This window comes from Eucalyptus grandis, chromosome 3 (genome assembly GCF_016545825.1).
Source record: "Eucalyptus grandis isolate ANBG69807.140 chromosome 3, ASM1654582v1, whole genome shotgun sequence".
NCBI classification, from domain to species: Eukaryota; Viridiplantae; Streptophyta; class Magnoliopsida; order Myrtales; family Myrtaceae; genus Eucalyptus; species Eucalyptus grandis.
Window position 1 is genome coordinate 8011179 of NC_052614.1, and position 69721 is coordinate 8080899.

General features: G+C 39.2%; 6 protein-coding genes and 2 pseudogenes across 9 annotated transcripts; 5 read left to right on the plus strand and 3 right to left on the minus strand.

The window, feature by feature from the left end:
- Positions 1-9334: 9334 nt before the first annotated feature.
- On the plus strand, positions 9335-12447 carry LOC104436340 (mechanosensitive ion channel protein 10). The gene is made up of 5 exons (XM_010049082.3): positions 9335-10846; positions 10919-11039; positions 11217-11510; positions 11585-11787; positions 11916-12447. The coding sequence occupies exons 1-5, from the start codon at positions 9399-9401 to the stop codon at positions 12169-12171; spliced, it is 2322 nt and encodes a 773-aa protein (XP_010047384.2). The 5' UTR covers positions 9335-9398; the 3' UTR covers positions 12172-12447.
- A 610-nt stretch (positions 12448-13057) lies between these two features.
- LOC120292243 (40S ribosomal protein S3-3-like) lies at positions 13058-15113 on the minus strand. Its single transcript, XM_039310479.1, has 4 exons — positions 14871-15113; positions 13845-13899; positions 13582-13713; positions 13058-13446 (listed from the first exon to the last, which is right to left on the minus strand). The coding sequence occupies exons 1-4, from the start codon at positions 15092-15094 to the stop codon at positions 13282-13284; spliced, it is 576 nt and encodes a 191-aa protein (XP_039166413.1). The 5' UTR covers positions 15095-15113; the 3' UTR covers positions 13058-13281.
- Positions 15114-17473: 2360 nt separating this feature from the next.
- On the plus strand, positions 17474-21120 carry LOC104438982 (mechanosensitive ion channel protein 10). Its single transcript, XM_039310478.1, has 6 exons — positions 17474-17658; positions 17982-19405; positions 19478-19598; positions 19777-20070; positions 20149-20351; positions 20489-21120. Exons 2-6 carry the CDS (start codon positions 18090-18092, stop codon positions 20742-20744), a joined length of 2190 nt encoding a protein of 729 aa, XP_039166412.1. The 5' UTR covers positions 17474-17658; positions 17982-18089; the 3' UTR covers positions 20745-21120.
- Positions 21121-23046: 1926 nt separating this feature from the next.
- Positions 23047-26101, plus strand: LOC120291613 (annotated as a pseudogene).
- Positions 26102-26253: 152 nt separating this feature from the next.
- LOC104438984 lies at positions 26254-28151 on the plus strand (annotated as a pseudogene).
- A 1569-nt stretch (positions 28152-29720) lies between these two features.
- Positions 29721-32834, minus strand: LOC104436339 (40S ribosomal protein S3-3). Its single transcript, XM_010049081.3, has 6 exons — positions 32679-32834; positions 31933-32080; positions 31643-31814; positions 30540-30594; positions 30254-30385; positions 29721-30112 (listed from the first exon to the last, which is right to left on the minus strand). Exons 1-6 carry the CDS (start codon positions 32706-32708, stop codon positions 29948-29950), a joined length of 702 nt encoding a protein of 233 aa, XP_010047383.2. The 5' UTR covers positions 32709-32834; the 3' UTR covers positions 29721-29947.
- A 1427-nt stretch (positions 32835-34261) lies between these two features.
- LOC104436341 lies at positions 34262-41088 on the plus strand. 3 transcript variants are annotated; one of them, XM_010049083.3, is made up of 15 exons: positions 34262-34644; positions 35221-35308; positions 35560-35668; positions 36035-36171; positions 36279-36349; positions 36428-36509; positions 36598-36728; positions 37361-37525; positions 37614-37925; positions 38226-38270; positions 38345-38385; positions 38894-38990; positions 39073-39253; positions 39369-39500; positions 40082-41088. In XM_010049083.3, exons 1-15 carry the CDS (start codon positions 34473-34475, stop codon positions 40368-40370), a joined length of 2052 nt encoding a protein of 683 aa, XP_010047385.2. In that variant the 5' UTR covers positions 34262-34472; the 3' UTR covers positions 40371-41088. The 3 variants fall into 3 exon arrangements, with proteins under 3 accessions (XP_010047385.2, XP_039166361.1, XP_010047386.2); XM_039310427.1 differs by having other exon boundaries at positions 40124-41088; XM_010049084.3 differs by having other exon boundaries at positions 38229-38270.
- Positions 41089-54937: 13849 nt separating this feature from the next.
- LOC104436342 (transcription factor MYB123) lies at positions 54938-56595 on the minus strand. Of its 2 annotated transcripts, XR_005549037.1 has the most exons (4): positions 56346-56595; positions 56015-56144; positions 55096-55785; positions 54938-55062 (listed from the first exon to the last, which is right to left on the minus strand). XR_005549037.1 is itself a non-coding variant. In XM_010049087.3 (3 exons), the coding sequence occupies exons 1-3, from the start codon at positions 56476-56478 to the stop codon at positions 55146-55148; spliced, it is 903 nt and encodes a 300-aa protein (XP_010047389.1). In that variant the 5' UTR covers positions 56479-56595; the 3' UTR covers positions 54938-55145. The 2 variants fall into 2 exon arrangements, 1 of the variants encoding a protein (XP_010047389.1); XM_010049087.3 differs by having other exon boundaries at positions 54938-55785.
- Positions 56596-69721: the final 13126 nt, after the last annotated feature.

Consider the following 69721-nt stretch of genomic DNA (forward strand, 5'->3'; position numbering starts at 1 on the left):
TCCATCTAAAAAATGGAAGTCCTTCAATTTAGATTCCTACTCAAGAGGTTTTAGTTGTCCTTAAAGACGACCATCCTTAATTGTGCAATTTTGGTATGTTGATGATTTTGACTTCTATTTAGTTTAGCTAGGATTAACACTTATCTTGTCTTTGATGTTAAATTTTCGCTCTCCCATGTAATTTATTTAAATGCTTTCCTTGGTTGTTGATTGTTATTTTAATAAATTGTGCATCCGTATGATCATCTCACATGTTAGTGGATAAGTGTAAAATCAATTCAATTTACTTGGCAAAAATCTTTTCTCTTAAAAATGAATAAGATTAGGTACCGAAATGATACTAATTGGTCAATTAGTATAATCAAGTTCCCGACCCTAAATTTTCTGGTTGCGTAGGAAGTGAGGTACACTCCCATACCTCACTTGGTTTCTAGCTGACTACAATAGGCTAATGGCGACTCATTTTATGCAAAATTCATAAAAAATATCTCAATGTCACGCGGGGTATGGGCTTAGGAGAGCTCGTACCTAATCAAGGGCCATAAGCCCATCTTTTAGGCAATACCCCTAAACTTACTCCCTCCCCTAAAAGGTAGGTCGCAACATAACATGGTGCATTTTTGAGTTATGTGTAAGAGGGATGAATATTTCGTTGCTTTACACATTTCCTAGCATTGTCAACATTGCAATTGAGACATCTTTAGCATGCTTTTAGCAAAGAAAAGAGGAGGTGATCTTGAGTAGACACAAATTTTTTTAGAAAAGTGCCTAAAATTTTTAAACAAATTACATTGGTGCTAATTTTATTTCTAAACATTTTTAATTATATTAATTTATTCCCAAACCTTTGATTTGGTGTCAATTCAATCCTTTCGGTTAATTATAGCTGGATTTTGCTAATGTAAAACGCCAGTCGGCTTACGTGATACAGTTGGCATGGACACTTGTCAACTTACGTGGTATGACCGATGCTAATGTGGATAACTTTTGATAATATTTTAATATTTTAAAGATTTTTTCCTTCTTTTCCTTCCTATCTTCTTCCTACTGGCAACCAGCAAGGGGCGAAGGTAGGCGAGGTCCCTCATCGGATCTAGTGTTAGTCAAGCCTTGCCTAGCCATTACCGAGGCTCGAGCCCTCACTAGAGGCCGCTAGGTCAAAGGCTACAACCTCGCGGCCTCTAGCGAGGCAAGCCTCGCCATTGGCTAGTGAGGGACCTTGACAACCCTCGCCTCTAGGCGGTCACCGATCTGACGACCGACTAGAGGAGGAAGATAGGGCAAGAAAAAAAAGAAAAAAATTAAAATAATAAATAAGTAAATTCAAAAAAGATTAAAATATTATTAAAATTTATCTATGTTAGCATTAGTCATGCCTCATAAGCCAACTAGCGTTCAAGCTGACCAAAATTAGCCAAGAAGTCTTAATTGGCACCAAATCATAAGTTTGACACTGAATTAGCACAAAATCAAAGTCTAGTATTAAATTGGCACCATGCACCATTGAAAAATTTGACATGAACTTGGCACCAATACAATAGGTTTATGATTTTTATGACACATTTCCCCAAGATTTTGTTAGAGAAATTAATTGATCAATTTTGAGCATTCACGCCCATTGAAAATCATTAATGATTAGGAAAATCTAGGTAAGCCTTATTGAAGGAATTCGATAGATCACAGAGTCTTTTGGTCTTTATAATTAAGACCTCAAAGTCCTTGAAACAAGTGCAATTAAGGTCTTCCTTATGAAAGTTTCCCGATTTTTCCTAGGGGCATCTTATTAGGGTGCCGTTTGGATTATTTCCAACGTAGTGCAGGTATTTGCCACGAGAACTTCATTGACTTCTTTTACAAAAGGCCGATAGAGTAACCATGTCTATTTGAAAGGCTCAAGTCGCACTACGAAAGCAAAAAGTAGCACTACTTTTGCATTTTGATGCGCCTTTCCCGCAATTATCTATCTTTCATTTCCCTTTTTTTCCTTTCGTCTTTTCAATACTTACAAAAGGTCAAAAAAAAAAACTAATTTAAAGGCTTAAATCGCACTAGGAAAGCAACACATTATGCTTTTCCCATCGATTATCCGTCCTCCATTTTCCCTTTTTTCGCCTTTTGAATATTTCAAAGGCATAGACGCAGAGATTTGGCTACACAAAAGTTCATGAAACCCGCTACAAATCATGGACCAGTTACATCCGAATAACTGGGCCGACCACGAAGATTCATACTTTTGCGAAGGAAAAAAAAAACAGATCTTAAAGGCAGATGAACTCTGTTGTTCATTATTTCCCCTCTTAGCAATATTGAAAAATACAAAGTATCAAATACCAAATAGAAGAAGGCATAATAATATCGAGAAGGCTCCACTCAAATAAAGTGAAGTCATCCTCACCATGCAAAACTAAAGAGGCACTGCATCATGGGTGGGTAGGCCGAGGTGACTTTTTTTTTTTTTTTTTTGAAGGGTTGTCCTATTCTAATTCTAACTCACTCTCAGACTTTTACTCTATCTATTTACAAAGCTCAAGAGTTGAAACCCACACTTAAAACTAAAGCCCTATATTATAACCGACCAAACAATAAATAATTCTATTATTTTATTCCATGAAACAAAAAAAGAATAGAAATCCATTTGATAATTTTTTGTTGTCGAGAATAGATTTAGAACAAAATAAAAAAAAAAAAAAAAAAGTTACTTCTTTGTTCTCAGGAACAACTCCAAAATCAAGCACTTTTCTTTTTTCTTTCTTTTCTATTTATTTTCTTTTTCTTCTTCTTCCCCTAACCGATCGTCGGCCTTGACAATGGTTGATGACCATGCCGGAGCCTCATCAGCCCAAGCTTTGACGTGGCTGGGCAAAGCTTGACCTCACCCAAATTTGGCAAGGTCAAGCTTGCATAGCCACCGCGAGGCTCATGCCAACCAAGCTTCCTCAGGGCAGGCGACCAACTAGAGAAAGAAGAATAAGTAAAAGGCGGTAAAAAAAAGGGCGCGAGAAGAAAGAGAGCGAGATTATTTAAAAAATTAAAAGAAATTCTAAGTAACAAAAAAAAAATTAATTTTCATACCAAACACATTTTTATTCTAGAAATTTTATGTAATTATTAAATACCTTCAAATGCTCAGAAACTCGTCTATAAAATAGAATCAAGAATAACTATTTTTGAGCAAAAATTATTTTCAAGAACAAAATAAGAACCATATGCGTTCTAAGAGCCTCTTTAGTAATGTGCCAAATAATACATAATTCTATTATTTTGTTCATTGGGTAACTTTTTTATTCCCGGGAGTAAATTTGTTCCTGAGAATAGATTTGACCATGACTTTAGATTTTCACCGGTCTGGCTCCAGGTTTCAAGGTATGAATAGTAGGTTTTAGGTTCAAAAATTAGAAAACTCGTTTCAACGGCTAGTTTCCATATTCTAGGCAGGTGGAATGTGGAACTTGAAATAAGTTGTTGCATTTTTCTTGGTCTAAGTCTTTGTGATCCTACAATATTCCGTGACGTCCGATGATGAGTATATAATTTGAAATCACTAGCCCAAGTTTCCATTTTATGATTAAGATTTACTTTATTAATGTTTCATTTTCTTTGTATGTCTAAATATAGGTTGTAGTTAGTTGATTGTAATAACAAGTGGTGATCATTAAAAATAATGATTTGTTACAATTATTCAATTAATAATACATGTGTAACTTAGGTAAAGCTTAGAACAAACCTGTTCTAGTTTCTAGGGTATACAAAATAGGTTCCAGTTCTAAATTTCAAAAATAAGAAACATGTTTCAATTAGTAGGTTTCAAGTTCCAAAAGAAACATGTGTGGAACCTGGAAGACTCACCCCAATCACCTTATACAAAGAAAGTAGTTTCTTACATTTTCTCCCCCCTTTTCTTTCATTTTGTATACTGTTCTTTAAATAGACCTTGTTAACAAAAGTCCCATGAATATTTGATGAATTAATTTTATATATATAAGGTGATATATAAACACACATTTTAATACATTGATTGACATCACACTACACGGAATCAATATTGTGGAAATTCAATTATTCACACATAGCGTGCTGACTGAAACTCTTTCGACATTTTTATACTTTGATGGAAACACCTGTGTCTGAAAATCTCGAGAAGAATGACAAGGAAGGGAAGAATTAGCAGTTCCGACAAGACATGGCTTTATTGGGCCTTTGTGCTTGCGTTTTGTTTCTAATTGCAATTATTGGAATTATTAAAATTTTATACACAAAAAAATGATAAATGTGCTTCTGTGTCGAAACTGCTAAGCAAGTCGTGGATACCTCTTAATCAGTTAAAATTAGAACAAAATCTCAATCAACAACGCAGTTACATAGAGAAGGAAGAGCGTGAGAATCGGCATGCGTGGATTTTCTTTGTTTTTCTTATAACTGTCAACGCTGTTCTTAGAAAGCCGTGCATGGATTATCATTTTAAATACGCTCCACGAGTTCCAGCACCGCCTAAACAAAATCTTGATTAACAAAGTACGAGGATTTTGTGTCCCTTGGATTGGATGGGCTTCTCGGCAACCATAAATGCTCCTAAAAGTCTTTTTGGGTCTTGGCTTTCTTGCTTTGTTCTTGGGGAAGCGAGCTTAACGGCACACTGACAGGCCCACGCTACTCTTGGTTAAGGTACACGGTTTTCTCGATTTCCTTTTCGCTTTTCAGTTTCAACTTTACCCCATTTTGAGCATCCCACCAGATCACCTGACCGTTTAGTTTCTTGATCCAGAGTCGTCGTCTGCTGCATAATCTGCCCCACTTACTTTATGTGTCCTGAGTTGGTTTTGAGTGACTAGGGATGAAATTTGTTGGAAAGGGCAAAACTTTTTGTCTAGCTCGAGTACTAGAGTCAGTCCACGGGCTGTCTTATCATGCATGTTGTGTTGGCCTGTTGCTGTCTGTGTGTACGCATTTCAGTATAAGTAGATCTGCACTCCAATTCTATCTTTTGGTTTACTCTCGTGCTGTCCAGAGTTTCGACCTGAAAAGAAGCCTTGTAAGCGGTAGAGTTTTGAACTCTAGGAACTGTGTCTTGAATCGTGAATGGATTATAAAGGAGAAGGTCTAACAGGCGGCGAAATCACCATGTCGGAGAAAAGGGATTTCAATGGAAATGAAGACCAAGATCTTTCATATGGAATTGAACACGAGTGAATGAATAAGAGTCTCGTAGCAATGATTCTGAGCTACCAAAGTGAGGATTATATCGTCTACATATAGAAGTAGCAATATTGTCTCTTTGTTCTTGATGAAGTATGAACAGAGATGGGTCGCTTGAACCGCAGAAAAATCCAATCTCAAGTAGGAAATTGCTGAATTTATCATACCCGTGCACGTGGTACTTGGCGCAGTCCATAGAGTGACTTTTGAAGCGCATAAACATATTGAGAATACCTCAGGATGAACAAAACCAAGAGGTTGTTCCATGTACACGGTTTCATTCAAGATGCCATGTAAGAAGGCATTCTTGACATCAAGTTGGTGTATAGACCAGTGTTGTACCATTGCTACAGAGAGAACAAGTCTAACAGTTGCATGTTTTATCACAGGACTAGAGGTTTCTGTGAAGTCGATTCCTTCTTCCTGATGAAGTTTAGTCTTGAACACCCATTTGTAACCAATAACATTCATGTTATTAGTACGAGGAACCAATAACCAACTTTGATTTTGGTGTAAGGCATTCATTTCTTCTTGCATTGCCTTATACCATCCTGGATCTGCTAGAGCAGATTTTAATAATTTTGGTTCTGAAGGAACTTGGTATTGAGCAAGACATGCATATCGAGGGTTGGCTTTAATTATACCAGATTTAGCTTTGGTTTGCATGTGATGAGTAGGTTGTGTACCTTGCACAGGATGGATAGACTGTGTTTGTTCGATAGCTGTTACTATCATCGTGGTGGTTCCGATATGTTCTCTTGTGGAGAAATACTTTGAATAGGAGATGGAGCTTGATCATCGATGATACGCTTGTAGAGATAGGATCTCCATGTTCCGCAAAAAACTTGCTCGGCGGAACATACTTTGTTTGATGAGATGATGAAGTATTGATAGGCTCTATACTTGGAGCTTGTAAGAATTTCTCTTCTTCTGTCCATAGTTTATACAGTTGTGTATATGTTGAGGACTGTGTTGCCAGCTTTTTAGAGAAAGGGAAGAACTTCTCATCAAAAATTACATGTCGACTGATGTACACATGACCAGTAGTAGGTACCAAACATCGGTATCCTTTATGATGAGTACTGTATCCGAGAAACACACAGGTAAGTGATCGTTGATCCAGCTTGTGTTGTGCATAGGGTCGAAGGCAGGGATAGCAGGCACACCCGAATACTCTGAGATGATCATATCTTGGCTTATACTTATATAGCTTGAGAAAGGGAGATTGCATCCTTAACTGTGGAGTAGGAAGTATATTGACAGTATAGTTTGCTGTCATAAATGCATCAACCCAAAATTTTAATGGGATTTTTGCATGATATAGCGTAGCCGAGACCAAGCTCAACTATATGTCGATGTTTTCTCTCAGGTATTCCATTCTGTTCGGGTGTATATGGACAGAAGATAAGCTGTTGGATGCCACAACTCTGTAGGTGAGTTTTAAACTTGTGACTGACAAACTCTCCCCCACCATCGCATTGAAACCTCTTGATTTTACAATTGTGCTGGTTTTCTACTAACTTCAGAAACATAAGAAAGATATCATAGAAGTCGATTTTAGTTTCAATGGATATATCCAAATGAACCGAGAAAAGTTATCAACAAAGATCACATAATACTTGAAATTCGATAAGAGTTGGGGAGAAGGTCCCCGCATGTCACAATGGACTTGTTCTAGAGGTTTATTCGCTACAGATCTTGACATAGGAAAGGGTAGAGCTGTGTTCTTAGCGAGCTGACAACTTCTACATATAGATTGTGATTCTGTATGACACTGGATTAACTTTTGATTCTTCAGATGCTTCAGAACATTCTGATTTGTATGAGCTAGCCTTTGATGCCATATGTTTTCTCCTGTGATCTTTTGTCTTTGAGTAAAGAACACCTCTGCAGCACAAGGATCAATTCTGTATAGTCCTTTCTCCTTCTTCCCTAGCATTTTGGTTATGTTGGTGGTGCTGTCCTTTATGTACACCCCAATTTTATCAAAGACAAAGGAACGGGGATAATCATTGGTTAGTCTAGAGATTGAAAGAAGATTTTTCTTAATTGCTGGAACAATTAACACATCCTTTAGAGGCAAGGTAGAAGTAGCAGTAGTTAACGTTGTATTCCCAATATATTTCACAGGTAAACATGAACCGTTGCCAATCATTACTGTATCAGTACCAGCATTCTTAAAGAAGTTTTGGAGAATACCAGCATTTGCCGAAATGTGAACAATTGCTCCAAAGATCGGGATACCATTCATTTCCATTAGCTTCCTCAATGTGGAGTCCGATAGAGCTGTTGGTATTTCTTCAGCTTGGTAAGAATTATCAAATCTATACCAACAAAGCAATGCATCGTGACCTGGTTTTCTGCAGATCCGGCATTCCCGGTCGAGTGTTTGTTGTTGCTTTTTCCATCTCGCACATCTTTATGAAAAGTTAAATTTGATGGTGGATAAATCTTGGCTTCGTATACCTCGAGCCGAACCATTATATGGTCCGAACCCCGACCGAACTCAAGGTAGAGGGAATATTAGCTTTGGTTAAGATGTTGACTTCCTGTTCATAGCTCGAATTATTAGTTCGTAATTCATATTTCTTCCAAGACTTCCAAAATTTCTGTATCTCTTGAATGGTCTTCCTCTTCCAATACTTATTCCTCCACGACTATAACCCCTTGAATTTCCAAGATTGTTATTTTGCTGTAAAAAGTTTCTATTAAACTCTCTTTGTGTATAGCTTCAGTCTTCCTTTGACCAAAATAGGCTAGATTTGGACTGAACTGACTTGAGGAATAGTTTTGCAGCCTTGATTCAAACCTCTCTAGATGAGAGATGACTTCATCATATTCCGGTTGAGGCTTTAAATAATAAATTGTTGTTTTAAAGCTCTCATACTCGGACCCCAAGCCTTCCAAAATGCCAAACAGTTTTGTTATGTCATCTACCGGTTTACCTATGGCATTTAATTGATCGTAATTGTGACCATCTCGACTGAAGGGGATGCGGAAGCGATGACTGAGGGCCATAGCCTAAAAGGTTCGTCTTCCAAGGAAGTGGGAACTGCCACCCCGAAACAAAACAGGGTGGATTCCCCCCCGCCAGGCATCAACTGAATCGAGCACCATAGTCGCAAAAGCAGTGCCGGCGAGCTCGCCGGAGGCCAGCCTGGCCCAGGCGAGGCCCGGCCTCGTGTTGGCTAGGGAGGCCGAGCCTTGCCGTGGCCGCGCGAGGCTTGGCCTTGCCTAGGCCGACCTCGCCTAGATTTGACGAGGCTGAGCTTGCCCAGCTACCAGGGAGGCTCGGCCTCGCTGGGCCACCGCTAGGCAACGCCGTCTGGGAGGTGGCTTGGCGAGGCCGAGTCTCGCTGTGGCTCAGCCTCTCTGAGGGCTGGCGATGCTTCGGCGAGGTTGCCAGCCCTCATCTGGCCAGTTGCCAGTGCCAGCCATGGCCAAGGTCGGTGACTAGCAAAAGGAAGAAGAGGAAGAAAAGAGAGAAAAAAGAATAAGAAAAATGAAGAGAAAAAAAATGTTTTTCAGAAGTGTTCCGAAAATAAGGAACAAGTTTATTTTTTTTTACTTCTTGTTTTTATTTCAAATCTATTTTCAGGAAAAAAAAATAGATTTTTGGTTCCTAGAAACAAAAGTATAAATAAATGCATTTCTGTTCTTTTTCTATTCCCCAAAAAAAGAACAAAAATTTGTGTTCCGGGAATTAGAAACAGAAATAAACAAACACACCCTTAGCTTCCTTGTTTTGTTCTAGTGGAAGTGAGCTCAACGGAACACTGACAAGCCCGCGCTAATCCTTGTTAAAGGTACCCGGTTTTCTTGATCTCGGTTTTAACTTTACCCATAATGAGCATCCCACCAAATCACTTGACCATTTCATTTCATTTCTTGATCCAGAATTATCTGCTGCATAATCTGTACCTCTTCCTTTATGTCCTGAGTTGGTGATTTATGATTAGAAGTTGAATTTGTTTGAAAGGACTAAACTTTTTGTCTGACTCGAGTGCTAGAGTCAGTCCACGACCTCAGTCTATCATGCATATTGTGTTGGCCTATTGCTGTCTGTGTGTACGTAATTCAGTATGGTAGATCTACGCTTGAATTCTCTCTTTTGGTTTTCTCTTGTGCTGTCCAGAGTTTGATGTTGAGCTGAAGCCTTATGAGCGGTATAGTTTTAAACCTTTAGAACTTGTCCCGGATCATGAATGGATTCTAAAGGAGAACGTCAAAAAGGCGGCGAAATCACCATGTTGGAGAAAAGGAAAGTCGATGGAAATGAAGTAATTGTGAACGTCTCGACTGAAGGGGATGCAAAAGCTGTTACTGAGGACAGGGGTTCTGAGGAGTTGGAAACTGCTGCTCCGAAGCAAACCCGGCTGGATTCTCCCTGCAAGGCATTCACTGAATCATGCCCGTCTCCCGAAATAGCGAGTCTCAGCCCTAAAGCTCCCAATGCTAATGAATCTCTCGTTAGGAAAAGGAGTCTCAACAGGTTGGTGTTCTCAAAACCGAAGTCGAGGTTTGGGGAGCAACTGTATCTTTTTGATACCACTATGTTTGAAGAAGAGCCCAATGCACTGTTGCAAGAACAAGTTGGTGGGCACTCTCCTTTCAGAGGCTCATTTAATTGGGCATCACCCAATAACAGATCAACAAGTTCGACCAGGAATGTTCCAGTCTTTCAGAAGACACCACTCATGGCATCTCCGGGATCAACAGTAGGAGGAGGTGGAGGGGAGGATGATAAAGAGTTCTACAAACAAGTTACTCTTGAATTGAGCCAAGCAAAGCATAAGAGGATAAAGACCAAGACTTTGGTGGAATGGACCGTGTTTTTTCTCATTCTCGGGTGCTTGGTGGCTAGTTTAACGGTCGATCAATTGGAAGCATGTAAGCTATGGGGTTTAGAGATGTGGAAGTGGTGTGTACTTGCGGTGGTGCTATTCTCTGGCATGTTGGTTACCAATTGGGTGATGCATTTCATAGTTTTCTTGATTGAGAGGAAATTTTTACTTTGGAAAAAGGTACTCTACTTCGTTCATGGTTTGAAGAAGAGCGTTCAAGTTTTCACTTGGTTGGCCTTTGTTCTTCTCACGTGGGTACTGTTATTCAATCGAGGCGTCAAGAGGTCGAAGATTGCCGATGAGGTTATGGATTACATAACCTGGACTCTAGCCTCAATTCTTATCGGTTCATTCCTATGGTTCTTCAAGACTTTACTGCTGAAGATATTAGCATTGCGTTTCCACCTCTCTGTATTTCTGGATCGAACTCAAGAATCGATCTTCCATCACTACATTTTGCAAACCTTATCCGGGCCGCCTCTTATTGAGGAGGCTGAGAGGATAGTGAAAGATCCTAGTGCCCACGAGTTTAGTTTCAGATTTCTGGTGAAAGGTAAAATGAGAAAGGAAAAGAAGGTGATTGATATGGGGAAGATATATAGGATAAAGAAAGAAAAGATTTCGGCTTGGACAATGAAGATGTTGATTGATGCGGTGAAATTTTCGGGGCTATCGACCTTATCAAATACGTTGGATGAAAGCATAGATTATGGAGGAGTTGAGCAAGCGCATAAGGAGATAACAAATGAGAGGGAAGCGATGGCCGCTGCGTATCACATTTTCAATAATGTCGCTCAGCCGAATTGCAAGTGAGAAACGAAAGAATTCAGCAGATTAATGGATTGTTTGGACTTTCGGTAACCTTATTGTATTTTTTGCAGGTACTTCGATGAAGACGATCTTAGGAGGTTCATGATAAAGGAAGAGGTGGATCTTATCTTCCCATTGCTTGAAGGAGCAGAAGACGGAAAAATTGACAGAAAATCTTTGACAAACTGGGTGGTCAGTGCATTAATGTTTAATTCATTATAATTTTTTTCTATTGCCCATTTTCATGTCGAGCAATTAACATGCATCGTCGCTCCGCACTCTTCGTCTTCATTCCAGTGATCTGTATTTTAATGTGAATTTGCCCAGAAGTGAAAGGAGATTTCACCGTCAGATATAATCCTTTTGCAGGTGAAGGTTTATCACAGCCATAAAGCGCTGGTGTATGCTTTAGCCGACACGAAAACAGCAGTAAGGCAATTGAACAATCTTGTAATGGGAATATTGATCATTATTACCATCATCATATGGCTTCTTTTGATGGAAATTGCTACGACCAAAGTCCTACTCCTGCTTTCGTCCCAGCTTGTCATGGCAGCTTTCATTTTCGGCAACACATGCAAGGCAATGTTTGAGGGAATCATCTTCGTATTTGTTAGGCATCCATTTGATGTTGGCGATTGTTGTCTTATTGATGGTGTTCAGGTAACTCCCACAAAACCCATTCCACTTTTATGCCGAGATGAGTCCAACTTACAGCAATTCATCTCTCATGACAGTTGATGGTGGAGAAGATAAACATCTTGAGCACTGTCTTCTTGACGCTCGATAATGAGCTAATCAACTATCCGAATTCGGTTTTGGCTACGAAACCTATAATCAATTACCGCAGAAGTCTAGACGGGCGTGACAAAGTGGAGTTCTCGATTGAATTTATGACCCCATTGGAAAAAATCGGAGCAATGAAAGAGAGAATAAAAAAGTAAGTGGATGGAGTCGCTACAATTTCCTTCTTTTCTTGTTGCAAATGGAATGGCGATTTGACTCTTTTTTGCTGCAAGACCGTATAAAAGATTTCCTAAAGCCATTTCTTCTAATTATTCTTGTCAGGTACTTGGAGAAAAATCCGCTACACTGGCACCTGAACCACGACGTGTTTGTGAGTGAAATCGAGAATCTGAACAAGATTAAGATGGGGCTCTACGTCAATCACACGTTGAACTTCCAACACTATGTAGAGAAGAACAGGCGGAGGACTGAACTACTCCTCGAGTTAAAAAGAATATTTGACGACTTGAATATTAGATATGATCTCCTTCCTCGAGAGGTCCATCCGTTGCAGAGTGAGGATAAGAAAGAGGCATGAAGGGCAGGCGATGATTGCATTTGGCCGTTGAAATCTCCGACAGTCTGGCAAAATCTTCAGTCCGCTTTCTGGTAAATGAGATGACTAGGTCTTTGATAGACTGGACTTATGTAATTGTTCCTTTCATGTAATAACGGAGCGAGGTCAATAGAAGACAGTCGCATTGCCTTGGGCATGTGAGATATTTTGGCTTGGTGACTCAGTCGCCGTTAGCCTTTGAAACATTGAGGCTGGCAGCTAAGAACGATGTCAGCGAATGTAATGTACCTTTTATCTATCACGTGCTGCGATGGAATGAATGCATATCATGTGTTTGCCCAAGAATGCACGCTCAGATGTGCCCTTGCGTATGCATGTGTTCGGAAAAGTTTAGCTTCCAGCTAAAGACCCTGTTTGTCCGTGCACGTGCATTGCAGCAAGTGCTTGTGATAGAAATTGGAGGTTATGATGTTAGGCTGCATTATCCAATGATATAGGCATCATGCCGATTTAGTAGTTCGACTGAAGCAGGCGCATGGCATGAGTACCATCTATGTACATCTGTGAAGTTCCAAGCTCTCTTCTATGAGATATGCAATCAAATTCCGATCAACTCGTTTCAAATATGTGAAGTACCCCATCCAAGCTCTGAATAAGGGGAAATAAAAACATTGAATATGCCAAGAGAGGTGTTTAACATTCAGAAAGGTACAAACCTCAACATTAATGACAACATGGTTGCGTATAACAGAGGCATGTACACAACAGAATCATGTTTCTTTCTTCTCGGTGTCATTTTGCAAGTTCCAAGGTTTTGAAAAATCTTCTTCTCTTTTAGGAATCCAAGATTTGCTACTGCAAGCCTCCCCAGTGAATTATAAGCTAACGATGGTTTGGAATTCTGTCATCAACAAGGGCCAGTACTACTTACTAGTTTACTCTGCATTATTTTGGACGATACTGAAAACATCTTCTAGCCAAATTATGTAAAGCAGAAATCTCCACCAAAATTTGTAGCATAATCTAGGAGAAGTAAGCAGTAGCGCAAGCTATAAGAAAGTTACAATGAGGCATACAGTACTGTAAGGACAAAACATCATGCTGAGGTAATAACACGATCAGGACTGTTGATTAAGCAACTGGAATCTCGATGTTGGCGGTCAGCACCGGTGGAATATATTCCTCTTCTTCCTTCGGGGGATGAATAGTCACCAGATCAGGCAATGGAGTCATTGGTCCTTGTTTGCCCTTGGGATCCCAGTCAAGCATGATCTTGACTTTGATGCCAAGCCCGCCCTAATTGATTCATGAGAAAAAGGAAAAAGATTTCACCAGGTGTTAGCCTTGACCAGATGGAGCAATTACCAACTTGCACATGATTCTTAAGAAAAAGGTGGGGAAGGGTGTGGTGTGTTTTGAAGGACATCTCACCTGTCTTAGAAGAACATGCCTCACGGCAGAGTCGATATACTCGTTGACAGGTTGTCCAGAGGATATCATGTACCCATCCTTAAACTTCATCGATTTAGCTCGCTGAGCACGTAGCTTCCCACTCACAACGACCTGCACAAGCGCCCAAATCTCAGAACTACCTGAAGCTTTATTACCAAGAAAATGGTGGTTTTTTTTTTGTTGGGGGTTGGGGGGGTTGCAAAACCATTAGATAACATGACCATTTTCATCATTTAACATACCTCACATCCCTTGGCACCACTCTCCATCACAAATCGCAGAACACCATAGCAAGCCCTGCACAAACCAGCAAATTTAATTCTCAATAATTAGTCAAGCATCAAGGAATCTTCTCAAATGATTCTCAGAGGGAGACAAAGTAAAACAATGGATAAGCATCATGGGTGTTGCCAACAATGTCCGAGTAAGATTGGCCCATCGCAACAATGTGAAGAAAATCTGAAGATGGTTTCCAAGCATTAAAACCTTTAAATGTATGAGACTCCCACTACAGGCACTCAATAAGAAAATAACAACGTCATATTGAGAGAGAAGCCAGTCCACGTCATTCAAAAGCAGGGAGAATCGGCCCCTGACAACTGGACAACAAACAATCCATGCATAGAATAACACCTGTGGGGAGACTAACAGATGCGGAAGTATATGCAGCAGAGAATTTTTCACAGCTACAAAATAAGTTGCACCTCGATCCGAGCATCTTTCTCCAATCAAGTGAAAAAATAAATTCAGGCAATGGTAAAACTAAATGATTCCACGAGATGGCTAAAGAAAAGAACCCTCTACTTTCAGCCATTCAGATTCGTCCCCTTCAGCCCCAGAGGAGCTAACTTAATGGAGAAAATGATCATATGAAAGACTAAAGTTCTGGAAAAGACAAGAAGATTAAAGCAGGAGCGACTAGGCTCACATATCATTACTGCAGGTACATACCCTAAATCACAACAGTAGTTTCATGCTGACAATTTTGTATTGTCGATGCTCAAATAAGCAGCGAGACCAGCATCCACATGCTTTTCTCATAATTAACTTTTGCAAGTGACAAAACCAAAATTCCCACAAAATAAAAGGGAAAAAGGAAAATGGGAAGTTCCCAGGATAGTTCTCTCAAACTGACTAAAATTAAGCAGAATATCTACTTCAAAAAACTAAGGGCAAATGTAAGTGTAGTCAGCACAAAGAAAAAGAAGGTGATGATTAATTTTTAGCAATCATATATGCTGTGTGCCATTTAGAGCTGCGTCATGTACCTCCGAACAGCCAGGCCTCCCAGGAGCTTGTACCGCAGAGACTCCGCCTGAGCAATGGCACAGAGGCCCCTGTTGTTAACTTTCTCGGCATATAACTCCGCACCATTTTCGGGGAACTTGAAGCGTTTCTGGACAACAGAAGTCAGTTCCCGAATCCTTCTCCCCTTCTCTCCTGTTAGAACAAGAATTACGCAACTATTAGATAACATGATCGTTTTTTTCATAAAACAAACCTCACATCCCTTGGCACCTCTCCATCACAAATCGCAGAACACCATAGCAAGCCCTACGCAAAAACCGGCAAATCTACTTCTATTAGTCAAGCATCAAGGAATCTTCCCAAATGATTCTCAGAGGGAGACAAAGTAAAACAATTGATAAGTATGATGCGTGTTGCCAACAATGATCCGAGTAAGATTGGCCCATTGCAACAACGTGAAGAAAATCCGAAGATGGTTTCCAAGCTTGCAACCTTTAAACGTGCAGGACTCCCACTACAAGCACTCAATGAGAAAATAACATCATCACATTGAGAGAGAGGCCAGCCCATGTCGTTCAAAAGCAGGGAGAATAAGCCCCGACAACAGGACAACGAACGATCCATGCATAGAATAACACCTGTTGGGAGACTAACAGGTGCAAAAGTATATTCAGCAGAGAATTTTTCACGGCTACAAAATAAGTTGCACACCGATCTATGCATCTTTCTCCAATCAAGTGAAAATAAATTCAGGCAATGGTAAAACTAAATGATTCCACGAGATGGCTAAAGAATAGAACCCTCTACTTTCAGCCATTCAGATTCGTCCCCTTCAGCCCTAGAGGAGCTAACTTAATGAAGAAAATGATCATATGAAAGACTAAAGTTCTGGAAAAGACAAGAAGATTAAAGCAGGAGCGACTCGGCTCACATATCATTACTGCAAGTACATACCCTAAATCACACAACAGTAGTTTCATGCTGACAATTTTGTATTGTCGATGCTCAAATAAGCAGCGAGACCAGCATCCACATGCTTTTCTCATAATTAACTTTTGCAAGTGACAAAACCAAAATTCCCACAATATAAAAGGGAAGCAGGGAAGCATAAAGAGACTTTTTTGCTGCAGTACTGTTTGAAAGATTTCCTGAGGCCATTTCCTCTGATTTTTCTCGTCAGGTACTTGGAATTGATTGTTATTAAAAAGTTCTTAATCATACTTGGTTCTACAATAACAAATTCAAAATCGATCGATGACTTGCAAGAAAAATATGTATGTGATTACTCACATTTTGTATATTGCTTATATTTAGCATTGTGAATAACTATTTGATTAATCGGAACAAATGGTTATTCAATCTCGATTTGAAATTCGAACAAATTATATCGTCTACTATTGTTGTTCAATCCAATACCAATGCAATTTGTTCCACGTAGGTGTTTAGCTGAATGCCTTGCTTCACAGCAAATTGTGCTGGGTCACAATAAGATGGACTTCTTTCAACTACTCCCATCCTTATCTCATAAAGGAACACTAGATTATTGGAGAGTCCAATAAGGAAAAAGAAAAAAGAAAAATCTTTTGTAAACTTGTCTTTTTGCGATACATTTGATCGTCTTTAACGAGGCATGGTATCACACAAGGGAATACTAAGCAAGAGAATTGCAGGTCATAGCATCCTATTTAATAGGCACATGTGGCCGGACCCATTAGAACACGAAATCAATGAAATGATCAAACGGTTACATCACGAACAACTGGACTATGTAACATTTTCAAAGAATTTTTTTAGAAAGATATTGTGGAATAAACTTGCAATGAGAGATGCATAAAGCATGACCGAGATGAGGACCCTTTGGATTAATATTGAATATACTCTAGCGAGCGAGATTGGCACAAAAGTAATGTGATTGGCTATAGAAAAGTCATCCAATAAATTCAAACCTCTCATTTGGTGATTAGTTTTAATACAAATTTTATTTGAACTAAATTTTTTTTAATAAAAACTAATTTTTTTATAAAAAATGATAGGATTTTTAATCAACTCTTATCCCCGCAGCCCCACTATCTCCGAGAAGGGGATGGCCGGCGGGGCTCATCGGGAAATGCGTAAATCAACAGTAGCTGGTTCGACCAGCAATAACGGTCCGCTTTGACGCAGCGCCGACAACGTTGCTGGTGAATAAATGAAGGCGATGGCAGTAGACGGAGGACGAAGACTGGAGAAAAGACAGAAACCAGTTTTTATTTTTATTTTTATTTACTTGCCGCGTCGCGATACATAATTTTTATTGGCTTTCAGAGCACGTCAGCCCCATGACGTGGTGATACATAGTCACTGGATATTTTCTCGGTCGTAGACATAAACACTCTTGTACGGACACATACTGCGGTCAGACTTCCAAAGATGTTCTCGGTCAAAGACGGATGGAAAGGAATGATGAGAAAGAGCTCTCTCTCTCGCTGCGTGCATCACATTCCTGGGCACCTTACAACCTCTTTTCCACAAAAAATAATATATAAGAATGACTGAATAGAAGGTCAAGCTTTGTCACCTTGCCGCCTGTCCCATCACAGGAGAAAATCAGACCATTTCGGTAGTCCTTTGTCTTTCTTTTTATGATCAACGCTGTTCTTAGAAACCCGGGCATGTACTATCATTTTAAATACGCTCCCCGAGTTGGATCAGCTCTCAGCAGCGATTCATGCTTCTCAGCAGTCTCTTTTGGATTTAGCTTCCTTGTTTTGTTCTTGGGGAAGTGAGCTCAACGGAACACTGACAAGCCCGCGCTAATCCTTGTTGAAGGTAGGCGGTTTTCTTGATCTGAGCTTTAACTTTACCCATAATGAGCATCCCACCAGATCACTTGACCATTTCATTTCTTGATCGAGAATCATCTGCTGCATAATCTGTACCTCTTCCTTTATGTCCTGAGTTGGTGATTATTGATTAGAAGTTGAATTTGTTGGAAAGGACTAAATTTTTTGTCTGACTCGAGTGCTAGAGTCAGTCCACGAGCTCAGTCTATCATGCATATTGTGTTGGCCCGTTGCTGTCTGTGTACGCATTTCAGTATTAGTAGATCTGCACTTGAATTCTCTCTTTTGGTTTACTCTTGTGCTGTCCAGAGTTTGATGTTGAACTGAAGCCATATGAGCGGTATAGTTTTGGACTTTTAGAACGTGTCCCGAATCATGAATGGATTCTAAAGGCGTCGAAAAGGCAGTGAAATCACCATGTCGGAGAAAAGGTATGTCGATGGAAATGAAGTAATTGTGAACATCTCGACTGAAGGGGGTGCAAAAGCTGTGACTGAGGGCAGGGGTTCCAAGGAGTTGGAAACTGCCGCTCCAAAACAAACCCGGGTGGATTCTCCCTGCCAGGCATTCAGTGAGTTGAGCACTGGTGTCGCAAAATCAGCGGGAATGAGCTGCCCATCTCCCGAAGTAGCCAGTCTCAGCCCTAAAGCTCCCTCTGCTAACGAATCTTTCGTTAGGAAAAGGAGTCTCAACAGGTCGGTGTTCTCAAAACCGAAGTCGAGGTTTGGGGAGCAACTGTATCCTTTTGATGCCACTCCGAAGACACCGCTCATGGCATCTTGGGGACCAGCTGGAGAAGGAGGTGGAGAGGAGGATGATGAAGAGATCTACAAACAAGTCACTCTTGAATTGAGCAAAGCAAAGCATAAGAGGATAAAGACCAAGGCTTTGGTTGAATGGACCGTGTTGTTTTTCATTCTCGGGTGCCTGGTGGCTAGTTTAACAGTCGATCAATTGGAAGCATCTAGGTTATGGGGTTTACAGATGTGGAAGTGGTGTGTACTTGTGATGGTGCTATTCTCTGGCATGTTGGTTACCAAATGGGTGATGCGTTTCATAGTTTTCTTGATTGAGAGGAAATTCTTACTTCGGAAAAAGGTACTCTACTTTGTTCATGGTTTGAAGAAGAGCGCTCAAGTTTTCACTTGGTTGGCCTTTGTTCTTCTCACGTGGGTACTATTATTCAATCGAGGCATCAGGAGGTCGAAGATTGCCAATAAGGTTTTGGATTGCATAACCTGGACTCTAGTCTCCATTCTCATCGGTTCATTCCTATGGTTCTTAAAGACTTTACTGCTGAAGATATTAGCATCGAGTTTCCACGTCACTACATTCTTTGATCGAATTCAAGAATCGATCTTCCATCACTACATTTTGCAAACCTTATCCGGGCGGCCTCTTATCGAGGAGGCTGAGAGGATGGGGAAAGATCCTAGTGCCCACGAGTTTAGTTTCAGAACTATGAAGGAAGGTAAAATGGGAAAGGAGAAGAAGGTGATTGATATGGGGAAGATATATAGGATGAAGCAAGAAAAGGTTTCGGCTTGGACAATGAAGATGTTGATTGACACAGTGACAAATTCAGGGCTATCGACCTTATCAAATACGTTGGATGAAGATGAAAGCATCCATGATGGAGGAGCTGAGCAAGCGGATAAGGAGATAACGAGCGAGATGGAAGCGATGGTGGCTGCATATCACATTTTCAATAACGTCGCTCAGGCTGGTTGCAAGTGAGAAACTAAAGAATTCAGTAGATTAACGGATTGTTTTGTCTTTTGGTAACCATATTGTATTTTTTGCAGGTACTTCGATGAAGACGATCTTAGGAGGTTCATGATCAAAGAAGAGGTGGATCTTATCTTCCCGTTGCTTGAAGGAGCAGAAACTCGAAAAATTGACATAAAATCTTTGACAAACTGGGTGGTCAGTGCATTAATGTTTAATTCGTTGTAATTTTTCACTATTGCGCTTTTTCATGTAAAGAGCAGATAACGTACATTGTCGTTCCACACTCTCTGTCTTCGTTCCATTGATCTGTATTTTAATGTGTATGTGCCGAGAAGTGAAAGGAGATTTCAACTTGAAATACAATTTTTTTCAGGTGAAGGTTTACCAAGGCCGCAAAGTGCTGGTACATGCTTTGACCGACACAAAAACAGCAGTAAAGCAATTGAACAAGCTCGCGACAGGAATATTGATCGTTATTACCTTCATCATATGGCTTCTTTTGATGGAAATTGCGACGACCAAAGTACTAGTCCTGCTTTCGTCACAGCTTGTTCTGGCAGCTTTCATTTTCGGCAACACATGCAAGACAATATTCGAGGCTATCATCTTTGTGTTCATTATGCATCCGTTTGATGTCGGCGATCGTTGTGTTATCGACGGAGTTCAGGTAACTCTAAAGAGAAACACTTCCACTTTTCTGTTGAGATAGAGTCTGACTTATAGCAATTCATATTTCTCATGGCAGTTGATGGTGGAGGAGATGAATATCTTAAACACTGTCTTCTTGAAGCTCAATAATGAAAAAATCTTCTATCCAAATTCAGTTTTGGCTTCAAAACCTATAAGCAATTACAACAGAAGCTCAGACATGGGTGATAAAGTGGAGTTCTCAATTGATTTTATGACTCCGTTGGAGAGAATTGGAGCAATGAAAGAGAAGATAGAAAAGTATGTCGATGGAATTGCTTCAGTTTTCCTTCATTTCTTATTGCAAATGTCATGGCCTATATAGAGACTTGTTTGTACAGGACCATATGAAAGATTTCTTATAGCTATTTTCTCTAATGACTAGCCTTCTTGGTCAGGTACTTGGAGGAAAATCCGCAACACTGGCACCCGAACCACAACTTGATTGTGAGTGAGATCGAGAACGTGAACAAGATTAAGATGGGGCTCTATGTCAATCACACGATGAACTTCCAAGATTATGCAGAGAAGGGCAGGCGGAGGACTGAACTAGTCATGGAATTAAAAAGAATTTTCGATGACTTGAATATTAGATATAATCTCCTTCCTCAACAGGTCCATCTTTGCCAGATTGAGGATAAGAAAAAGGCGTGAAGGGCAGGTGATGACGGCATTTGGCTGTTGAATGAATGCTCTGAAAATCTGCCACAGCCAGTGGTTTCGTCTGCCTGTTAAATAAAGGAGATGACTAGATCTTTTGATAAATTGGGCTACCTCATTTTTCTTTTCACATGGCGATGGAGCGAGGCCTGCAGAAGACGGTTGCATCGCCTCAGGGATGTCAAGACGATCAAAAGACCCACTACTGATGCACGATAATTGTGTTTTGCAAAGCATACCTAGATGATGTTCTGTCTTCTGGACGTTTTGCGACGCGTTTTTCATATTTTGGCTTGGTGATAATTGTTATTTGAAACATGAGGCCGTCGGGTTTGAATGATGTCAGTGAATGTAATCTACCTTTTACTTACCTCAAATGTGCCTTTTTCTGTGCATGTGTTGGTGACGTTCCGGCGAAGGACCAGAGGTTTGTCGGCGCAGGTGCATTAGTGCAGGTGCATGAGTATGATAGAAATTGGTGGCTACGATGTCAGGCTGCATAAAAAATGATCATAGGCATTGTGCCGATTCAGTAGTTCGACTGCAATGTGTATGGGGTGTCATGACTCCCTCTAAATCTGCGAAGTTCCAATCTCTCATCTACGCAATAAACAATCGATCGGGATAAGCTCGTTTCGAGTACGTGAAGTCTCCCGCCCGAGCTCGATTAGGAAAGAAAAACATTGAATACGCCAAGGGAGCTCCCTAAAATTCAGAACGGTACTAACCTCAGCGTTAATGACAACGAGGCTACAAATGACAGAGGTACGTACAGAACAGAATCGCGTTTTTTTTTTCTCGGTGTAATTTAAAAGTTCCAAGGTTTTGAACAATCTTCTTCTCCTTTTGAAATCCAAGTTTGCAAGCCAAGCGTCGACAGTGGAATTTGCATAATCCTTTCTCAAAATGTCAGCTAACGATCATTTTGAAATTGTGATACCGACAAGTACAAATACTACTTACTAGGGGACTCTTTTAGATAATTGAAAACATCTAAAGCAATTTTCACCAAAATTCATAGCATAATCTCTGGTGCAATTGGTTTGGTTTTGGAAAATGTTTTTAGGAAAATACAAAGGCCTTTGAGTTAAATGGGTTTTTAAAAATGCAAGTAGTGTTGAGTAAAATGTATTTTAAAAACACATCAAGAAGCAACTTCGATTTAAATTTCATTCAGTAAAAACTCTGCTTTATAAAGGATTTTTTCCATTTAAAAAAAAAAAAAACACTCTCAAATTATTTGCCAACAAAGCTCAGTAAACAATGGGTGAAATATAGTTGCTAGCCAATTGATAGTGGCTAGATCTAGTTGTTGGCCAACCTTGCTTGAAGACACATGACCTCAAGCGTCACCTTGGATCGGCCGAGCAAGGGCCGGTGACACTCACAGGATCTGGGGGAGGGCCGCAACCCTCACTACCGGTCAGCTGGGTCGCAAGCCCCTGGCCAAGTTTCAATGACCTCGGCCGACCCTCCCCCCACCTTCCCAGCAACGGTAGGGCGGCAACAATAGCGAGGACTAAGCCCTCACCAATTGTTGTTCATTTTTTGCTTTAAAAAAAATAATTTTAAATTTAATTTAAATAATTCTTATATTAAAATTCGTTAAGTGCCAAAATGACGTCGTTTTAATGTTTCTTGTTTGAGTCAACCTTCTAGCGAGCCAGTTTTTTTAATATAAAAATTAATTTAATTAATTTTTATATGGTCTTGGATATGAAAATGTTTATGATCAATGTTTTTTTAAAAATCGATAAAGAAAATTTGAGCGAGTTCAAACGTGAACACTTTTATAGTCTCAATAATGAAAACTTTTATGGTTCAAGTAAATTAACCCACCTACTTTCTTTTTCTTTTTCCTTTTCCAAACAAGAAATGTTTTAATGATATTTTTAGTGAAATGACTTGCTCAGTTTGATTTTTGAATCAAAGGTGAAGGGATTAGCGAAGGAAGTCCAAAAGGGGAAGGAGCTTCGGACAATGTACAGAAGGAGATAGGAGAGAACCTAGGATTACCTCCGATGCTGCTTTCAGATTGCCGAAAACAACAGCTTGCTTTAGCTAATCGTCCGCCACAAGCACGATGACGACGAACACAGCAACAACAGCCACATGAGGTGACTTCTCTCTTTGAACTATGGCCAATCATATGTTTAGTGGACATGGTTTTGGTTACTAGCAATAGGGGCAGACGAGGTAGTGAATTTGCTAATCGATTCGAATGACTCGATTAGGATGTATTTGTGGTGAAAGAGATCCCTAGTCATAGACTCATTTAGCCGAATTCAGATGTTATATGAACCCGTCGAGCTGCCAGAGAAGACAGCCTGGGAGGACCACTGCGGAAATATATGGGGCCACATGGCGGGGCCTTGACGTGGTGGTCAAGTGCATCTTCCTGGACTTCTTCCGCACGAACCTGAGCGGCGCCTCGTTCTCCGCGCAGGAGCTCGAGACCCTGTCACTGCAGCAGCACCGGTTCATGCTGCAGCTGATGGGCGTGCGCATCGACCCGCCCGAGCACGCGTGTACAGTGACCGAGTTCCTGCGCTGGACCCTCAAGGAGTGGCTCCACGGGCCCGGGAACAGGAGGAAGAGTGAGAGGGCGAAGCCGTTGTGTCCGCTCGGGGAGCCGCTGAGCCTGGCCTTGGAGATAGCCCGAGCGATGCAGTATTTGCTCGGGCAGAAGCCCAGGATGATCCATAGAGACATGAAGCCCAGCAACATCTTCTTGGACGATGCGATGCATGTGATTTTGGGCATGCCCGGTTCATGGGAGATGAAGAGCTGGCATTAACAGGTGAAACAGGTAAATTCAAGAACATTTTTCTTGTCAACAACCTTTTCTTTTCATTTCGATGCCGATGTCAATGCATCAAATTAGCAAACATTATTTGGCAAGTCCAACTTAGTAATACAACATTCGTTGCTTTCTTGCATCTAATGGACTTTTTGTGTACATGGCGCTGGAAGTAATATAGCGCAAGTCTTAAAATGAGAAATGTGACGGTTTCGGAGTCATACTCAACGAGCTTGTCACTAGTAAATTCCCTTACATCGAGACCAATTTAGGCCCGCCGAGGTTCTAAAAACTTCCCCAATTCTAATGTTGCTGTTGTTTATAATTAAAATGCTACTGAACATTCATTGACTTTTTCCATTGTCTTATACAAATAGATTGCAGTGGAAGTAGCAGAAGGCAAGCTCAGGCCTGCGCTTCTGGAGGATGTAAATGACCAACTTTTTTTTTTTTTTTGGTCGAAGAAAATGACTAACTTGAAAAGCTTTTTTGATATTTTCATACCCCGATGGAAAAACTCTATGTTTGAAATCTGGAGGAGACGAACAAAGAAAAGAAGACTTAGCAAGTGTAACTACCCATCTAATCGTCCAAGTTACAGCGAAACGTGGCTTTATATGATCTTCGTGTTTATGTTCTGTTTCTAATTTTAATTAAAATTTGATATATGAAATATATGACTAATGTGCCCACTCAGTCGAAGCCGCTATAGTGGACTAAGCAAGTCGTGGATACGTCTAAATCAGTTAATAATTTAGTGAGATTAATTTATGTTAATTTTATTTGGTGCAGAAATAGGATGACCTCTTTCCACAAAAGAAATATATAAGAATGACTGAATCGAAGGTCAAGCTTTATCTCCTTGCGGCCTTGCCGCCTGTTCCATCACAGGCCATTTTAAAAATGGAGAAAACTCACCACAAATCCTAAACTTTATTTAAAGCGATAAATTTATCTTAATTTTTTTATGACACAAAAATTCTCAAACTTTTCCAATCATAATACATTACCTCACACACTATAATCGGAAGACATTTTCATCTTTTACTTTAAATTTTTTTTTTTTTTTCCTTTTTCTTTTCCTTTTCTTCTCCTTTTTTCCCTCTGTCGGTCATGACTGCTTCCGGCGAAGGGAAGCCAATTTAGGCAAGAGCCACCCTCACCCTTGCCAACATTGGGTAAGGTTGGCCCTTGCCTAGAGCAAGGACAACTCTTGACATCTCTGGTAAGGGCAACCCTTGCTTGACGCTAGGGGAGGGCAGCCGTTGCCTGGGTCGAATCTAGCGAGGAATGCCCTTGCTCAACGCCGACGAGGGTTGTCTTTATCTGCCTCGGGGAGGGTTGCCCTCGCTTGCCCCGTGCAACAGCAGCCCTCGCCTAAGGTTGGCTTCCTTTCACCATGGCTAGTGAAGGGAAAAAAGAAGAAGAAAAAAGAAAAAAAAAGTTAAAGTAAGAAACGAAAATGTCATATAGTTTAAAGTAAATGTGTCATACAAATATAAGTTAGGAGGTTTTTTGTATCATGAAAAAAGTTTAAAATAAATATGTTAAGTTGGTAAAATTTGAGATTTTTTATATCGCAAAAAAAGTTTGAGATAAATTCTTTACCAAAAAAAAAAAGTTTGAGGTAAATTTATCGGTTTGAGTAAAGTTTTAGGTTTTTGGTAGCTTTTTCCCTTTAAAAATTAATGAAAAAAGTTCAAGGGAGTAAAGTAAAAAACTCTTATACTTTTCTTTTTCCCGAAATTTAAGTCTAAATGAATATTTTAATGATATTGTGGTGAAAGGACTAGCTCAGTTTGATTTGGGAATTAAAGGTGGAGGAAATAGAGGAGGAAGTCCAAAAGGAGAAGGAGCGTCGGACAATGTACAGGAAGAGACCGGAGAGAACCCAGGGGTACTGCCTTCGGATAGCCAAAGACAACGGCTTTCTTCAGCTAAACGTCGGCCACAAGCACCACGACGACGAGGACGACAAAGAACACGGCAACAATAACAGCGACAGTTATGCTAATGACAACGATAACATTAACAATAATAATAAAAACCAACGAGAAGAGGTCCTTCTCTCTCCTCAACTCTACAACGGCAATGCCAGTCCTCCGTTTGTTTGTTTTTTCCTCTCTTTTTTGTTCGTAAAATAAGCATTTCATTAAACTAGTTTTCAAGATGGAAGACCTGAGAGATGGGCATCAGTACATAATAAGTTCCAAAGAGCGGGAGGGGAAGAAACCCAATTTTGAGGCGAGGCATTTTCCCGTGGGTTTTAGCCATCCAGTTGGCAGCCGAATTTGCCGCTATAGGGCAGTAATACATTGTCTATGATTAAAACGCAGTCTATTGTCTATGATTAGAAAATGCTACTGAACATTAATCGACTTTTTACATTGTCTTGCGCAGACAGATTGCAGTGGAAGTAGCAGAAGGCAACCTCAGGCCTGCACTTCCGGAGGGCGAAGATGGCCATCTCGAAGAGCTAGTCCAACTCATACGCCTCTCTTGGGACCAAGACCCTTCAACGAGACCGCCTCCACAATCACTCACAATTTGAGAGTAATTAAGCAGATGCTCACTGAAAATGCTTAGATTTTTCAGAGGGAATTAACGCGAATTGCAATTCCCCGAGGGTGTTAGTCATATGAAAAATTACGTCATCTGTCCCTCTTACACGTCTTCTAGCACCTCGCTTGAATAACAGTACCCATGCGAGAAGAACGAAGGCCAATCAAGTGAAAACTTGAATGCTCTTCATCAAACCAAAAACAAAGTAAAGCACCTTTTCCCGAAGTGAAAATTTCCTCTTAATCAAGAAAACTATGAAATGCATCACCCAATTGGTAACCGACATGCCAGAGAATAGCACCATTGCAAGTAGACACCACTTCCACATCTGTAAACCAAAAAAAAAGTAAGGTTTTGGATTACATAACCTGGACTCTCGTCTCGATTCTTATTGGTTCATTCCTATGGCTCTTAAAGACTTAACTGCTGAAATTAGCATTGCGTTTGCACGTCACTACATTCTTTGATCAAATTCAAGAAGTGATCTTCCAACACTATGTTTTGCGGACCTTATCTGGGCCGCCTCTTATGAAGAAAGGCATAATGGGGAAGGAGAAGAAGGTCATTGATATGGGGGATAGGATGAAGCAAGAAAAAGTTTCGGCTTGGAAGATGAAGGTGCTGACTGACGCGGTGAAAAATTCGGGGCTATTGACTTCACCGGCTATATTTTTAAAAAGCATCGATGATAGAGAAGTTGAGCAAGCGAATGAGGAAAAAACGATCAAGATGGAAGCGATGGCTGCTGCATATCACATTTTCAGAAACGTCGCTCAGCCGGGTTGCAAGTGAGAAAATGAAACGGTTTCGGCAGGTACTTCGATCAAGATGATCTTGAAAGATTCATGATCGAGGAAGAGGTGGATCTTTTCCTCCCATTGCTTGAAGGAGCAGAAACTGGACGAATCAACATAGAATCTTTGTCAAACTGGGTGGTCAGTGCATTTATGTTTAATTCATTGTAACTTTGTGTTGCTGCCCGTTGCTGCCCTTTTCCATGTAAAGTGCAGTTAACATGCATTGTGGCTCCGCACTCTTCCCCTTCATTCCAGTCATCTGTATTTTAATGTGAATTTGCTGACAAGTGATAGGAGATATCAGCGTGAGATACGATCCTCTTGCAGGGGAGGGTTTATCACAGCAGTAAAGAGCTGACGTGTGCTTTGGCCGACTCGACAAAAGCAGTAGGGCAATTAGACAATGTTGTGACGGGAATATGCATCGTTATTACCATCATTATATGGCTTTTGATGGAAATTGCTACGACCAAAGTACTAGTTCTGCTTTCGTCACAGTTAGTCATGGCCGCTTTCATTTTCGGCAACGCGTGCTAGACAATGTTTGAGGGTATAATCTTCGTAATTGTTAGGTATCCATTTGATGTTGGCGATCTTTGTCGAACCCATTCCACTTTTATGCCGAGATGAGTCCAATTTACAGCAGTTCATATCTCTCATGACAGTTGATGGTGGAGGAGATAAATATCTCGAGCACTGTCTTCTTGACGCTTGATAATGAACTAATCAACTATCCAAATTCGGTTTTGGCTACGAAACCTATAATCAATTACCGCAGAAGTCCAGACGGGCGTGACAAAGTGGAGTTCTCGATTGAATTTATGACTCCATTGGAAAAAATCGGAGCAACGAAAGAGAATAAAAAAAGTAGGTGGATGGAGTCGCTACAATTTCCTTATTTTCTTGTTGCAAATGGAATGGCGATTTCACTCTTATTTGCTGCAAGACCGTATGAAAGATTTCCTAAAGCCAATTCTTCTAATTATTCTTGTCAGGTACTTGGAGAAAAATCCGCTACACTGGCACCTGAACCACGACGTGTTTGTGAGTGAGATCGAGAATCTGAACAAGATTAAGATGGGGCTCTACGTCAATCACACGTTGAACTTCCAACGCTATGTAGAGAAGGACAGGCGGAGGACTGAACTACTCCTCGAGTTAAAAAGAATATTTGACGACTTGAATATTAGATATGATCTCCTTCCTCGAGAGGTCCATCCGTTGCAGGGTGAGGATAAGTAAGAAAAGAGGCATGAAGGGCAGGCGATGATTGCATTTGGCCGTTGAAATCTCCGACAGTCTAGCAAAATCTTCAGTATGCTTTCTGGTAAATGAGATGACTAGGAGTGCGTTTGGTAACATTTACGTTTAAAAATTGTTTAGGAGCAGAAATAGAAAAAAAGTATTTACGCCGAGGAATTTTTGAACAAAAAAAAACGCGTTTGATAAATTTGTTCCGAAATATAAAAAGAATAGAAACACGTTTGGTAAATTTGTATAATTTTTTTTTAATTTTTTAATATTTTAATTTTAATTTTTCTATTTTCTTTCTTATTTTCTTATTTATTTTTCCTTTTTTTTTTTTTTTTTTTTTTTGGGCCTGGTCGTCGGCCCTTGCCTTGGCTAGGCGAGCTCGCTGGCAATGGCTCGGCGACAGAGCCTTGCGGCCGCTAGGCGAGGTCGGCCTCGCCCGGATCTGGGCGAGCTCGAGCTCGCCTAGCCAAGGAGCCTCGCCGTGGCTGGCCCTCGTCGGTGGTCGCGACCATGGCCAAGGCAATTGACCAAAGAAAAAGAGAAGAAAATGGAAGAGAGAAAAAATGGTCTAAATTTTGTTAGAAACAAAAACAACTTTTTTTTTTCTTGTTTCCGTTCCCGATGTGTTTCTAAAAATAAAAAAATAATTTTAGAACAAAAACGCAAACAAACGCGTTTACATTTCCTTTTTTTCAGGAACAAAAAAAACAAAAATTTGTGTTCCTGGGAACATAAACACTTTTTACCATGCAAGGCCTAGGTCTTTGATAGATTGGACTTATGTAATTGTTCCTTTCATGTAATAACGGAGCGAGGTCAATAGAAGACAGTCGCTTTGCCTTGGGCATGTGAGATATTTTGGCTTGGTGACTCAGTGGCCGTTAGCCTTTGAAACATTGAGGCTGGCAGCTATGAACGATGTCAGCGAATGTAATGTACCTTTTATCTATCACGAGCTGCCATGGAATGAATGCATATCATGTGTTTGCCCAAGAATGCACGCTCAGATGTGCCCTTGCGTATGCATGTGTTCGGAAAAGTTTAGCTTCCAGCTAAAGACCCTGTTTGTCCGTGCACGTGCATTGCAGCAAGTGCTTGTGATAGAAATTGGTGGTTATGATGTTAGGCTGCATTATCCAATGATATAAGCATCATGCCGATTTAGTAGTTCGACTGAAGCAGGCGCATGGCATGAGTACCGTCCATGTACATCTGTGAAGTTCCAAGCTCTCTTCTATGAGATATGCAATCAAATTCCGATCAACTCGTTTCAAATATGTGAAGTACCCCATCCGAGCTCTCAATAAGGGGAAAGAAAAACATTGAATATGCCAAGAGAGGTGTTTAACATTCAGGAAGGTACAAACCTCAACATTAATGACAACATGGTTGCGTATAACAGAGGCATGTACACCACAGAATCATGTTTCTTTCTTCTCGGTGTCATTTTGCAAGTTCCAAGGTTTCGAAAAATCTTCTTCTCTTTTAGGAATCCAAGATTTGCTACTGCAAGCCTCCCCAGTGGAATTATAAGCTAACAATGGTTTTGAAATTCTGTCATCAAAAATGGCCAGTACTACTTACTAGTTTACTCTGCATTATTTTGGACAATACTGAAAACATCTTCTAGCCAAATTATGTAAAGCAGAAATCTCCACCAAAATTCGTAGCATAATCTAGGAGAACTAAGCAGTAGCGCGAGCTATGAGAAAGTTACAATGAGGCATACAGTACTGTAAGGAAAAAACATCATGCTGAGGTAATAACATGATCAGGACTGTTGATTAAGCAACTGGAATCTCGATGTTGGTGGTCAGCACTGGTGGAATATATTCCTCTTCTTCCTTCGGGGGATGAATAGTCACCAGATCAGGCAATGGAGTCATTGGTCCTTGCTTGCCCTTGGGATCCCAGTCAAGCATGATCTTGACTTTGATGCCAAGCACGCCCTGATTGATTCATGAGAAAAAGGAAAAAGATTTCACCAGGTGTTAGCCTTGACCAGATGGAGCAATTACCAACTTGCACAAGATTCTTAAGAAAAAAAGGTGGGGAAGGGTGTGGTGTAGATTTGAAGAAGGACATCTCACCTGTCTTAGAAGAACATGCCTCACGGCAGAGTCGATATACTCGTTGACAGGTTGTCCAGAGGATATCATGTACCCATCCTTAAACTTCATCGATTTAGCACGCTGAGCACGTAGCTTCCCACTCACAATGACCTGCATGAGCGCCCAAATCTCAGAACTTCCTGAAGCTTTATTACCAAGAAAATGGTGGTTTTTGTTTTTTTTTTTTTTTTTTGGTTGTTTTTGGGGGTGGGGAGGGGGTATGCAAAACCATTAGATAACATGACCATTTTCATCATAAACATACCTCACATCCCTTGGCACCACTCTCCATCACAAATCGCAGAACACCATAGCAAGCCCTACACAGTAACCAGCAAATTTAATTCTCAGCAATTAGTCAAGCATCAAGGAATCTTCTCAAATGATTCTCAGAGGGAGACAAAGTAAAACAATGGATAAGCATCATGGGTGTTGCCAACAATGTCCGAGTAAGATTGGCCCATAGCAACAATGTAGAAAATCTGAAAATGGTTTCCAAGCATTAAAACCTTTAATGTATGAGACTCCCACGACAAGCACTCAATAAGAAAATAACATCATCACGTTGAGAGAGAAGCCAGTCCACGTCGTTCAAAAGCAGGGAGAATTGTCCCTGACAACTGGACAATGAACAATCCATGCATAGAATAACACCTGTTGGGAGACTAACAGATGCGAAAGTATATGCAGCAGAGAATTTTTCACAGCTACAAAATAAGTTGCACACCGATCCAAGCATCTTTCTCCAATCAAGTGAAAAAATAAACTATCAGGCAATGGTAAAACTAATTGATTCCACAAGATAGCTGAAGAAAAGAACCCTCTACTTCCAGCCATTCAGGTTTGTTCCCTTCAGCCCTAAAGGGGCTAACTTAATGAAGAAAATGATCCCTATGAAAGACTAAAGGTCTGGAAAAGACAAGAAGATCGAAGCAGGAGCGGCTGGCTCACATATCACTACTGCAGGTACATACCTTAAATCACACAACAGTGGTTTCATGCTGACAATATTTTACTATCAATGCTCAAATAAGCAGTGAGACCAGCATCCGCATGCTTTTCTCATAGTTGACTTTTGCAAGTGACAAAACCCAAATTCCCATAAAATAAAAGGGAACCATAAAACTTGACTGTCCTCAGACATGAGAAAGGTACTTAGAAAGCAACCAACTCACCCTAAGGACGGTCCAGAAAAAGAAAATGGGAAGGTCCCAGGATAGTTCTTTTAAACTGACTAAAATTAAGCAGAATATCTTCTTCAAAAAACTAAGGGCAAATGGAAGTGTAGTCAGCACAAAGAAAAAGAAGGTGATTATTAATTTTTAGCAATCATATACGCAGTGTGCCATTTAGAGCTGCGTCACGTACCTCCGAACAGCCAGGCCTCCCAGGAGCTTGTACCGCAGAGACTCCGCCTGAGCAATGGCACAGAGGCCCCTGTTGTTAACTTTCTCAGCATATAACTCCACACCATTTTCGGGGAACTTGAAGCGTTTCTGGACAACAGAAGTCAGTTCCCGAATCCTTCTCCCCTTCTCTCCTGTTAGAACAAGAATTACGCAACTATTCACTAATGTCAATCCAAACAAAGTGCTTGACCTTGATTTTTTTATTTTTTTTTTGCACTGAGGATACAATCATTCGAGTTGAACTTTTACCGAGCACATTTTGAGTGCGAGTGGCTCTAATGATGATCTCAGTCCGCATGGGGGTGACCCTCACTTCAACCCCAGAGTATCCATCTTCAGCAAGCTCTCTGGTGAGAACCTCATTAAGCTCTGCAAAGAAGACTCCGTCCGCCACAAACTGGTGGAACACAATAGAACGGACAGTTTATCAGAAATAGGATGGAAATGGAGACAGTAGCCTCCTATCAAAAGACACACAGACCCCTGTTCACTTCACCCAAGAACAACAACCATCGCGTCACCGAAAGAAGCGGAAACAGTTTCGCCAATGACTCAACAGTGCGAAATTAACAAAGCACACCGGCGGAAGCACGCACTGCAGAGCAATACTGCAAACTTCCAATCCCATTTCAACCCAACACTACAGATGACATCAACGACCGTTCGCTAACAACCCCATCCGTCAATTTACCGGGAAAACCAAACAAATTGAAACCGAAACTCTCGTTCCCAATTCTGCAATTCTTCAAATCCTAACATCCGATAGCACTACAAACCTCAACCAAATACCTCCCCAACGATCATCAATCAACATCAGCCGAAAAAACAACGCCCGCACCGAATCCCAATCCACGCATTTTCAGATGGACTTCCCCGGAAAATTCACGGCCCGCGACCGTGCGGATAATGAATTGGAATCGGATAACGAATCAAGAAAAGCTCGATACTTTCATTTCCACGACCAAGGAACGAGGGAGCAAGCGGGAAGAAAGGACCTTTCTTTTCTTGCTGATTTGAGTCGCCATGCTTGCTTCTTCTGCAGGGATCGAGCGCGCTCGAGCTCTTCCACGGCGATTAGCAGCTACAGTTTGCTACCACTGGACCTTCTTCCTCCGCCGAAACCCTAATCTTGGTATCTCGATCGATCGATCGATCGGGACTGACACGTCGAGCATTGGGCCGGGCCTTAGCCCATCAAGCCCAGCCCAATGGGAATAACCGTGTGAATTACTATTATACCCTCGAGTCAGGCCTGCCTGCTAATTGGAAAGTATCGATCCTATCCGTGCTTCTGCTAACTTTATTGAGGACGAAATATATTTTGTAAGTTTTGAATAATTATATGTGATATTATTAAGCAAAATTTTCATTAATCAGGCCTTTGGTAAATACCGGCATTTACTTGAGAAAAACGAATGAAAAGGACGATAACTAATATTTATTGAAATGCTTTAATTATCATGCTGATTTTCGTAAATGGAAAATACTTTTTTTTTTTTAGGTTACTGGATAAACCGTTTTGACCGAAAGTTGCCACATAAAACCCTAAGTGTCGCTAGCGGGGAAACCACCACCCCGACGCCATGCTTAACTCACCACATAATGCTTCAGCCTCCTCGGTGGAGGACAAAGGATCTATCATCCACGCCGCAACGGCCGATGGTTGTAAATGAAAAATACTTTATAGTGATAAATTGAATCAATTTTGAGAACTTTGAATGAAATTCCTAACTCAAAAGCTAGGTCCAATATCGTGATGATGTGATAATAAAGCTCTTGGATGTTGTTTTTGGCAACAACAAAAAAATTGCGGATAATAAATACCAACGCAATTACTAAATATTGTTTTCACATATACCTTTTCAAATTTGGAACGCGGAATTGGAATCCCCAATTTTCCTTCCATTTTTAAAAAATTCTAATTTGGACATATGACGTTTATCTGTACTTCCATATCTTTTGTCTATTTATATCTATCTAATATCTATGCCTCCATACTAATAATAAAGCAAATATCCGGATTTAGTATCTATCTTGATCACCATAAAAAAAAAAAAAAATTGTATTTGCATTCCCTTTTTGTCATTCAATTGAAATACATAATTGTAAAGTAAACTCTTTTATCACACTTCAAAAATATTAAATCGTTTATAAGACCATATGACTCCACCCGTCATGATAACTACATAGCTCAAACACCTTCTTGTCAATTTTCTACTGAACAATTAAATTTCTAATTCAATGCACAAAATGTCTTCGTGCTCATGCATGCTCAATTTGACTGTTCACATTCGCACACTCTTTTGGGGCGTTGGCATCTACCAGAATTGATTTTATTTCACAAAAAGAAATTAAAAAAGAAAAAAGAAAAGGAAAAGCAAGGGCAGGCACGCGCGCCGCTCGTGCACCGGGGTTACGTGGGTGGGGCCCGAGTCCGAATCCATCCGGAAAGCGGCCGCACAAAGTCCAAAAAAAAACAAAAAACAAAAAAGCAATTAAAAAAAAGAAAAAAAGAGGACTTAAGCGAAGTATAAATACCCCCGAAACCAATTTTCCATTCGCTTTCCTGCGTCGGCGTCTTCCTGGCACCTGCCTCTGCCCTTCTCTCTCTTCCTCTCTCCCTTTCTCTCTCTTCTCCTGACGTGCTAAAACCTCTCTGAAACCTTCGCATCCCCCTCTCCCTCGATCGCGGCGGAACCAATCTCCCGTGATCGCGAGCGCCTCCTGAGGTGCCCCTCCTCCTCCTCCTCCTCCTCCTCCTCCTCCGGCTGCTGGTTTTTGTGCGGGCGATGTCGATCAGGTTCAAGTTCAGGAGCGCCCCGAACTTCGACTCGGTCGACGTCGGGGACGGCCGGACCTCCGTCTCGGTCGGCGACCTCAAGTCCAGGATCCGGCGCCTCAAGAACCTGAACATCTGCTCCGGCTCCGATCTCCGCGTCTCCGACGCCGTCACCGGCGAAGGTGCGAGCCTCTTTCGCCGGTTTGGTTTTTTTGTTTTTTGTTTTTCCGGTTTTTCGTGGAATCGGCGGAATTCGGCGGAGCGGCGGAGCGCGAGCGCTTTCCGATTGGGACGGCGGCCGGAGGTGAGGCGAGAATTGGCGGCGGGGCCGTTTGGATTTGGTGGAGGAATTGCGTATGAATGGAACGTGAATGAGAAGTAGTCCTGTGTTCGTGAATTAGGTGGGGGCGTGTCATCGGTACGGTGGCGTACGTATTGATTAACTGATATTAGTCTATGATGGAGTAGGATGCGCCTTGTCATCTTGTACGCCGTGCATGGAATTACTATCGGCTATGCGGAGAGAGGCGATCCCTTGATTGCAAGCCGTAATGGCGACCAGTTCTTTTGGCTTTGATTTTTATAAATTATAGATGCCAGAGAGTACCTGGTTACTTCCATAAAAAACTCGCAACATTCTGCATGCTCCACTCGAAATGTTGTGGTTCCCAAGTCCGATGCACTTGAAGTTGTATTTATTTTATGTAAGCGCAGGTTTAGCGAAATTGATTTCATTGTGATCTTTTCTATATATGCAGAGTACAAAGATGACAATGTTGAAATTCCAAGTGGTTCGAGCGTGATTATTAAGAGAGTACCTGCTGGATTTGCGTCGCCTCTTACCATGTAAGATCGGGAGTTGCAAAATAACTCTCTGTAGTTCCCTAATTAGCCAGTCTCTATCAGCTTAGTGATTCACATCTATATTTTTACCGAATTGTCGGCGCTCTTGCTATCACCTCATTATTTTCCGTATCCAAATTTAAATGGTAGGACTGAGGGCAATTAATGATATATTGTATGCGTATCTTTTTTTTGCTTGGTCATTTACTTTTCACACATAATTCTTTCTTATTGTCAAATCTACGTATTTGTAGCCATTGCAATGATGTTATTGAGAATTTTGGGATCAAGGATATTAATCCTGGTGCTATCTCTTCACTGGATGATAAGGACAGGACTTCGAAGAAACCTTCTCTTTCAGTGGTATGTCATAACTAGCAGCTTTGATTACATTTTACTTTATGTTAATTTTGATCAAACGTTGGGAGGGTATTTACTGGGAAATAAGTGAGATTGTTCTCCAACATTTCTATTGACCCATATGCACTCTCTAACCAAATTGCAACTCACATAAATCACCTTCTTAACTATATGCCGGAACCTGTTAATTATGATGCTTATCCTTGGTTTATTATCTCGCATACCAAGTAATCTTTTCTTACTTGCTGGTACAAATTTTTTGCATCTAATTGCCTTTTCATTCTTCGTGTTTTCCTTTTTATAAAATTTTGATAGAAGATCATGGTTTGTTCAATTCCAATTAAATTCAATTGCTGTTTTCTTGCATAGAAAGAGGACATCATTGATTTTGATGACTTCGGGGATGACGTGTGTCCTGTTCTCGAGAGAATGGTTGATGATTCCAGCTTCAATGTCGAGAAAAAGTGCAGTATTAGCAGTGAAAGCCCCAAAATTGGTGCTGTCAGGTGGTTTTGATCTGAACCTGATTAATCAGATTCACTATTGTCCACTTACTGGGCTTTAGTACTAATTGTGTTTACTTTTCTTTGTCGCACTTTTGTTGTGTTCTCAGATGTACTAAGCTAACAAGAGAAGTAGGTCGGAGATTGGATGATAGTGATTGCAGTGAGTCTGTTTCAAAAGGTAACTCGCATTCTATGTATTGTGTGCTTCTCTCAACTCTCCTGCCATGTATTCCACCTTATGTGAACTTTCTTCCAGGTCCCTTGGCAATGGGGATCGGAAGGGACAAGTTGCTGGTTGAGGGAAAAATTAAAACTGAAGAACCTTCAAAATTGCAAAAGTAAAGTGTTCTCATGTGTTCCTTTGTTTTAGTGTGTGTTGTCATTTGTCCCAACAGTCTGACTCTTATGCTTTCTCGGAAATTACAGGGCCATGAATGCCTCTTTTATAGCTACTCAAAATGCTGACCTGCCCTCAGAGCTCAAATGCTCTCTCTGCAAGGCACCTTTTGATGAAGCAGTGATGATACGTTGTTGCCAGAATAGTTATTGTGAGCGATGTAAGTTTTTTATTCATGTTTTTTCTGTGAAGTTTATTTAGTAGTAACCCATTATTTAAAATTCTCCGAAGATCGGCAAACATCTACTCAGATGAGCTATTGGGATAGGGGAGTCTTTCTAATCACCAGAAGGGATCTTATTATGTTGGGTTGAAGCATTTGTCGTATGGTCTTCACTACTGAGGAGTTGGGATTTGGTATAAGAAGATTAAGTTCTCCAGCAAGCCAAATTATGTAAAATGTATTGATCTCCTAGCTGTCCTAAGGAATTGAGTTTGAACTTCCCATACTTTTGCACATGCCTAAATGTCCATGGTATTCATACTCAGCGGCCATCACATGGAATTTCTCATCAAACTGCACACCACTACAAAGATGTGAAGTGCATCCTTATGAACCTGAAGTGAAGCTAGCATGTTCTGTTCTTTGATTTTCATTTGTGTATCAAGTACATCTCAGTTCTTCTCCTTGAATGTTTATATCACTGGCTTTCTGTGGGGTCAAATGAACAAAATTAAAAAAAGGCACATATGTGTTTTTGTCTTGCTTTTCACGACCAATGATTTGGCAGGACCTTTTAATTTTTTTGTACTGTTACTCTGACAACATCGGTTTGTTTATTTGGTGCATAGGTATTTGTCCAGTGCTAAATGAGAAGTCACGCTGTCCAAATTGTTCTGCGAAATGCAGAGCTGAAGATTTGCTACCTAATGTATCTCTCAGGCATGCTGTTGAGGTCTTTCTTAGATCCCAGGTTTTTGCTGATGGTGTGGAGGATATCCATCATCATGCATCCGGTAAGGATACTTTCTGGTTGTTATCAAGATGGGATTTTGTTGTTTTCTTTATTCATGCTTCATGCTTTGTGCTTTTGGTGAACATCAGATGGGGAATCTGGCATTCAAGGAAAAGAAGCGTCTGGTGATTTGACCATTGTTAAGAGGGGCTCCAAGTGTTGTCAACCTTCCCAAGTAATTGGGAAAGGACCTGGCCACGTCATATCAGAACCTGCCCTAGATTGGAAGTCCAGGAACAGAGCAGTGACAGCTGGTTCCTGTTCTAATGTAGATGCAATAGAGAGGGTAAGGCAGATGTATGAAGAAGAAGTGGATTCTAGTTGTCCTGTAGATCTCAGATGTGGAAATTTGGTGGTGTTTCCTGATTCTGAAGTGAAAAGCCAGTCCATGCCAGAGCAAGGTACATCTATATGACTAACCTTAATGATGTTGCTTGCTGTTGCTCACACTCAGCCAAGAGGCTTTACTGGTTTGCCATCTTGGGACAAATTTCTCTTGCTGAGAAGCAATTTTTCAAGTGGAGTAGATTTTTTTTTTTTTTGGTCGAGATATGTTTTCTAGACGAACTAACAAAATAGAAGACTCCTTATTTTCCTTAAGCTCAGTATTTTTGTTAGCAAACTACTATCTTGTACTGTTCGCATCTTTTACCTTTTGACTTCATTGTTTTTCCTTGTCTGTCTTCTTTCTGTCATTCCAGCAGATTCTTTCGTAAAGAGAAGGAATGGGTTGATCAACTCCACAGGTTCAAGACATATTGTATATTCGAAATATAGTGACATTGGTCTGTTCTTCAATCTAACGGTTGTGAAATTTCAGGTGGGGATCTAAATTTATTGGAGACTGGAAGAGATGGGAAGGTAATGCATCTTGGTAGTGCTCATCATGGGTCTATTCATAGAGTTGATGATAATTTTCACAAAATCTGGTCGAATGATCTTGTGGTGTCTGGCTTGTTGGTGCTCATTGACATGAATCTGCAATTTGAGTTCATGTGATAGGTTTGAGTTACTAAAGTTTCTTTACCCATAGACGCTCTCTTTTAAGAGCGTACAGGTGGTTTTCTTGGTTTTCTGCCTTTTTACCAGGATTAAGCTGGTTGAATCCATTTCATTTTTTTTCCATTATTTTTAGAAGACTGGAACCGGACTTGATAGAACTGCTTTTCTTTGTACCATTTGATGCTAAAATTTTAATGATGTTTTTGTGATTTGAGAAGTCATATGTTGTCACTCGAAATTGTTGGCTTATCTTGTTCCCCCCACCTGTACTTTATTACTGCCTTCAAACTTGATTCAGACATTTTTTTCCTGTTGCTCTTTTTGCATCAATTACTTTCCCAATCTGATCCTACGCCACCTTTTGCAGATGCAGGGGTGCCGAGCCTGTTACATGTGCGGCTCTTTGCATCATTTGATAAGAAATTGTCCCCATGCTTCCACACCACATCCTATGCCTCAGAGAGGTAATATCTTGTATCCTATCTATAACCACGTGTGCAGCCATATCCAGGAGGGTTGTGTCTGATGATTTTCTTTGGATTCCAGGAAATGCTTTCTTCCCAGATAATGTCTCTCCATTTGGAAATTCTACTCCCCATGTTAGGCCTTTTGTGGATCAATATGTTAATTTTGGGATGATGCCCCTCAATTCTGCTGTTGTTCCCGCTGCACCTTTGTCTGTTCCAATGTATATGTCTACGATTTATGGTGGATTGCCCACCTATGGGTAAGTCTGTTTCAGTTTCTGCTTCTCTAGTGTTAAAAGTTCCCAAAGGCACTATCTTTTAGATTTAAATTTAGCTGAGCATGGTCTTGTCATATTTTGATGCACCATGTTGCAGTGGCTTTATGAGGTTGGGAAGCATGGAACCTGTGGGTGGAGTTGGTACAGGCCCTGACCATAGCTTTCAAAAGCTAAATGATCTTCACAGTCGTGAAAAGCAACGGGAACTGGCCAAGAAGCATATGATGAGGTAATTTTTGTTCCCCATTAGCAGTCTGTGATTCATTGCTGTGCCACTAGCTAGATAATTGAGTATTTCATAAGTCGTATAGCTGAATACTCACATTAAGAGGAAGCATTGGACATTCCACTAGGAAAATTGGAAAATGTAGGCAATTTGCTTGAACAAGCAAGACAGCTGCATATCATGTTCTATGCTTTTGGACATCTTGTTCCATCTGCACTGTAGTCATTACAGGGAGCAAGTCATTTATTTAGCTAATTCTGCCTTATGATTTAATTGAAAATATGCTCATCTGTAATTTTTTTTTAAGGAGTCGTATGGTTTGTTAACGTATCTCAAAATGTTGGTTTTAGGATTACTAAAATCATCAAGAAGCACCTTAAGTATTGGTCAGATGAATTTCAGTGCTTTTAATCCTTTACCTTTGAAGTGGAACATTAGTGTTTTGGAAATTCTTCTTCCAACTTTAATGTACCTCACGTAAAAGTTGTATTAATATAATTTCTCTACTTCTGCAAGATCTCTTTCTAAATTGCAATAATCCTTTCTTTGTCTGACTGCTGACAAGTAATTTGTCGGTTCTTCAGGGATACATCTACTGATTTTGGAGTTGATGATGGTTTTATTAGGAGATGTCATCTTGTTGATGTGGAAAGATATCAGAAGGATAGTTTCAGCTATTCTGATGACAGCTTTTCCCAAAAGCCTCAAAGAGAGCATTGGCACGGACATAATCTAGATTCAGACATCCGCTGGACTGATGAAAGGCATCAGAAGACTTCTCACTCATTGACTTCAGCTAGAGATGGAAGATTGTGTCGTCATGATGGAATATCTTCTCCAGGAAGCAAAGGATATTCCAAATTGCTTCACTAGGCGAGCCAAAGAGAGGCACTATTATCAAAATAAAGGCTCGAAAATGCATAAAGAGAACATGGCATGGTTTTCGAGTGATTCAAGTTGGAGTCCCTGTCAGGCTGAAAAAAGAATAGATACCAAGAGAAAAAGAGATGAATCTAATGTCAAGAGGCATAACAGAAAACCTCGTTCTCCAGAACTTGACTGTTTACATAAGTCTCCCAGTGACAAAGAAAATAGGATGAGAGAAAAGAAGTTCAGTCATAGGCCAAGAGAGTCCAGACATTTACAGTGCTGCAGGAATGATGGGAGGTCTGTGAATGATGAACGCATTCAGGACAGATGGAAGATGGTGAGTGGGTCTGATGAGGATGGTGGAGGTAGACCGCAACAATACAAGCGCAAAAAAGTCCGGTAGAAGAACTAATATACCCAGTTGGTGAGGTAAACTGTAGATGTGTACATACTCATGCTAGGTGATCTATCTGGATTCCTTTTCTTGTGTTAAGACTTTGGAATAGCTGTAGTTATGCTTTACAATCGTTTTAACAGCAATAGAAACTAGGATTACTGGATTTAATGGACAGCTCCCTTGGATACACATAGGTTTTGTCTATATTGTTAGAATTTTCTGTTTGTTGACACCTGTCTAATTGATGAGTCAACTTATGGATAATTTCCAATTGGTTGTAGTTTGTGTTATTTGCTTACTAATGATTTGACTTTTTTAGCTTGAGTTCGGCAGCCAGCAAAGAACAATTAAACGAGGGGAGATGATTTATTTACTTAGACTTGTCATGGCCTTAAGCCGTGTGCGACGTGTGCAACTTTGTTTTGCTTGTCGTACTGAAGCCAGTCGAGGTATGTTCTTCTTTACGAGAGAGAGAGAAAAGGAAAACAAGCAATGCCAACAAAATGCGATCAGTGTTATTCTTTCCCCTCCCGTCCCTGGCCTTCAGAATGCCAAATGACTTTCTTTGGTAAGTGCAAGTCTTTGTGCTCGAGAAAGTTTCGATGGTGATGGGCTGTGTTTATAACTGCTTTCCTGTTTTTGTTCAAAAAGGAGGGGGTGAGAGACGGGGAATTTTTTTTCTCAAGGACAAATTCAACCAAACTTTCCTTAGCCATTGAGATTAGGGCTTGGAGTCTAGATTCCTTTTATTTTCGCCTTGTAGTGAAACCAAAACGTATCTTGGTGTTAACAGTTTCCGAAATTCCCCTTTTGCCCTGTGGCTTTCTCCCTCAAAACCTCACATTCAGTGATCATTCGCACCAAAATATGCAAGCATACAAGCGTACTACATCCATAGAAATACATGTACATATGTTTACACTAGATGTATTTTTACGTACATGTGCACATACATACGTACATACATACATGCATGCAGATCCCTTGATTTTCCAGAAAACTGTCTTTGAGTCCGTATTACTCGATGTGTTTACAGAAAAAAACAAAAGCATACAAGCGTATAGAATTATATGTACATATGTTTACACGCATGTATTTCTATGCACATGTACATGCATACGTACATACCTACATACATGCAGATCCCTTGATGTTCCGGAAAACTGTGGAGTCCATATTACTCGACATGTTTACCGGGGGAAAAATAAAAAAACGTCTATTTTCCAGATGGTGGCAACGCGGGGTGCTCATCATTTTCTTCCTGAGGCATTTGATGCTGTGACCTTTTCATTTTTCTTGACGCAATAACTTTGCATCGGCTTATTCTATGTGATGTTTTTGTATATAATGGAATATTCCCGACATATGTTTGTCGTTGTGATCTATGTTCATTGCTGGTAATACGTCAGGCATATCATCCTTTTCTGGCTCTCAAAACTTTTTTCATCAAACTAAGTTTTCTCTTTTGGAAGTGCTTTTTGTCGCGTCCTTTCCAACGAGAAAGATTTACATCCTCATGTTTCATGTTCTAGCAATATGGTTTCAGCATATGGAAAAATAGTGACGAATTTCAGTTTCTTCTTATTACAGGTTGAAGATATTGAGAGGATATAGTAATTATTTGCTGAGTGTCCATAACTTTTTCAATTTTCAGCAAATATTTTGGTCAATGCATTTTTAACGGTTCTTTTGTTTCCTTCTTATAGAAAATGAAAACGGGATTCGTGAAGAATTTCCCCTTGACCGAAGGCATCTTGAGATTCTTTCAGGGAATTTCCCCTTGACCGAAGGCATCTTGAGACTCTTTCAGGGACATGATAATGTGAGTAGGCTGGGGCTGCTGGCCCCCCGGTCACCACGATGGACAAGAGCAGGTATAAAAAGTGATGGTAACGGCATCTTCTTTCGGTGAGAGATTCGAAGATTCTGAAGACGTAACCATCCAGAGAGAAAAAATCAAAGGAAAATAAATATAAAAAATCGTCTTCGGCTTACTTCCCATAGTTAAAATATAATTCATCAAATTAACATCATATTTCGTAGGCTAACTCTAAACTAAAAAAATCCAACACCCATCAACACCCTCGCCCCCGCTCCCGTGAGCCTTGCTCAGTCCAATATGCCTACTATGACGTCTCCTTTCGCCACCGTTGCTTCATCGGGAGCCATTGCGGACCCCAAATATGAAGAGGACAATGGTTGCTGCACCAGAGTAAGGCCAGATCAAGGTTGATCCAGTGGCCATGGCTGAGCTCGGGTGTAAAGCTTGCGTGTTTGACGGACCTGCTTGTTGGTGTTCTCGTGTCCCCAGGCTGACCTCGCACAACCTTGGTAACTAAAAGCCGCGGGCTCAAATGGAGCTTGCTTTGCCTTGCCATTGTGAGTCTCGGACAAACTCGCCACAGATAAAGACAAATGTGGGGAAGGGCTGTGAGCAGCAGGCGAGGAAAACATTATAATGGTTGGGTTGTGGCATTGAGCGGCAGCTCAACGCTACGAGGGTTGCTCTCGGTTGTTACAGTACCGTGCTGCTGTGTGGGGAGAGCGAGGATAGGGAAAGAGCGTGAGGGTACGAGTTGGCATGGGCAAATGGGGTCTTCTCAAGTTGGGGAGATGGGAAGATGCAAAATGTAGGTTCTGAAACCTAAGGTATTGGATACGAAGAGCGAAAATAAAATGGGCTTCTGTAACTATTCCAAAAAGAAAGAAATTATATAAAATGACGATACCCAATTTAATACGTTAAGGCTTTGGGTTGTCGGCCTGGTAGTCACGGAAAGGCATGGGGTTTGGGACATTCTCAGGGTTTATGAGCTTGGATTTTCGTTTTGAGCAGGTAGACCAAAAAAACGAAGAGGATTCATGCAAATACCTTGAAACATTGTCAGGGTTTCAGGGAACAAGCTCCGCCAAGTTGGTTATTAAGTTGGCTTCCGATGGGTGCATTTGAATATATCAACTAAGGAAATAGTTCTTGACACTTTTCGAAAGCTTTAGTGTCATGTCCAACACTTCAACACGTGCCCGACACGCTCCGACACATTCGACACACAGTCAACGAGTGTTGGAGAAATTCAACACGTGGTCAACTCTTCCTCGACACGTGAGTCCGAATTTTGATACACACGGAATCAATTTTAATAATTTTTAATACTTTAAGGATCAAAATATAAATATATAAAAAAAATAATGAAAATAATAGAATAAAGGGAAAGAAGAAAATTCTCATTCTCAAGTTTCTCATTTATAAGTTTTGACATTCTCTTAAGTGATGATGGAAAGCCCCTCTTCTTGCCGACATCGCTCCGACTTGAAGTTGTGATTTTTTTTTTCTTGGCTTCTTTCTACCTCTCGCAGACATCGCCTACAAGTTATCTCTTTTGGTCTATGTCATTGGCTTGTGAGTTATCTCTCACATTTTCATGGCGAATTTAGTTATTTCCTTTTCTTTTGGTTGTACTTCGAGACTTCTTATCGTGGATTTTCATTTTTCTTGAACCTTGTTTTGTAGAGGAGCTCCAAGCTAGTCTATATTATGAACTCTAAACTCTGTCTGGGATTATAAAAAATCTCACTAATCTCCAATAAGTGTAAAAAAAAAAAAAAAAAACAAGACTTGTTCCTTCAAATTTTGCAATTTTTGAATTTTTCAAATTAAAACAATGAATGATATTAACAAATGTTGAATTAATATTTTTAGTATAAATTAATTCTATGCTCTTTTTATTATAATTTATTTTTGTATTAATATATAAAAATATATATTTAATATATAATATGTTGAAACGTGTGGAATTTCCTATTTTTTTAGAAATGATGTGTCGGCGTATCATGTTGTGTTGTGTTAAGTGTTGCGTGTTTGTGTCGGTGCTACATAATTCTTGACACATGATTAGGAGCTCCTTGTATTTTCGAGCATTTCGAGATACAATTTAGGGAAGACACATGGGGAATAGATCATTTATTTCACTACTTACATAACAAGAGCTCAACATCGTCTGGAAGGCTTTTCGTGTTTTATTTGATCTTTTAAATCGATGATTAAATTCAACACGGAACTACAAAATATCGATTGAGCTCATATAGGCTGAAGTGTAAACACGGTGGGAGATTGGTTGAATCGAAGGCAGATTTGTGTACTTGGTTGTGAAAAACACGTGGTTAACTTTTATCAAGTTCATGAACGTTGGACAAAAGCCGTCGAAGGCATTATGACTTTAATAAAATGTCGTTCACGGAGGTGTTTTGAGAGACGACTCTCCCTCCAAAATCAAGAAGTGAGAAGGTCTTTTTTTTCTTTCTTTTTTTGGTAAAGAAGGTCTTTTTTTTTTTTTTTTTTGGTAAAGGTAAAGAAGGTCTTAGACTTCAGAAAATCATAAATAAATAAAAAAATCATATTTGATTTTGCAGTTCGATGTATGAATATTTTGGGTGTCTTCACACTAAAGTCGAAGTATGTACGCTGCACAATTTGTAATAAGCAAAAGGTGGATCAGTCACCTGTGTTAGAAAGGGTAAAGGTCCAACCCAAAGCTTCAACACTTTCTTCTAAGTGTATGCTGAATGAGGAGAGGCGCATGAAATTTGATTGATGGGGGTGGACACATATACATGAAAGCGATAATGCTGACTTCAATACCATATTTGAAAATCCAACCGAAATTTAAATTAATACGCGGAGAGAGACCACATGAATATAAAAAGTATATATAGGATCGGATGTCAAGCGATGTGAGATAATATTTTGAACGACCTGCATTCATATGTTGTAAAGTAGATAAAGGTCACGAAACAAGAAGAATAAACTAATATTGCTTCAAAAATGTGAGGTGATTTAATTATAGCATCTTTGAATTATGACGATGATGACATCAATGTTTTAGACATCAACAAAGGGGGCCAAATCATCTCTTGATTGTTTCACGCACATGTTCTTGATTGCTTTATGAATCTATCAATGTCTGAAAATGTGATTTTTCGCGTGATATTAGACTTTGATTTGTTCATGCGTGATAGTCCAATCAATGCCCCTAAAGGTAAAATGGCTGTCAAAGCAGCTCTATGGCAACTGCGCAGAGGTGACAAAGGGAGTCCGCCGACAAAGGTATGGACATCAAGGAATAGGCGAATGACATGACGATGTCGAATGGTTTGCATTTTTATGGGCGATGTGAAGTGTATGATGATACTCATGAAATGAGGAATGAGGTCTATCGCCATGAACACAAGCATATCTTTCTAGAAACTCTCGTTGCCATCTGACGGTGTCACTATCTGGGGCCGTTCGTATTTTCTCCTTTTAGCACGCGATAATCTTATAGTGAGTTGTCAAATGACGAGTTTCAGTCCTAATAAAGCGCCTGCAACTTGGAAAATTTCTAGTTTTGCTTTCCCTCCGATCAATCATCGTCAAGCAGCCGGGGAGTGTTATGAACGGTGCCTTGGCCATTTGCCAGTTCCTTTCATGACGAGATCATTGAAGAATATCCTCTTATTGTCAAACATGTCATCATGCGGTGAGATGTTTTCTTTTGAGTTTTCTTCTAAAGGGGGAGGGAACTTCTGCTTTCTCGAGACAGTAACAGGTGATGTCCTCATCGTATCTGTCCTTCCTTCGCCACGGAACAAACCAAATGTGCCTCGATTGAAAGTTAGTTGGCTTCTGTAAATATCTATCGGATGGCGAATTACTCTGGAGAAAAGTCGCTTGCGCTAGCAGAAGTCGTCCGCTGCGATTGAATTCTCTAGCCCCAAGGGGATTTAATCGAGCGGTCAGTGGTGTCGCGTGGTGTCAGTAGAGCCACAATTTCCTCTACTCAATTCGGACTAGGCGCAAGCTCCCGAAGCTAGGTTGTGAGAAAATAATTGTACTTGTAAAACACCAGGTTCCCACGTCGGTAGGCATCCTGTCCCTCAATTCTTGCGACGGGGTTCAATCTGGTCTGTGAAAACTGACTCAGGATATTGTTTAACGCTGCATCTTTAGAAAGTCGAAACCAATCAACTTGCATTAACATGCGGTGATCCCTACAGGATCTTAAGCAGAAAAATCATAGCGGACGGCTGATAGTCACTACTCAATGTCCCCTCTTGGAATATACCTTGGCCTCCAAATATCTTTTCTTTCAAACAATGACTGTTTCAACCACTAGGCTCACCCCATATTCTCATCACATGCGATGGTCTCATTCTATATTTCTTCTCCCAACTAGTTCTTGAACCTCTCTTTTTCGCTACGGTCAATTCTTGCTAACAAGCAGTGTTAAGCTATCGGAGCGTTTAAAAAACCTTATCGTTTGGCAGAACCATCATTCTCTTTCCCAATTATTATTCGGCACTTGCATAGTGGGGGCAGGCAAGGGCGAACCTCATTGAAATGACCTAGAAGCAGCCGATTCGTATTATATTCACCACCAGCTCATGCGAACCATGGAGACCTAGGCTACATTCATAGTCATTTTTATATGTGACATCCTTCTTTGTCTCGTTGTCAAGTTCGCTTTGCGTGTGATTTTATAATCTTTGCTATTGATGTCGATGTGTAGACTTGATGAAGGACCTCGGCTTCATTGGTTGGGAATTGGAAGACCAGAATATGAGAATAATTGTGACGCACATGATGTTATTAATTAATGGTTTGATAACTATTTAAGTGCTAAAACATATTAGCTATGAAAACGATGAAAATGTGCAATTATATGGAGAAGTTACCATTCTTTCAAAGAGGTATGACTCTTATGAAATAAAAATGTGCTTTGATGGAAGGCACTTATTGATAGCTTATATAAATAGAGTCTAACACTCTCTCCACCCAAGACAAAAAAGAAGAAGAAAGAACAAACTTTGTATTCTATCCTCCATCAAATAAAAATATGTTAAGGAAAAATATGGGTTAAAGGAAAGAAATCATTTTTTTTTTCTTTCAGCAATATTTAATTTTTCAAAGATATTATTATGAATAAAGGTACATCTTCGTCTTTTTTATTATGAAAAATCATGAAAATCAAAGATTCCTTACTTTTGAATTTCCACATTAAAGACTCACATTATTGCTAACACGGGACCCCACTTTACTGTCCTTCTAGCTTGTTTATAGGGCTCCATGCCCTTAACTTGTAAAAGTATCTAATCTGATTCCTCGCGATCCTTCTTTTTTCTTCTCCATTTCAGACTACGAATTCACACAGAAAGGGTAACCAACCAGCCGGTCTTGAGCATCTTTTCTTAGTTGTCAGCTTACCCCACTATCAAAAATAAATAAATTTAAGATGTTTTCTGCTCTTTTTAGGACATCTGGCTCGCTAGTACAAGACGCGGGGAGAAGTGATGGGAATCTTCGTGGCTTCGCAGGTAAGAACAGTGACATGATCTGTGGGGAATTTGGCAATGAGTTAGATGGGATCCTTTGTTCTCCAAGAATGCCCTCCATGATTGCAAAGTACAATCATTCTATTTTGAAGGAAAGGGAGCGTAACAGCACCAGAGACAGTAGAAGTCCTCCATGACTGGTTGGATCTAAGTTGTCGGTCGCGTCTACAGTTCATTTTGCTACAATTCATTAACAGTTGAGTATTCCACAGGAGAAGTAACTTGGGGTTGTAATTCAAAGCTGACCAAGAGTCGGCATGCTTTTATTATTCATCTGTTATAAACGAATATTTTTATAATCGCGTTAGAAAATATGATATGGATATGATGCGCCAATGGATCTTTCAGTTGCTCTGCAACGTTAGACCCATCAACAGCAGCAAGCAAATGAATCACGGGAGAGGAAAAAAAAGAATCCAAATTCGATCTCACTTACTCGAAACTGATAAAAATTTAATTGTTTCCATGCATGAAGATCATCTCCAAATCATGCTAAAACATATTGGTAATGATGCGCATCCACCCCAAATCGCAAAAATCGTAAGGGCGATCATGACCGAATTCTCGAATCTTTTGTGAGTGACGGTGAATTGCAAGGACAAAAGTCTAAGATTTCCATCGAGTTCTCTTCTGCAATGGTCATTGACCTTAACCTAAATTGGCCACACCTCCCGGGTCATTTCTTGAAAAGAATGCTAAAGTTCCCCATTTGACAAGCCTTATCGGTTGTTAGGTTTGTCGAGATGTTGACGTTACTTATGGCCTTTTTTTTTTTTTTTTTTGGTATATTTATCGCAGGATTTAATCAACGAAGATCCGCTTGACTATTCGCATTTCGCAACGAAATTGGCAAGAGTAAAATGCTTAGTGACCTTTCCTTCTCTCCCTTTTAACGGGCAGGCAATACAAAAGGAAGGTGGAAACTTGCCCACGATATCATCATTTTTCTTAATTTTTTTTATCGAGCTATTATTATATATTATAAATGGTGGGACAATCATGTGTGTCCTCTCTTGAGGCAAAAAAAAAAAAAAAAAAAAAAAAAACGTGTATGTTCTCTCATAGTGGTCTTATTTTTTATGGTGAACCAAACTTTATTCTGAAATTTCAACTTTGTCTATTGCAAAATACATCATTTAATTATTCAAGACATTTGTTAATAGCAGTAAATACTTATTTTCATATTGCATAAGGAAATAACAAAGTAAAGCGATTTACGAATGCAATGATTTAATAAAATTAAATTTACAATGAAAGATGGATATTATGATTAAATTCAATTCAAAAATATACATATTCACATAACAAGAATTCCTTATGAATCAATTAAAAACTATACTGATTCGCGTAAAGGAAATCAACAGTTTTTCTGGTTAATAAGAATACTAATAAGGTATCAACAATTCGATCAAGAAAAGTCATGTTTTTATCGGATTAATTCCTCTTTTCCCTTGGTATGATAAAGTGAACAAATTTGATAAGAAAAAGTCAATTCAATAAAGAAGAAGTTATTTATGCAGAAGTAAGAGCCTTGGCACTGTATCTAGGCGACGTAATAAATATATACGCACGGAACATCATTATTAGCAGGGCTATGACAAATCAAAAATATGAACATGACCTCTTCTAAACATAACGCCATGATTAAAGGTTCATTATTATTATTTGGATTCCAATCTCCAAAATAAAATCAAAGAACAATAAAAGATGATTTTTGCGATTAGGTGTTGAAAAAGCAAGTATATTTCTCGCCCTAATATCTGATGAAAACATCATAGGTACTCCCAAAGTTTCACATGTCCATACTCTTGAAGCAATTATTACCACTCAATTATTGACTGTTCCTATCTCATTTTTAGATACTTTTGAACTATTTAACAACTTTGATGGAATTAGTCAAGTAGGAAATTTTGTTCCAAAAAAAAAAAAATGATGTGACATACATTTGTGAGGATAATAAATTCCAAGTAAATTATCATATTGACTAGGAACTTGTGGAGTCATTATATTAGCAATGAGGTCATATATCGATTAAGTTCTTACTGAAGAAGGATTTGTTTATCATCCTTATTGATTTCGAGCATGAAATCAATCGCCGCAAAAATGTAGATGATCCATTATATATATGTTTTGAAAATGTGGGACAAAACTAGTACTTCAAAAGTTGGATGCATTGCGCACCAGCAAAAGGCGATGAGAATCCGTGCCACAGCTTTTGTAAGGCCATGCATTATTTTCTTCTTTTCCCAGTGCAATGGCATGTGAGGAAAGAGAGAACCCTGACTTCTGTTGCATGAAATTTGACCTAATTGTTTTCTTGCAGCACGTAGTCGCTCTGTCACCTTCCTAGCTTCATTTTGTCATTTACGCCCTTTTGCACACGGGTCCCTCTGCGTGTCCGTACGTGGATTCAAGAAAGCGATTCTAAAATAATTTAGTATATTATGCGGTAGATTAGTTCAAATATATATATATTATGCGGTAGATCAAATCACCTTTGCATTCATGACTAAGATATTTATAGCCACGTATGACTAATCCAGTAATGAAAGTTGCATTAGTGGACTGCATCTAAACCGGTTTCGCATTTGATGGAATTAATCTCTCTGGCCTCATCATCCAACTTAAGGAATATCCTCATTAGCTAGACTAATTACTCGAGTTGATATTATTATTTTTTATGACTTAAGGGTACAATTATAGTTAGTTGATGCAGGTCTCAATGCCATGGCGATCCACTTATATGTGAGTTTCTCGACCATGGAGTTGCGAGTTGAAAGTCCAAGAATGTTCTTGCCATTGAGTCAATCTCAAAATATGCTAGTTTATACACTTTTTTTTCCGTATAGGATTGAAATGGGTTTTTGTTTGAAAAATGGAACTTCTAAGATCAGTTTCGTACAAGGTGGCTGTAACTTCCAAATCCGTCTCTTTGTATTTAAGATTTCTGGAGTGTTGGTGAGAGTTTATTGAGAATAATTTAAGAGATTGTGGACCATACTTGACAGAGTTTTAGTTTGATTTAAATCAATATTTGGGTAGGCTAAATGCCCATCTAATAGTCCATTTACATGGGAAGATTTCTTTGGCCACCTACTACCACATCAAAGCTCGGAACGCAAGTCTGCTCATCCTCACCCACGATTCAAAGTTGAAAACGTCAAAGGTACTAATTGACTCGATCATTGATAGAGGTCCCAATGCCATGGCACCCCACTTAAATAGGCATAATACCCTTGAAAAAAACCCCTAACTTTAATTGCCGTCTCAATTTTATCATAAACTTTTTTTTTGTCTCATAAAAAATCCCCAATTTTAGTCCAATCTCATTTCTATTCTAATTTTTCTTTTCCAATCCCAATTCTTGCCTAAACTTTTTTAATATAAAAAACCACCAACTTTAACCTACGTCCTATATCTACCCTTTTTAACCCTCCATTTAAAATCTCTCTTAGTGATGTGACATTTTTACGTCATTGCTCTTGTTTTTCTCCAAATTTCATATCTAAAAAGACATCTTTTGGAGATAATTTCCACATTAACCCAAACAAAGTCTTCTTCAATCTGAAATTTGGGAAAAAAACTAGTGCAATTAGGATTGGTTTTCTTCAATTGCTCACACTCTTAAGAGAGTCTCACTTCCATCTTGCTCTGGTATCTTCGATTTTGATCTTAGTCTTCAATCTCTCGTGCTTGAGAGTCTTTCATCTCTCTCGATCGTAGAGCTCGCACTCGAGACACTTGGCTTAGGATGCTCGAATAGCTCATGCTTGGGAGTTTTACATCTCTCGATCTTCAATAGAAATTTTAAACGTAAGGTTAACAGGGGTAGATTTGGACTTAAAGTAAAAGTTGGTGGTTTCTGATGAGACCAAAAAAAAAAGTTTATGGTAGATTAGAACTAAACCTAAAGTTGAAGGTGTTTTATGAAACAAAAAAAAAAAAAAATAGGGTCAGTTTGGGACTAGGTCTAAAGTTGCATTTATTTTATGGGACAAAAAAAATTGAGGGTAAAATTGGGATTGAAATTAAATTTGGGATTTTTTAGGGTATGAGGCTCATTTAAATGAGTTTCTTGGGGCAGGAATCAACCCACGATTATGGAGTCATGAGTCGAAAGTACAAAAATGCTCTTATCACTGAGTCAATCTCAAAGTATAAGAATTTATATTATTTTTTCCTTCATGGGTTTGAAACCGGTTTTTGTTTCAAAAATGGAACTTTTAAAATCAGTTTCTTACGAGGTGGCTAATACTTCCAAATCCGTCTATTTGCTGGCACCTAATACCACATCAAAAGCTAAGAATGCAAATCTGCTCATCCTCGCCCACGAATCAAAATTCTGGAACGTAAAAGATACTAATTGACTGGATCAAGGCCAAAAATAGAAGAAGAAAAAGAAGTAGAAGAAGAAAGAAGGAAGGAAGGAAGAAGCTACCAAAAATTACGTCACTTTGAAAATTGATATACTGTGGATCATCCTTAATATCTTGATGGGACACCCTCCTTTTTAATCAGCAATAAGATAATAATAAACAAGCGTGGCTTAGATCATTCTTATATACATTTTTTTATGACCTTACCGTTGAAAATTCGGGGAAATGTATTCTAAGATTCGCATCTTAATTTTGGTCAAGATTGCAAAGGTCTGGCTGGTTCACCTCTGACTAATCTGATTCTCAATGGAAGAATTTAAATTCATTGCTAGGAGTCCATTCTAGATTATTGCCCTTATACGACTTGTCTACGCACCGCACAGTTGGCAAGCAATAAGGCCTCCTGGTCCCACTGGGCATCATCAATCAACATTTCTTTGAGCCCTGACAAGAGTTCATCGATGAGCCAATAACGTTTGTCCCACCACGTGAAGGTTTTGAAACTCCTAAGTTTTTGTTTTGGTTTTGGTCTCCGAATGCGATGTGCTCCGTATACAGACATGATGGCATGAAACAAGGGTAACGGTACATTCCACGGACGAGATGACATCGCATGCTGTCCCAATTTCACATATTTCATCCAATCAACCGTTCTGTCCAAAGAGTTTCCGAGACTCCTTTCCCTTCTCTTTTCGTCCTCGTGCCGAAACCAGTGGACCGTACGTGAATACACCCCCCCCCTGGTATAGATTGTTTACATGCTTCCATCGCGTAGGTTAATTGTGAAAGTTACATGCATTTAGCTCCTTGGGAATTTTCTCTCTTTGTTCATGTTTGTGTTGAATAGTCTAAGAGCGGCATGAATACTCTCCATGACAACGACTAATGAATCTGATCGGGTCACTAGCTAACTCGATTTTTTGAGATTGTTACTATCTAGGTATCACCGACACATGACACAGATACGACACAATATGCTAACAAGTCATTTTTAAAAAATAGAGAATTATGATATGTTGGGGATACGTTGTATATTAAATGAATATTTTTATTTTTAATTAATTTGATTTAAATTCATAATTAAATAAATAATGACAAATAATTCATTAATAAATCTATTCATAGGAAATTCGAAAGATATATTCACAATTAATGCATATCTATATCTGGGGACATGTTTCTAATTCTAACAAAAGTTATTGATCAAACTAATGATTAACAAGAAATTAGAATTAACTTATTTAAATAAATTTATGATCTTTCATGATAATCAAAATTTATCATTATTCAATATTTAGTATTTTTATTTTTCAAAATCACTTTTTAATCTCCTTTATTTTATTTTATTTTTTGATAAAAAAAAAAATGCAACACCAAAATCCCCCTGGAGGTCCACCCTGGCCCTCGCGCCCCCAAGTTTATGTCACTCCCTCATTTATTTCCCTCGTATCTTCCTTCCCTCGCCCCCTCCCTCCCCAACAACCACTCGTCAGGCTGCACTTCATTTGTTAGAGATTCAAGTCACCCCCTCGTCCACCTACCCGCAGAAAGAAAAAATCACGCAAAGTCCCATCAAAACCCCATTTTTATTTTTATTTTTTTGAGTTCCCTCCCTAAAAAATCCTAGATGCTGCCAAAAATCCTCCCACCTCCTCCTCCTCCTCCTCCTCCTCCTCACACGAGCCTCTTCCTCTCCATCTCCTCTCTCTCAATCGCCTCATCAGCCATCACAATCGCTCGCCCTTTGCGTCCGACGCTTCCTCTTTCGCAGCCGTAACCTCACTGGCAGCCCTCCATCGCGTCATCGCAGTTACGACCCGGTCATCTCGGTCTTTGCTTTACTTGTGGCCCTCTCTTACCGTCGCTCGCAGCCTTGTATCCACTTCCTCGCTCTCGCCTCCACCCTCCATTATCTTTTTCAACGATTCTCTCTCCCGGACATGCGTGTCGGAATAATTCGACACGTGTTGACCACGTGTCCGAGTGCATCAGAGCATGTTGGACACAACATGGAAGTTCCAGCATGACATGAAAGCTCCGGCAACATGTCCAAGCTTCATAGATTACTGTCCAACTTGAAACCCGAAAGCTAGATGTGACTAGACTTAACTAACATGCAGACCGGAATCAACTACACCATAAGCACGTTCTCAGAAAATGAAAAAGAGCTCATCATCTACCATTTGGATTCGTAGGTAGATATAATTAATTCTCAAGTATGTGAGGTTGCTTTCGTCTAGCCAAGGGAAAAAATATGAAAATGAAGGGAAAGGACGCTTTCGAAATCTTTAATTTCAAAGGCACATACGACAACATTGCGTGTGATTGGTGAACTCTAGAGCGTGAAAGCAAACAAGGGCGTCGGTGGCTAGTGACCAGTGAGCTTCTTGTGGTGACATACGATGCCCAAAGAGCATAGGACAATAAGATTTTGCAAGTGGCAAACAAGCTCGCTATATACTATTACTTTTATACAAACTTCGATACAAAATTCTCCAAGTCTCATGGTGCTCAAGTGACATTATTCGAGTGATCTCTTACAATATGCCATGATTTTTTTTTTTTTTTTGTCAGAATATGCCATGATTAGGTACCATCTTCATTGGTTTCTTTTCTTCTTTTTTTCAATGCTCCTCTTCACGGCCATTCCTCGGAATTCAGCAGATATGCCAAGGAATCAAGATCCAAGGTGTCTTTTTCTTCTACACAAAAACTTGCTGTCCAGTTCTCCAACATTTCTTGTTCCACGGTCAAGGGCTGGTCAGCGCACATAACATTGGCCGCGTTAAACTCATCACCATAGCCAAAGTTGATAAGCCCAAAGTCTCCAACAAAGTTCTTCTGAAGGTGGTCATCATGAGCGCCACAGTGAACACGATGAGATCTCGGACTTTCTGAGTCTAGCCCCTGTTGACATGTGCTCCCACTTGGGCGGTAATTGGCTTGAAGATACGGTGGATATTCTTGGGTTATTGAGTAGAGGGATTGGTTTTTGCTTGGAAGTGAGGAGCCTGGTGAGGCGTGGACCTTGGTGCCCTCCAGGGGCTTGTATCTGGTGACTCGGGGCCGAGTCGCTTTCGTGGGGAACAAGCAGCTCGACTTGGAGACTGGTCTCTTGGATCTGGATTTGGACGAGGGATGATTGATGTCTTTTAATGATGGTGGAGAGGAAGATGAGCGATCAGTTTTGGCGAGTTTCTTGCCGAGGGTTGTGTTCCAGTAGTTCTTGATTTCATTGTCTGTTCGCCCCGGGAGCCTTCCGGCTATTAAAGACCACCTGAGTTTGATCGAGAAGCAATATTTACGAAAATTAAACTCCAGAACTGCTATAACAAAATAACTCTTTGTGTGTAAAGGTTGGTCGATTTAACGTTGCAGACAGTAGGTGGGTAGTTAACTAAATAGGTCATATTTAAGACCCAAAAAGAGACTGCCACGACTTTGTTGGTAATTCTTAGGTTACTCAGCATTGAGAGAGAGAGAGAGAGAGAGAGAGAGAGAGAGACCTGTTACCAAGAAGCTTATGGAGCCTGATGATGAGTTCTTCTTCATCAAGAGAGATGTTACCTCTCTTGATGTCTGGTCTGAGATAATTGAGCCATCTCAGTCTACAACTCTTGCCACACCTCTTCAAACCTGCAACATGTTTATTTATTTATTTACTTATTGGGGGAGTTTAATATCTACGAAGAGTTCATTTCACTTTAAAAACCGAATTGATGAACAAGGAAATAGAGAAGTACACAAGACTACTGTTCTGAAAAGGTTTATAGAAACTAGTTCAAGAAAACTCATATCACAGAGCACAAACGAAAATAGTGATGGAAGGAGTAGTACCAGCTCGTTTGGGGAGGTTCCTCCATTTGCCTTCGCCATGGGCTTTGATGTAGGAAGTAAGGATCTTGTCTTCCATGACAGTCCACGCTCCTCTGTTCATCCCTTCCTTGGAGCAACATGGACTCCTGCCCATCCTTCCTCTCCCTCTCCCCCGTCTCTCTCTCTCTCTCTCTCTCTCTCTCTCTCTCTCTCTCTCTGTGTTTCTCTCTGTTTCTCCCTCTCTGATGTGCGTGTTTGTGCCGTAGTTAAAAGGCGAAGGACGACTCGTATCCGACGACCTATTTATAGATCAAACAGGCCGAAGATTAGGCCAGCTCAAATGGAAAAAGAAAAGAGTCACTTTCTGGGCCTCTTGTATGGCATAGCCTTTCTATCGGCCTTTGTATCCTCATTATGACATCCATTGTGTTACTGCGTATGGCTTTTCATTCATATCAGTCAATCCTAAAATTTGATCTTCCCTATTGGGCGTCGAACATTAGTTGGGAAAAAGTATATTAGAAGTTCTAAATGCTTCGTGCAGCGCTCAATTTAGTGTTATTAATTTTCAATCTCTCATTTAAACTCCTTAACTTTAAATTTCATTCGTTTGAGTTACATCGACTACTTGATTGGTCAAAAATGATAACGTGACACAATAAACTCACTCATATGTGACTCTTTTAAATAATGCCATGTCAACTATTCACACGAGCAAGTGGTTGATGTGACTTTAATGGAAGATAATTGAAAGTTAGGGAATTTACATGAGCAATCGAAAAGGTGTGGCACTAAACCGAGTGCCCTATGAAATTTTTTGAATTTCTAGTGTCCTTTTGATTTAAAGGTTATCAACGGTGGTCGCATTTCCTTCCCTTTATATATGAACGAACAAGGTGATTAAATTGAATTCTATGTGCCTCCCCCACGTAAATCTTTCCCACGTATATACTGCAGTTCCTAGCATCATATCATTAAATTGCTTGCTACTAATTGATTCGCTGCCTTTGACTTAATAATAGGCATATTCTGCGACGACTTGACATACATATATAGACTGTGTTCTCTTCTGTAGTTAAGGTAATTCTGGAAATTGAGAATGATTTGCATCTCTCTCCCGCCACTCAATTTCTACCTTAAATGCAGATGGGCTTTAATTTTTGTGTGTCCAAAGGAGAATAAGTACCTCTGCTTTTCGTAGAGTGTATAGAGCCAAATTGGTCATCATCACCGACTAAAAGCTCGTCAGTATTTGGACTGTGCATGACATGATCCTTGCCCAGCAAAAACTTCATGCAGTCGGCAAGGAACCTATCAGAACTTCAATTGTATCCTCAATAATGTGAAATAATAAAATTAGCTTGCAAAATCGCTATAAAAGGTTACGTGACAAACTCTAAAACGAGCATTGACTATGACCTACCTATTTAGACATCCACTTTGATGCTATGATAGGTCACCAAATGACACTATGCTTTTATATATTTTTTGTCTTGTAATTAACGAGCTCAAGTTTATTGCTCCGCACCGTGTGGGAATGCTTTGACTGTGCGAAGTTGGATCCTGTGCAGATGAAGATTCTAGCGTTGACATCGACCCAAATATGATGCTCCTCTAATTATACATCGACTTCGCACACGCAAGGGACGGCAGCTTCCAACGCTACTCTCGCCTTCAGCCACTCCACTTTCTACTCCCACTTTCAAGCCTTTTGGCATTCTGGTCCCTTCGAATCTCCGCTAATTGCGCGTGCTGCTGAAATAGTTTGTTATGTGCAAATAATTAAGAGAAGAAATTGAATTGGACATCAACAAAAGTGACAGTTGAATATGAAAAAAAAACAAGTGATGATCGACAAGAAAAAGAACAATGGTTAATCATGAAAAGTGGTGATGGTCTCATACCAAATTTCTCTTCTTCACATCGCCATCCAATTCACTTTTATTCTACATTCTCACGCAAGTTTGACAACACATTCAAGTGAAATTTCAAGAAGGAAATTAAGTGATCACTCAACTTATTTCTCTATGGCTCTAGTGTATATTTTGAAAGTGTATTCTCTTTTAACTCGACAACAATAATAGTAGGAGACAAATGATATCTTAAGGACAATGATCATCATCATGTATCCAAACATTAAAATAAATAATATATATAAACTATTGCTTGTTTGTTTCTTCATCAGCAACCAAATTTTCTCAACATGTACAGGAACCAAATGGCATCGAAACCCTTTCCTCGAGGACAAATATGAAATTGTGGAAGTACCGAATGATTAATGCTCCAACAACCGGGATTAAAAGTGTTTTAAGTTTCCTCCCAAAAGAGTTTGATTTGCAATTAAAAGATATTTACTAATGGGGCCACAAATGAAACACTTGGTTGAACTGCCCCTTTTAACCCGACTTGTTTCCGCTTTTGCGCCACGATCCAATCGGCTTAGCGCCGTTCAACCCTTCTTTTGAGGGGTTTATGGGGACATACTTTCAATAACAGTTGAAGTACACTGGGAAGCAACCGCGCCGACCGAACATTAGTGAATTGGAGAGATTAATGCTGTTGTATTAGCGATTGAACATGGATATAATTAATATATAGTTTTCGAATCGAAAAAGAAAAAGGAATTCTGCACCAGGAAGAGCAAATGAAGCACGTTCCCATTTGCAGGGAATCTTTAAGCCTGTGAATTTAAATTGAGTGCCGTCTAACCATAGAATATTAGTTTTAAAAAAATAGAATAAAAAGAGCGGAAATAATCTAAGTTGAACCAATAAGGAAAAATAGACCTATTGAAAGCTTTACTAAATAAAAAGAATTCCATATTCGTAGCTATGTTCCAATCACACAATATATTATCTTAGAGAAGCAACTGTGGAACACAGTCCGAGTAATTGAATATTGCCAAGTTGCTTAGTGATGTGATTAATTAAGTGGTCTTTATGAGCATATCACTGTCCCCATGTCATTGTGGTTGAAATGCCGCTCCAAAAGTACTTTCAGAGAAAGTTACATGCATATAATGCTCTAACGGACCCGGTAAACAAGTGAAGGTGGCACAATAAAAGAACAAAAGATTGAAATAAGATGGAATTGCAACATACTCTTATCTATATGATAATTCTTCAAAGCTTTCTAATTAATGTAGGTTTTCGGGCCAAATGTCAAAAAAGAGCATGAACTTATACATGACGCACAAACTAACAATCAATTAAGAAAGCATGCATGTTTTGCTCCTTTTGCAAATTCCAACCCATGTTTTTAAGTCGGAAAGAAAAGGCCATAATTATTTTCAAACTGACTCCAAGAAAACCGAGTTGGACGCTGCCCATGTCATCCCCGAGATTCCTAGTTATGAGGAACAAGGCAAGCCAGAAACCCTAGAAAGGATAAGAGCACATGAAGTCCAATAATTGATCATATATATAATGTCCAAGGTATAATAGTGAAAGATATTTTTGATTTAATTTTCTACCTCATCTATGATTCCAAATCTGTTCAATGAATCCTCCGAAGTGAAACTCAATACCGGGGTAATAGATCTTTGACTTTTATTATTCTCCACTATCACCCGTAGGATAGAAATATTTCCTCAAGATTCCTTAGCCGCGAATCCCAATACACTATAAAAGGATTACTTAGATCAGACAAAAGATACCGCCCCTTTAGAATCTTACCCTGATTTGTCAACTCCTCGATTTTGAGACGGGCAGGTAAAAAAAAAAAAAAAGCAGGCAATTATTTTTGCAAATTTTGGCTTGTCCATCTCCTAAATCACACCAAACCCATAAAGCTGCGCACTAGCTAAACTCGCTATCATTATGGCAAGTCCACTAAGGTCCAGTGACTACCGGGCATTTTACCGTGCTAAAATAGTTTTATTCACCTAAGTTGTGAGTATCTTACTTTCTGTTAGCAACTGTAAGTCATGGCAATACCTACTGCTGGAGATCAATCGAGGAAGACAAATTGTTTGGTACGTGCACGATTGGGTGGCTTGTGTTGCTCAGCTCGTGGTGGGGGAGGGGGAAGCAAATGTCAAAGAAATAGCCAGTGGAAAAAATGGAGGAATTAGAAGTAATTGAAGAGAGGGAAAATTGATTGATTTGGTCTCTGGGGTCTAGCTTACCTTCAAGGGAAAGCTCAAATCACTCAATCAAAATCAAATGTCACTGAAAAACGAAGGGAGAAAAATTATAAATAAAGGGCAACTTGAAACTTTAGCCATAGCCGACGACACAAATAAAATATTTCACCCTTAATAATTGGGAGAAGGAAAACATTAAGGACAATTTTTTCTCTGTCTCCTATTTGAGTATATTTTTTCCAAAGATGCCTTATATATATATATTAATATTATATCAAATCAAAAGGATGGACAATCAAACCCTTTTCTCGATTCAATATAAGCTAAAAGAGTTGAATAGGATCCCAAATAAGGAGAGATATTTAAAAAGCAGATCCAATTACGCCTATTGCTAAAAAAAATTTCTGATCACTGGGTTACACACATTAACATCACTTCTTGAAAATTTAACTAATAATTAACACAAATAATATCCATGATTAGAACCCGTCAATTAAAATGTTGTAGATCCTCCAACAAATAATGGAGGAAAGCATGATTCTTATGGAAACTTCAGTCGGGCCAAATAATGGAGCTTCAATTAGCCCAAATTTTAGAGTGGGATAATTAAACTCGTGGATTCGAATTACAAGACATCTTTTTAAATCAATGTTTAGAGAACTCCATAAACTTTGGGGCGGATTTGAGATTTATTAGTTGGTAGATATCCAAACCCAAATATTATGTACTCACATTACTAAGATATATAATTCTTCGAGAGTACTCTAAGTGAATAATGTAATTAAACTTCATTCCTTCCTTCCTTCCTTTCTTTTTAGCGTCCATAAACAGTCAAAGATAATAAAATAAAATAAAAATCTGCTTTTATTTTTAATGTGTGAGGGCTAGAGATGATTAATGAGTGGGTGACCGACTCAGCCCACCAGGCTCAAGAACTAAATGGAGATACCTTTGACAAAGCTCATACATGAGAAATTCGATCCCCATCTTTTGCATTAGCATGGCTTAGACTGACTTGACCTGTATGTTTCGATATAATTTTATGCAATAGATAAGTTTAGACAATATGTTAACTTTCGAACCCCCTAATGATCACCGCTAGTGAGGACAAGTTTGAGGTTTCATTTAATAATCCATCTCTGAGTTTAAAATTGATTGGACTTGTTCTCAAGACTTCCGATTGCCATTTGTACAACGTGATTCCTCTGTCGCTTTGTTATCAAGGTTTTATAGGAGCTCGTTTGTCAAATTCTATGGGCAATACCCTCTAACCAACCTAAATCGCAATCAACACTATTTTTTGGTTAAGTGCATCCCACCGAAATTTGAATTTGCTACAAAACATCACAATTTCAAGTTCCAACATTGACAACTTTTCTTGTTCTCGTCCTTGAATGGGAAGAGTAGTGCGATCCCAAAATTCTTTGGCTGCTTTTACTCCAGATAAAGGAGGACAGAAAAAGGACATTATGACGGGACATGTTATTAAAGCAACTCGAAAGACAGAAATATATAGACAAAAGGCGAAAATTAGACCCTTAGAGATGTTATACTTCCATCATGAATATCCCTCTAGAAGTAATAATAGAAAAAGCTGACCAATTTTTAAAAGTAATCATCTATTGACAACGTTAAAATATCTCACCTTACTTAACTATAAGGCACACAATATTGACAATGTTAAAATATCATTCATGTATATATATATATATGTACACACCATCTTTTTTCATTTATTAACTTACTATTTTAAATTGGACTTTTTAATGAGTAAAACTCAGATAAATAAATCTTTATAGCCTAACTTTATTAGGCAAAAAGGTAGAAGGAATTTTAGGGTGCGCATGGATTTGTTTATGTTCTTTTTTTGTTCCCGGGAACAAACAAAAAAAAAGTGTTTACGTTCCGGGGAACAGTTTTTGAACAAAAGAACACGTTTGGTAACGTTTGGTCCGGAATAAAAAATTAACGAAACACGTTTGGTAAATTTTATTATTTTTTTGTTTCTTTTAATTTTTTAAACATTTTTTTTATTTTTTATTTTTCCTTTCTTTTTATTTTTTTCTTAGGCCGGTCCCGGCCTCCGGCGACTCGGCCCACGGCGAGGCCAAGCCCGGCCATGGTTGGGCGAGGCTCGGCCTCGCCTTGGCTGGGCGAGCTCGGGCTCGCCCGGATCCATGGCGAGCCCGGCCTCGCCGACCCAGCCGAGCCGAGCTCGCCCAACCATGGCGAGGCTCGGCCTCGCCGGATCGGGGTGAGGCCGAGCCTCGCCTTGGCCAAGGCGAGCTCGGGCTCGCCCGGATCCGGGCGAGGCCGAGCCTCGACGGCCGACGGGCCGGTCGCCGGCCATGGCCGAGGCCGGCGACCGGCCAAAATGAAAAAGAAGAAAAAAAGAAGAAAAGAAGAAGAGAAGAAGAAGAAAGAGAATAGTGATTTTTGTTCTTTTGTTCCTTCCGAGAAGTATTTCTTTCGGGAGAAACAACTTTTTTGTTTCTTTTTTCTGTTTCTATTTCGCTCCGAAACAAAAAAACAAAAAAACAAAAAAGAACAAAACGCAACCAAACGCGTTTGTTCCTTTTTGTTCCCTAACACTTTCCGTACGAAGTGTGCCGGAAACACTTTTTGGAGTGTTTCCATGCACGCCCTTATAAACCCTAAAAACTCTCCAATTTCTATACTTTTACTAACTAACTTTCTGTACAAACCTAAGTAAGTTTTTAAAAGGTTTCATTAGAATCATTGACCGGACCTCAGGATAATCTAGATGAGGGTATTGTTGGGTACAGAGTAAGAAAAACATACTGTACCAATTGAAGACACAAGCTTCCACAGCTTGTCTATTTGTTTTATAGGGACGGTGGACTCCTATACTAAGCAATAAGTGGATCTTTATTACCCAACATTATTGCGCGAAAAGGCAAAAGGAATTTATAAACCCTAAAAACTCTCCAATTTATGTGCTTTCACCAACTACTTTTCTGTGATTTCAACTCTATTTCTAAGCTGTGGGTTCGTTAGGTGACCATACGATCACGCTTCGATGAGTCTTCTCCTCCGCCAATTGCCCATTCCACAAAAGTAATACATTGATTAGTGATTAGCACATACCATGCTGCTGCAATTGATTAGCTTTTGACCCGATCATCTCTCTTCCGAGATGCTCTAATGTCATTTTTACATAGCGCTTGGTATAATCATTTTGCACTGCGTTGACTATTAAAATCTTGTTTGATTTTCAGCATCATGAGCCTCTCGAGTAGGTTGGGCGACTCATCATCTACCATGATGGAGCTGAAACTATTTAAATAATGCCGCGATGTCCTCTATGCCAAAAAAACAAAAAACTACTACAAAGAAAAGGAAAATGTCACACTAAAGTTGCATCACGACATGACCCTCGATATGAAACCCCGGACGATCGAGACTGGAATAATGTTGAGCCCGTGTTTGGCCAGATGGTACGTTCTTGACCTACTTTGGCCAGATCGTACGTTCTTGACCTACCCCAGTTTTGTCCCCAAACTCCTCCTGCTTCAAGAAACGGATATGATATGGGAGGAGCAGATGTCTTGTCGCTCTTATAAAATCAGGTCTTGTATCAGTTGGGACATCGAGGTCACAGCCGGCCGACTAGAGAAATAAGATTTTATTTTGCAAACCTGAATCGAGATTCTACCAACCTCTTTTGTGCGGTAAAAGTTTCTCAGCCATCAGAAGACAAATGAGCTCACGGTTTTCATCTCATTTACAGTTCGGAACAATTCCGTTCAGCATGTGATCGCGTGTAAATCTGAACCGCCCCTTAATCAAGACTACAATATGATGTGAAGCCACGGCTTCATATCGAGGATCTAACCTTTCAAGAATTCATTTTGCATTATGTGTTCTTTAAAGTAGAGATTGTTTGAGTCATCTATATAATCAATGACAAGAAAAGTGGGACATTGTCAATTGTTGTTGCATCCCAACATAAGACTATCATTAGAAAAGGATGAAGCTTATGGACTCAAGCTAGCTGTTGCAAATAAAAGGTTTCATCAATCACGTCACATGCTCTGAAATTTGACGCGAGGTTACTATAGGCATGACCTTTCATTTCAGAAGAATAATATCAATATGATAACAATTCAATTAAAAATCTTTAATTAAATTAATTTAGTCATAAACTTTTTGATTTGTGCCAATTAAGTCAATCTAGTCAATTTTGACTAGAAACCACTAACGTGGATGATAGCTACCATGTCGTGGCATAACCAACATTGGTATAGACTTTTTAAATAATATTTTGATTTTTTTAATTATTCTTATGCTTCTTTCAGTTTCTTCTCTTTATTTATTATTATTTTTTTTTTTTTGGTGGTTGAAGGGGTTGGCAAGAGTTGCCTAGCCCAATGAGGGCCTGTGAGCCCCTCGCCCACATCAGGCGAGGGCATTGCGGCCCTTGGTTACCCTTGCCTAAAGCTAGCGAGGGCCATAATGCACTCACCCAGTGCTCGCCAACCCTCGCCTATGGCCGACAATCCTTACTAGCCCTCAATCCCACCAAAAAAAAAGAAGGAAAAACCATAAAAATTGCATAAATTCAAAATATTATTAAAATATTATTTAAAATCATCAATATCAACGCTCAGTCATGCCACATAGAATGGTCCATGTTCATATAAGCGATTTTCGGTCAAAAATACTAGATAGACTTAATTAACATTAGTGTAAAAGGCCTATAACTTTGTTGGTCCAATTAAAAAGTTTAAAACTGAATTGATACTAATATAATAGATTCAATGCTTTTTTGGCACTTTCCTCATGATGTTAGAAAGAATAGGACTTTTTAAAATTGGTGACATTAATATTCTTATGAAAGTATCTCTTTGTAAATACCATGATTAATACATTCAACAATCCCTCTTCTCCTTGATCCTCTCGTAACATTGTAAACATTATATATATATATTTAAGGGAAAAGCCATTAGAAACCTCAAACTATGACAATTGTGACAATTGTGACGTATTTATCCTAAACTTTTTTCTGTGACACTAAAAATTCCAAACTTGTACCCATGTAACATATTTACTGTCCATCAAGGTTTCATCAATGAGCATTGTTAAAAATCTACCTAGATAAACTAAGAAAGGTAAACTGTATTGACATGGCACCCACGTGGTTTAAGTGAAATAAAAACAATGTTGTTTTGACTGGAAAAATCACCTTCTATTAAAATCTTAATATAAGATAAATGTATTATATAGGTATAAGTTTGGGGAGTTTTTTATGTCACAAGAAAATGTATAGGGTAGACATGTCACAGTGAGCAAAGTTTGGGGTTTTTGATTTAATAGAAAAAAATCAAGATAAATGTGTCATAATTTGGGATTTTAAGATAGCTGTTTTTCCTAAAAATTTTACCATTCATTAATTTTCCTTATTTTGATGAAGCTACCAAAAGTGGTTACTAATTCAACCAGCATGTGTAATTACAAGTTTGAACCTAATTAGTAAAACTTGTGATTAGGTTGGGCTTTCATTTTCATATTGTGTAACTCATGTCAACTCCTATCGGTCTAAAATATGTCAATTTTAATTATAAATCTCAAATGATTGAATCGTGATTGAAACACATTAGTTTGTATCAATTCGTGTCAATACATAAAATTAGATATGTCGTGTCATGTTATATTGGGATTCTTCCTCTATAATTCGTATTTTACTTCAGTGTCATGTTGTGGCTTGCAAACCGGCATTGTCGGCCTGACTTATAAATGACAGTCATCAACAGCATATTATCTTAACAGGGCTTTCTGTTCTTCTCCCTCATCAACGGTCGCCACTTTCTTACGCGCTAAAATCTATATTAAAAAAAGAAGTAAATTTTGGGGAAACTGAAACTGCAGACCCAAAGAAAAAACCAACAATAGAGTGGATAGGCATGTGATTGAAATTAATCAAATCACATAGTCAACTTTGCCTCAGTTGCTAAAAGAGTCAATAGAGACATAATTAGGGCTGTTCTTGCTCAGATCAGAGTCTTTTTGGCCACCCATCAAGCCCCCCCCAAAAAAAAAAAAAAAAAAATGAAAGAAAGATTTGCATGCATGCCTCATATTTTGTCATTTTTTATAGACAGCTTTCATTCATTGAAAAAGAACCATTTCTCTTTTTTTCAGGAATTGAGTAAAAGTATGGGGTTCAGACTGTCCGAGGTTCAAGGAGGACGAAACCGAATCGCATCCCAGGTTTTCAAGAACCAAAATGTGAAATCATCTCTCAGCAAGTGAAGAGTCACATGACCTTCTGTTCAGCCAAATGCAGGTGCCAATACTTTTGTCTACATAATTTATGCGATCATGAAGTTTTCATAAAATCAAACAAATCACAGATTTCGTTGTAACATGCCACAGATTGCCATGACTTGCTTTTGGGTGACAATGTAGAATCCAATATGCACGTACCTTTGACATATGAAATAACTTTCTAAGTGTTTGCAGCATAATATTGTTATTTTATTTCCGAAAACACAGATCTTTTTCCACGGTAATACACATTGATGAGTGTTGGCAGCCAGAATCATGGTAAAAGTATGGGATTAATACCATTAAAAGTCCCAAATCAGTTCCCCATTACACATATACTTCATGCTACTTTTCGTCTTATGAAAAATCTCAAATGAGCTCTCTCATGACATATTTTACCTTATAATAAATGCCATCTCACAAAAAAAAACCCAAATCAATACCCCTACCCGGATAGGTCTATAATATCATAAAAGTAAACCAAACTCGCATTCTATTTAGGTATAATTCTACATGTGTAAAGAGATACCCACCCATTGTATATAGTTTCATTGTCACTTCGTGATCCCACCAGTTTATTTGTTTCCAAAGTTCTCCTTTGGTTGAGCTCATAAAGATAACTTATGTCGGGCCCAAGAATGGCGCAGAAGAGCCGGACCAGAAAGAAGTTCTTTGGGCTAAGACGGTCCAAAAGCCACCAATTAAATCAAGTTCCATTTAGTTTGATGCATTTAAGTGTGAAACAGCCTAAGAAGCAACGAGTTATGATTAGACCAGCAAAACGCTATTTTTGCGGCTATTAACAACACGGAAATGATTCGTTTCATTAGTTTGGTTGTGTGTGTGAAATTTTTGAAAGTCAATTTTATTGGTTTCGTGTTTGTCAAAATTTGGAATTGAATCAAGGGTCCACCAAAGCAAAAATAATCTCGAGATTTCTTTAATAATCCTGTTTTGCTCGGATTATTGACTTAATTTAGATTTGTCTTACTTATTGTAATTAGGCCTTTGTATTGCCTAAAGCAATCGTTAGATCCACCCACACCATGGCCCATGTTTTGCACCAATTAGTGGACATGGGCTCACAATAATTAAGGTTGTATTTGATAGTTATGATAAAATTCAGGATATGATAGAATTTATCAAATCCTATTTAGTGCCTACTTAAGATACGATAAAGTCAAATATAATGGGGATATAGATTGGATAAAATTATCCCATGTAGGAGGTGGGATAAAAGTGAATAGAATTTCTCTCATCTATACTAGAAAAACTACTTTTTCAAATAAAAACTTATTAAATTAAGAAAATTGAAATTATATTTCAATATAAATAATGTTTCAATTTTAATATAAGAAATTCAAAATAACAAAAAATAAAAATTTAGTTATTTTAATTTAATCTTATTTATATTTATATATTGGAATATAATTCTATTTTATAATATAAATTCACTATATTATAATAAATATATATTTATATTTATTACATGCTTTAGGTATATTTGTATAGTTTATATTTAATAGAATTTTATTATAGAATGATGGAAGGGAAGAAAGAAATGAAAAAAGAATTAATTAAAATAAGAGAGGAAAATAAATAAATAAAAATAAAGCAGGCAAGAGTGTCCCGAGAGGTTTTTACCACCTTTATTTTTAAAAATTTTGGTTCATTTATACTAATTTTCCATTTATACTAATAAATGTATATGATATGATGTGAATATATCTAAATTTATTACTACAATCACCAAATAGTTGATAGAATATAACAAAATTCATTGATCTCATATTATATCCTATTCAACCCTATCTTGGATAGAAATCCTTGTGACTAAATGTAATACTATAAGGATAATCTAACACTAGAGGTTCGCCATTCACCAATTGAGAGAGGATGGAGAAAAAAAGAAGAAGATGATAAGTAGAGGTTTTCTTAGTCTGAATTATGAAATATTGATTCAATGCATGCAATCACAATTCCCCACATTTCTATCTTTATTCATTCATAATAAGTTTGATGCATTTTATCTTTCTTAATAATAGCAAGCCTCCAAAAGGTAATGAAGGTATGTAAAAGTTTTCCTCGGGCCGAACAGAGACTAGTCCTCGAGTGCAAACTGTAAAGGCAGAAGACAGCTTGATTCCTCATTGCTTAATCAATCTTCTTTTTTGATGATTAAATGAACCCCTAGAGTTCTGTATTTAGTAAATCCCGAGCTTTTTCTTTTATATCCAGGATCATCTATATATGCAAGAATACTATTTATACATAATTATCTGTTTTGGTTAGATCCGGTTGTTAACATATATGTCTTTCATGCTCCATGGATTTGATAATATAGATGCTTATAATCTCCTCTTTACGCCGTACGAAATCCAAAGGTCAATGAATAATTCGCATCCTAATATGGTATTATCACAACACCTAAATCAACATGAAATATTGTATCCCATGTTCATTTGCCCACGGCTCCCGCCATGATTCAAGTGGAGTCATCCGAGAAGATCCACGAAATCGAAATGATCTCGAATCTTTTTTGATCAAATGCACAATCCAAACATTGAGTTAAAAAAGTGGGTCAACTTCAGCCTCCAATCGGTCATCGCCAAAAAGCTAGTTTGATAATGGAACCAAACCCTAACTAAACAAATAAAAATTAGCTGGTCCTTAATAAAATTAAGTCTTTAGTTACGTGCGTAGTGCCTGGCTTATAGCCCTCTTGCTATTATCAACAAAGAGTATATCAACACAGAGAGATGTCAGCTAAGGCAGATCTCCATAATTTATAAATTAAGTCAAATAAAAAATTTGGGACATGATGCAGCCATGAGTATTATTATCTGTGTAATTATATATTAGAGCCAATTAAAGCAGCAGTCACGAGTTGAACAAGTATGACTAAAATATATTATATCTTATTGTTTATAGTGAATATATAATTCTTGGTGCAAGATACGATGCTTTTGGAATTTTTCCCCCCAAAATATACCTTTGGAATTTGAATATGCATTAATAATGACTA

What these genes read in the sequence shown, in the direction of transcription:
- LOC104436340 (XM_010049082.3), top strand. Translation starts at nt 9,399, where the DNA reads ATGGATTCTAAAGGAGAACGTCAAAAAGGCGGCGAAATCACCATGTTG. An exon ending in GTCGCTCAGCCGAATTGCAA is followed by an intron (nt 10,847 to 10,918) that starts GTGAGAAACGAA and finishes TATTTTTTGCAG; the next exon opens with GTACTTCGATGAAGACGATC. An exon ending in ATGAAAGAGAGAATAAAAAA is followed by an intron (nt 11,788 to 11,915) that starts GTAAGTGGATGG and finishes TATTCTTGTCAG; the next exon opens with GTACTTGGAGAAAAATCCGC.
- LOC120292243 (XM_039310479.1), bottom strand. Translation starts at nt 15,094, where the DNA reads ATGAAAAAAACGATCATGTTATCTAATAGTTGCGTAATTCTTGTTCTA. An exon ending in GGAGGCCTGGCTGTTCGGAG is followed by an intron (nt 13,900 to 14,870) that starts GTACATGACGCA and finishes TGGTTTGTGCAG; the next exon opens with GGCTTGCTATGGTGTTCTGC. An exon ending in GGCATGTTCTTCTAAGACAG is followed by an intron (nt 13,447 to 13,581) that starts GTGAGATGTCCT and finishes TGAATCAATTAG; the next exon opens with GGCGGGCTTGGCATCAAAGT.
- LOC104438982 (XM_039310478.1), top strand. Translation starts at nt 18,090, where the DNA reads ATGTCGGAGAAAAGGTATGTCGATGGAAATGAAGTAATTGTGAACATC. An exon ending in AATCTTTGACAAACTGGGTG is followed by an intron (nt 19,599 to 19,776) that starts GTCAGTGCATTA and finishes AATTTTTTTCAG; the next exon opens with GTGAAGGTTTACCAAGGCCG. An exon ending in GTGTTATCGACGGAGTTCAG is followed by an intron (nt 20,071 to 20,148) that starts GTAACTCTAAAG and finishes TTCTCATGGCAG; the next exon opens with TTGATGGTGGAGGAGATGAA.
- LOC104436339 (XM_010049081.3), bottom strand. Translation starts at nt 32,708, where the DNA reads ATGGCGACTCAAATCAGCAAGAAAAGAAAG. An exon ending in TCGCACTCAAAATGTGCTCG is followed by an intron (nt 31,815 to 31,932) that starts GTAAAAGTTCAA and finishes TTGTTCTAACAG; the next exon opens with GAGAGAAGGGGAGAAGGATT. An exon ending in GTGGTGCCAAGGGATGTGAG is followed by an intron (nt 30,386 to 30,539) that starts GTATGTTTATGA and finishes GCGCTCATGCAG; the next exon opens with GTCATTGTGAGTGGGAAGCT.
- LOC104436341 (XM_010049083.3), top strand. Translation starts at nt 34,473, where the DNA reads ATGTCGATCAGGTTCAAGTTCAGGAGCGCCCCGAACTTCGACTCGGTC. An exon ending in CGACGCCGTCACCGGCGAAG is followed by an intron (nt 34,645 to 35,220) that starts GTGCGAGCCTCT and finishes CTATATATGCAG; the next exon opens with AGTACAAAGATGACAATGTT. An exon ending in GGTGGATTGCCCACCTATGG is followed by an intron (nt 39,254 to 39,368) that starts GTAAGTCTGTTT and finishes ACCATGTTGCAG; the next exon opens with TGGCTTTATGAGGTTGGGAA.
- LOC104436342 (XM_010049087.3), bottom strand. Translation starts at nt 56,478, where the DNA reads ATGGGCAGGAGTCCATGTTGCTCCAAGGAAGGGATGAACAGAGGAGCG. An exon ending in GAACCTCCCCAAACGAGCTG is followed by an intron (nt 56,145 to 56,345) that starts GTACTACTCCTT and finishes AACATGTTGCAG; the next exon opens with GTTTGAAGAGGTGTGGCAAG. An exon ending in CATAAGCTTCTTGGTAACAG is followed by an intron (nt 55,786 to 56,014) that starts GTCTCTCTCTCT and finishes GATCAAACTCAG; the next exon opens with GTGGTCTTTAATAGCCGGAA.